Raw genomic sequence first — 61,128 nt, forward strand, 5'->3', positions numbered from 1 at the left:
AACATACTGTTGTATTTCCAAACACGGGCCTGAAGAGTGAGACTAGCCCTTTGAAATAGTTCCGGATTGGCATAGAACCGGTTAGGAAAGTTAGGTGCACCATCCTGGTAAGGTGTAGGTTGAGGTCAGCCCTGCTAATTGACCTGGTTGTAAAGGTTGAGGTCAACTTTGTGCTAATTGACCTGGTTGTAATCGGTGCCGCTCCACCCGTTAAGTGAGCCTTTAGTGGAATCCTCGGACTTGCGAGTTAGAGGCGGGGATATAGGTACAGTTGGCAGAACCCCGATAACATATCGTATGCCTTGTTTATATTTGTGCACTTTATATTTACCGCACATGTATGTTATGGTGTGAATGATGCACTCGATTTAAATTTCCGCATATTATATTATTGGCGCATTTGGAATTGCATAGAAAGACCCTAGGTTGTATTATACGGGTATTTCATTTAACCTAGGAGATAAATTTTAAAATTCCAATTCACCCGTCCTCTTGGGAATACACAAATTCTAACATCCTTATTAGTGACAGATTTGGGAACCGTCACTAATACCTCTTTTATTTAAAATTAAAAATAAAAAAATTTATTTTAGAGTATTAGTGACGGATTTAAAATTTCGCCACTATTAGACCCCTATTAGTGATAGATTTGGGAACCATCACTAATACTTTTTTATTTAAAAAAATAAAAATTCTGTCTGAGTATTAGTGACGAATTTGAGGATTCGTCACTATTAGCTTTCTATTAGTGATGGATTTAGGAACCGTCACTAATACCTCTTTTATTTAAAAAAAAAAAATTTATTTCAAAGTATTAGTGACGAATTTGAAAATTTGTCACTATTAGCCTATTATTAGTGACAGATTAGGGAACCATCACTAATGCCTCTTTTATTTAAAATAAAAAATAAAAAAAATTTATTTCGGAGTATTAGTCACGAATTTGAAGATTTGTCACTATTGGTCCCTTATTAGTGATGGTTTGGAGGATTCGTCACTACTAGTCCTTTTCTTAACTCCTCGGGTTTCCCCCAGTCTCCCTCACTTTCCCTCCATTCCCTTTTCTATTTCCCTCCTCTCCTCTACATCCTCCTCTCTCCGTCGTAGCCTCCCCTCCACATCCTCCTATCTCCATCGCAGCCCCTCGCCAGCGCATATGTCTGTTGCCCCTCGCCTCACCGTTGCCCCTTGGCCAAACAAAGGCCCTCACCTTGCCGTCGCCCCTCGGCCAAACAAATCCCCTTGCCTCGCTATCACCCCTTGGCCAAACAAAGTGGACTTTTGGAGATATTTGTTCCAAGACTCCACTGTTGGATGCCATTGATCGTTCCTTCTTCATATCTTACCAAGTATTTTTGCCCGCCATCTACTTTTCTGATTAGGCTTTTAGGTTAAAGGTATTGGTTTAATATCTACTATTTGTTTGCAAATCTGTGATTATTTGATGTGTTGTTGCCTGTTTGGTTGCTGAAAATGTTTAGGAAAAGAAAATAATTGTGGGGCTTGTGGAAAGTGCAATTGTCTACTCAGTTGAACCCAGTGCAGGTATTTGGTTTATTGTTTTCTTTATTTTAATTTTATTTTTTAATGTAGTATTAAAATGTCCATTACCAAATTTAATTCAGATTGAAATTTTGTCCCATTATATTATATCATTCATCCAACTATTAATGAGAATAAAGGGGCAGCAGTCTCTTGGTTAACATTGATTGCACTTCCATCCTAGACTTCTTTTATTTTCACATGTCAGTCATTTTCATGTGTGTGTTTTTCCATTTTGGCAAATGAAACTAAGTGCATGTGTGATCTGGTTTATGAGAAATTTTCCATTACAAGAACTTACCATGAATTTGGAACTTTTGCAGTGAAGGATTCATGTTTTAAATGTTTTAAACCAAGTGCATTTTATTTATTTATTTATTTTTATTTTTATTTTTTGAATTTCAGGACTCCCAAGTGTTCAGTTATCTGAACACTCTTCCTCCTATGAAGTCAATTAGGTCCACACATTTCACACAAATATTTCAAAGGCTAATTTGCTTTCCCCGCCACTTTGTGTTAAATTGCTTCACCCTGTATAGATTAGACGTGAGAGGCAAGTTCTCTAATTGGTTGACTCTGCTCTTTGCAAGTTCTGCAAATCAATTCTCTTTTAGGAGTGTCATTTAAGAGGCAGTTATAGAAAATTCATGATACTAATGGCCAACTTGGATAAAGAATTTTGTTTGGAAAAAGAAAAGAGAAGAAAAATAAGAAATAAATTTATTTGTCACTAAATTTTCTCTCAATATCGAATACCATTTGAAATAAAAAATTGTTCTAATATGATTCAAAATTAGGAAAAACTAAATGCCAAGGATAAGTAAAATTAAAACTTTATTAATTGTTTGTTTTGGTGTATATTTTTTATTGAAGGATATACATTCACACATGCTTTCAATATCCATTAAGACTTCAAGCTGTCAAAACTTAAATATTTTTTACTCTTGATATATTATAACAATTAAAATTTATAAATTTTGTTATTGCTAGTTATTATTTTTATCATACTTAAAGCTAATTGGTGATTATTAATCTATGAGCACATATTTATGCTACTCTCTTTGATTATAAAAATAAATAAAGAAATATCTAGAGAGGATAATCTTTGGATTGAACATATTAGTTCTTTTTTGGTAGTTGCATAAGCATCCAAGCTATAGGTGTATCCACATGAAGTAACCACAACCATGGTGAGATTATGGAGTACATGACATTTGCTTTGTAGCACCTATCCAACAAGGGATTGGAGATACTAATTGCTCACCTTGGTTAAGGTTTTTTATATGTTGGTTTTTGAGTTTGAAAACCGAAACTGAATATTAGAGCATCAGTTTTAACTCTTCTAATGGTTTTGACACATTGACTCAAATTTTTTTTTATTTTTTTTATTTTTTAGAGCTTAAAATATTAAGAATCAGGGCTACCCATTTCAATTGAACACAAAGACCAAATATTTCTATGGGCCACTAGGCCAAAATGAAAGGCCATAACCATTATGTCATTGCTTAGTGACTTGCCACGCTTAGTGGAACTTCTCTTTTCGTCCATAAAGTGACTTGGCTACAAATCTCAATTTTCACCATTTGAATGTATATTCCTTTCTTATATATTAGTATATTGTTTACCATATAAGTGTTGTGTTAAAACTTTCTTCTCTTATTGAAATTATAATGCCTCTCTTGTGAAATACTGGATTGAGTTGCCATACTAGTTGTGAATATGTCATTGGCATGGCTGATGCAGATTTGTGTATTGCATGCTAGTAGTGAATCTAGGTTCTCACATGCCATCCTATATATAAACTCCTTTTCAGGTCAAATTATATTTGGAAATGTTCACTTTACAGCCAGCATGCTGCCTAAATTTTGTTAAAAACCTTTCCAAAATATGAGACAATAGATGTCGAAGTATATAACTGTATAAACACCAAACGAGATGATTAATGTCCTAGAAACCACAAATAGCTATTACTTGTTGGAAATCAAGCTCAAAAGAGGAAACTATATCCATAATTTTCGAAAATTTCCCATTTCGTGTTTTAAGAAATGATGCGATATAAGAAATGCAACCTCATTTAGGGTTATTTGGGGAAACAAACATTGCAAGATTTAAATGGTAAAGATGTATCTGAGTAGATGTTTGTGTATGAGATGAGCTAAACAAGTTTTAGTTTTGTTCTTTTTTTGTACATTGTTATATGTAATGACAATAATTTATTCTAAAATTGATTGCAATAAATTTTCAGAACAACAATGTATAAGAGTAGTGAAAAAACAATAACTAAATGCCATAAGAAGTAAAATGCCAAATTAATTACTGTCATTTCATGTGTTCATTGAATATTAGACCCGTTCAAGAATGGTTATTATACATTTATGCGTAATCGTACATATGAGACAAATCAATCGTTAAAATTCAATTGATTATTAGTCATACTATGTAGACTAATAATCAATTGAACATGTTAATTGTTTATTTCATTTATAATTAGTGATGTTTGTATTTCAACCATTCTTGAATTGTCCAATGTGGATAGTTTAGGAGGTTGTATTCCTATGTTGTAATCGTTCACCCTTTGTTCATTGTCATTATATATTTTGAGCGCATCTCTACTTGTTTTCTCTGGGTGCATAGTGGGTATCGTGACAATTTGTTAGTGGTGGAACACTAGCAACTGTTAGATTTGGTGCAAGCCCAAGAGGGGGGTGAATTGGGTATTTAAAATTTAACAATTAGGTTAATTGGTTTTGTCAATAGTACAATCCAACCTAGGGTCAGTCTACACAATCAACAAATAAACATACACATGTAATAAAGATAAAGTGCAGAAATGTAAAGAACATGCATTATATGTTATCGGGGTTCAGCCAACTGTGCCTAAATGGGTGGAGTGGCACCTAATACAACCAGGTCAATTCAAGGGGCTGACCTCAACCGACACGCCTTAACAGGATGGCGCACCTAACTTTCCTAACCGAGTCTAAGCCAATTTGGGACTATTCCACAAGGTTAGTCTTCCTCTTCAGGCCCATGCTTGGAATACAACCAATGTGTATAAAATGTGTACACGGAAATTCACTTCTAGACAAGCAGATGTGTGCACCAATACAGCTCAATCAATAATGCAAGCACGAATGATATGTAAATATGTTCAGTACTCTAATGTGTGCTAAACACTCAATCATGTATAGATTTTCAGTTTAGATCTAGAGTATATATTCACGCAATATTTGAAACATACTATGTGAATACTACAATATCATATTAGGGTTTCAAAATATGCTAAGCAAGTTCAAACAAACAAACTCAATAATGTATTCTAATATTCAAGGCACAATGGAGTTGTTTGAAGTACTAGCTTTTGAAAGGGATTTTTGCACACAAAGTCTTGTTTTAGGTAACTTATAGCAATAATGCAAGAACACAACCCTCAAAGTCTTTCCACACAAGATTTATCAAATGAAATCAGTGGAAAGACATTAATGCTAAACTCTCAAATAAAAACAATCAAACAATAATGCAAGTGAGAGTTTTAGCTTCAGAGATTAAGCACAATAGCCTTAGAAAATACTCACAATGTTTGGAGAGATCAAGAATGAGGAGTATGTGAGTGTTTGGAAGTTTTATTTGGCTAATATATGGTTTTGAAAGTTAAGAGAATTTTTCCCTAATCTAATTTGCTAACCCTTACTAATTAAGACAAATGAATGAGTATATATTGGCAAGGAGGAACTTTTGACTTTTGGGGACATAGTGGGTATAATTAAATTTATTTAAAGCACCATTAAGAATATTAACCCTTTTTACCCCATTTAAAAATTCGGTAAAAAAATTTTAACCCGCGAGGTTCAAGTGCCCAGCCAGAGGATCGGGTGCCCGAACAGACAGTCAAAAATTCATCTTTTAGAGGTTCAAGTGCCTTAAAGGTGAGTCGGTTGGCTGAAACAAAGCCAGTAGCAATTTGTTCGATAGTTCGGGTGCCTGAATCACAGTTTGGTTAACCAAACTAGACAATTCGTTCACCCAAACCCTCTTTTGAAAGTAAACGGTCGGTCGCCTGAGTAGTTGAAGAGTGCTCTGACAAGCTTTCAAGTGCCCGAGGAAGATACATTTAAAATAGGTTCGGGTACCCGAAGACCAAGTCAACATGTCGACTTGTTCAGTCGCCCGAGCCGCTTTACACGGCATAGGTTTGGTCACCCGAACCCTCTCATCTTTTCTCATTAAGTTCATTTTATCCTTATTTTGATTCCCCTGATTATGATAAGTTATGTAAGGGACTTATGTTCTTAGTGTCGGTACTTAAGGTCCAACCATGGTCGTTTTGAGCATACCTACCTACCATGCATGATGCAAATTATTACAAGCCACACAAGTGCACAGTTCATAATAAATTACATCCTAGAATGAAGAAATAGACAAATGAATACAAAATACAACACATAGATCTTCATTCTTTGACATGAACACTGCACGCCATCATGATATATCTTTTAGTCCTGATGCGCGGACAAGGTGAACCTGCATGCAATTCTCAGTACAACCATTAGTACCAAGAGTATTTGTCATAATCAAAACTGTGTGACCTATAAGGTCAACAATCTCCCCATTTTTTATGATGACAAATATTTTATGCAAAGTGGTTTTAGCTAAGAAAGGCTCCCCCTAACTTTATGGATAAAGATAATGAAAGTAATAGGTAATAAAAGATTAAGCAAAATTAGGCACAGTTTTATCCCATTTTTTACTCTTCTCCCCCTTTTGCCCTTTTGGCAATAGCAAAAAGGGTTAAGAAATAAGATGCGAAGGCAAAGTACGTCATTTAGATACAAAAGGTATATTGGGAGGAAGAAAAAAATCGGTAGCATGCTGTTTGAAAATAGAGCATTCCCAATCATAACCCTGTACCTAAGTGACCTGTTTGGAGTTTCCATACACAATATGGAGCAAATTTCAATTAAGTAATCAAAACAGAATGTGCATCAAGGAAGTAAGAGTAGCATTCAGTATATTGATAATCTTAATGTTCTATACTCCCCCAATGGAAGATTATGCAAGGATGAAGATTAAGTTTTCATTTGTCTTTCACTTATCATTTCAAAAAATATTTTCATGTAAATTTTATCATAATCATCTTTTGTTTGCTAAAAAAAGCATGTATTTCCACAAGGTATGGTATAATGAAAGCATATCATCCTGATACCAAGTGTTATACTTACGTGATAGTGAGGCTACCAATTATTAACATACCAATTGATAGGAATACTAATTTTTGTAAAGGCATGTTGTTTGAAATGAGCATGATATCTAATAAAGATTTTGTCAAAACATGCACATTGATATCACCTAACTAATGTATTTTCCAAATGATGTATAGAATGAAAGAACAAAACATTTCTATTTCTTAGGGCCTAATGATTTTAATGTCAAGTGACTCCCCCTGAGAGTATGCATTTTATTTATAAATCAACTTGAGTGAAATTCAAATGTTATTTTAGAAACACAGCTCAAGTTTTAAGAGGTTTAGCATTTGGAAAATGATATAGAGTTGTGTGCAATAATTAAAGAAAAATTTGGCAGCATTTAGTTTGAAAATATGATCAATCCATGAGAACTTGCCAATATCTAAGCACTTCAAATATATATACGCACAACCAGCTCTAAATAATTTAAAATTTCAAAACAAATGAGCTAAGCGTAAATATATAGACTTTAAGATTAAATTGCATTTGCACACAAAGTATTCAAAGATTGTTTCAATCGTTTGGGCAAATGTCTACAGAAAATTTGGCAGCATGTCGATTGTAAACAGGACATTTCCCAAAATAAACTTGCACGGAAATGATTCTCAAACAAGCAGTATCTCAAGAGTTTTAAGGCAAGTGAGAACCTATAATCTACCAGCAGGCAATTCTCATCAACTGCATCCGCCATGTAGGAGACTTTCAACACTAAGCATGCATTTCAATAGAATAGTCATCCAAGCACAAATACATGCAAATCAAAGTATTGCAGATATATATAATCATAAGCAAAAGCATGTTGGCCTTACAAGGCTAAATATCCTATTTTGATGCTAACACACAAGTGGATCTTAACATGCTATGTTAAGTGATGTATTTTCAGGACTAAATGAAGAATGCAAGGTTAAAGAATTCATGAGAGCTTGTACCTCAGATAAAGATAATTATATCAAGCTTGAAGCATGGATTTAGAGTTTAAAGCCTGAAGATCATGAGAGCATTGATATTAAAGAAATAGCTTCAAAGAACGAAAACCCAAGTGATCAACATGGAAAGCTCAAAGAAAGATGAAACAAGTATAAAGGCCTCAAGGAATTCAAGAATTAAAAAAGTCTAGGAAATTTCTTGTAAGTATTTCAAAGAATTTCAATATGGATGCATGAAGTTCTTAGGTAAATTTATTGGACCTAAATATCTTTGAACATACTTGGAAAAAATTTTTATAAGGTCAAAAATTGTTTCAAAAGGGTTAGAATCAATTTTGGAATAAAAAGCACTAAAAAAAGGATTTCTCAAATGCTGTCAATTTTTCTACATTTGCATTGATGTACATTTTTCTCCATCAAACAATCTTTATTTTAAAATGTGTTAGACATGAAAGTTTTATGATTTTCTCTTATATTTCATTTGACACCAAGAACGTCAAATGTGGAGTTATACAAAAAACGTTATGATCAAAAGACTGAAGGGTACTCAAAGCTGACAGCTTGACAGACGACTATCAAGAACTGGACAGTCGACTGCTAGTGCACTTTAAGGCGTCTGTGGATAGATGATTGCCCAAAATGGACAGTCATCTGCCATGCAGAAATTTTGAATTTTCTCACAACGGTCAAATTTTTAAAAGGGGTTGTTTGTGGCTCAAAACTTATGGAAACTTGGGGAATACTTCAAACCTCTTGGGGATCAAGTTATACACTTTTTAAATTCTATAAATAAGCCTCAAAGATCATTGAATTAATGAACCAAGAATTCAAATTCTGAAAAAATTCAAAGTCTCTCCCAAATTGCTTTCAAATTCTCAAGGCTCTCTTTTGCTCTCAAGCTCACATATTGTGCATGAATTCAACTGAATTGTTGTTGATCCTCTTCCACTAGAATTGTGCTACAAATTCTAAATCTTTCAATCATTAAAAGAATTAATCAATGATATACTTCATTGAGCTTCAAGTTAATTTCCATATTGTTGTTTACTTTGAAGTATATTAGTTGTGCTATAATTGGTGTACTAACCAGCTCTTTGAGGAGCAAGTTCTTTATACGCATCTATTTGATTTGTATCTTGTAGAATGACGATACCAAGGGTTGTTTGGATCATTGGCTAAGTGAGGGGATATTGCTTAGAGAGACGGGCTCTAGCCTAGTTAAGGAGTGACCGGACGAGGGGATATCGTTTGGAGAAGGCGGGCTCTAGCCTTACGCAAGGAGTATTGTAAAGGTTTGTTCCGCCCGTTAAAGGAACATGTTTACTAATCCTTTGGTGGTTTTCTAAAGGCGAGGACATAGGCTGGGTATAAGCCGAGCCTCAAAAAAATCCCCATCTCACTCTTTCTTTCCCTTACCCTTTATTTTCAGTACATATTTAAATTGCGTGGATGGTTTAAATTGAAAATTATATATACTACGTATATTTGGGAATCAAGTAAACTTAAAGTTTAATTTTGATTTGGGTTGCAACAACCGAAAGGGAGTACGTTGGTTAAACCATATCTTGTGAAAACCATACAGGAGTACGTTACTTGGTTAAACATCCCAAAGAGAAATTAACTAAGAGTTTATCTTAATTCTAAATATTTGGAAAGAGTGATTGGATTTTATATTGCACATCATATTGAAGAAGAAAATTCATTTATACAAGGCTTGGTTTAAATTTGGCTAATATAAACAAATAACCGTCTTGAGTTTTTATATTACATAAGTGATTTGTATTGGCTTGGTTGTTTGCTTTCTATTTATAGTTGATTGGTTTGGTTGAATGATTGGATGTTTGTATGGTTGAGGGTTAAATAAAGAAACTAAGTTCTTAACAAATTAAACAAACAAGTCACAAATTGGTTAAAAGAAATAAAATAAGTTTAATAATTCTAAAAAGGAATTAAAAGAAATTTTTTAAAAGTCCAATTCACCCCCCCCCCCTCTTGGGACTACACCTTACCTTTCAATTGGTATCAGAGAAAGGTTATAGCAAATCTTAATTAGTAGCTATAAAAAGATCTTAATGATTAACTTACGTGTAGCTCCCTTTGGAGAGGGACAATCTTCAATTAGGCCACCAATCTTTTGTTGACACAACTATACATTTTGGAAAAATAGAATGCAAATATACCTTCAAACCATGGATTGGATAGCTTGGGAGGTTGTCACGGATGGTGATCTAGTTCCTACCACATTAGTAGATGGAAAAAAAATACCTAAGGAAAAGAAAGACATGACTGAAAGAGATTATAAAATGTTGCAAATAAACTATAGTGCTATGAATGCTCTATATTGTGCTTTAGATGTCAATGAATTTGATAGAGTAATGGCTTGCAAATCAGCTAAAGAGATATGGGACGAGCTATAAGTAACATATGAAGGCACTATAGATGTTAGGGATAATAGGATCGATATGCTCACAAGTGAATATGAAGCCTTTAAGATGAACCCGGATGAATCCATAACTAATATGTTTACTAGGTTCACTCACATAATAAATTCCCTAAATGCACTAGGAAAAATCTACACTACTTATGAAATGATAAGGAAAATTCTTAGAGGGCTACCAACCGTATGGGAACCAAAAGCCACTGCCATAACCGAAGGAAGAAATTTTAAAAACACTTCCTTAGATGAACTTATAGTTTCTCTCCTTACATATGAAATGGCAATGAATGAAAAGAATGAAAAAACCAAAGCCCAAGAATCTATAGCCTTCAAAGCCTCAAACTCTAGTAGTGAAGAAGAAATGGATGAAGATGAAGTAGCCTTCATATCTAAAAAGCTAGCTAGGATACTGAGAAGGAGAAAAAAATTTAAAAGAAGAAACCAAGACTCTGAATCAGATGAAGAAGGAGAAGAAATCAGCAAAAATAAATCTAAAAGTAAAACTCATACATAATATAATTGCAACAAAGCTCTGGACATTTAAAACTAGAATGTCCACTACTTAAGAAAGAGTTTATGAAGAAAAAGAAAAAGGCCATGAAAGCCACTACTTGGGACATGATGAATACAAGTAGTTCTGAAATTGAATCAAGTGACCAAAAGGTTGCTTATACGTGCTTTATGGCTTGGGACGATGAGGAAAGCTCTTCAGCCAAATCCTTAGATAATTCTTGTAGTAATTCTTCAAATGAATCCAATGATGAGGGTATGCCATCTTATGAAGAACTTCAAAATGATTTATTCAAAGTACATAAAATGCTGATCAAAGAAAATAAACAAAATACTTCATAGAAAAATATGAATGAAGGTATGATGAAAGAGTTAGAAGCAATTAAAACTGTCGAAAGAGAAAAAGATTCAAGATTCAAGAAAATAGAAAGTAACAAAAGAATTAGAATCCAAAAATCTTGCTGAAAAGGAAAAAGACTTGAAAATCAAAGAATTAGAAAGCAAGAATGAAATAATGATAGAAGATCTTCGATCCTTATCCTCTATGGTATATGTGAAAGATATATATATTTATGAATTAGAGAATAAAATCAGAAAATTATCACCAGAATTAGAGAAACCACAAAAGAAGGTTAATGATAAGAAAGATAAAGAGATAAATGATCTCAAGAATCAAATTGAAGATAAAGAAAGAATCATTTATAACTTTACAAAAGGAAAAACAAACTTTGACAAAATGGTAGGCTCCCAAAGAATGTCTCAAAACAAAGAAGGCATTGGATTTAATGGAATTAAAAATAAAAAGAAAAGGAATATTTACATGGGTTATTTCTCAAAAGCCTCCAAAGATAATGCAAGCACATCCTTTAATGCTTACACTAACACCATATGCTATCAATGTAAGAAAAATGGGCACATCAAGTTTGATTGTCCATTTAAAAGAAAGGATGTAAAAACTAAACAAGTATGGAAAGTAAAAGAAACATCCTTTATCAAACCAACCGGACCCAAGAAAGTATGGGTACTGAGATGAAAGACTAGTTCATAAATGAAAAAACTCCATGGATTAAGTCATTGCCCTTTAAAAATTGAGAAAGTAACTTAATTCATGATCAACAAATGAACTAGTTGAAATAGAAAAACTTAAAGATGAGTTTAGAAGCTTATTATAACAAATTCAAAATGACATTGTTGGCAAAAATCATAGGATGATTTTTTACAAAGCTTAACTTACGAAAATATTAAGAAAATATCAAATTGAGCTTATTACATAAGTACTTCAAGTTGATTCAAGTATGATTTTTCATTTTGAAACTCATTAGGCAAAGAGACTTAGAGACCTTAGTATAAAAGTTGGAACAAGTTTTTCAAAGTTAAACAAGTTCATATTCCAAGATTAATTGAGCAAAGAAGAGAGAACTCAAAAATATGTTGAAATGAGGAAAATATACTGACAGACGACTGTTTGTTCAAAGACAGACGACTGGCATGTTTGAGGTGTTTTAATAAAAGTCAGAAGACTAACAAACGACTATCAGGTAATGGACAGATGACTGCCAATGCCAACTGAGCCGTCTGTGAGTGTTCTGCCAGATGACTGTCAACCTTCTGTGTATATTGAAAAACTGGTTTGTTCATGGACAAATGACTATCACCATATGGACAGACGACTGTCACCCTTATGTTCATTTTATTTTATAAAAAAAAAACCTGGTTGTTTAGTGATAGACGACTGCCCCCTGTTGACAGGCGACTGCATAAATTTTTTTTAAAGATATTTGAGAATGAAATGTTATATGCTCCATGCTTACATGCCTATATGATATGCTATATTCTACATGCTTACATGCCTATGCTACATGATATGCTTGACTTGTATTGAAAATTTGTGGCTCACTATGTTGAAAATTTGAGCATGAGATTGTTGAGCATAAGCATGAATTCGGATTAATTCTTGATCATGCATGCTATTGATGCATCACATAGATAAACTTACTACTCTTTGTATTGTTATTCATGAGCTATAAGAGATATAATAATTATATTGATATCCATGAGCTATGCATGATGTGATAATGGCTTTTGTATCTATAAAATACTTTGGTATCCATGAGTTGTGTATAATGTGATAATGACTTTGGTATCTATAAAGTCTTTGGTATCCACGAATATTTTTGGTATCACATTTTAAAAATTTTAATTGGTATCACAATTTTACAAAGCTCACTTGGTAACACAATCTAAAAGTTAAATTTTTCTTTTAAGTATGACAAGTATGATTATATCTATGAGTATAGTATGACATTGATGATATTAGCATGATATTGATATTTGATACATGATGTGAATCAATGTGTTGAAACATGGGAAGATGAAAGCAAAATTGATAACAAAATTGAATGTATTGAATTCAGGGGGAGTGTTATGTCATATTGCTTATATTATGATTGTTTCCTTATTAGTCAATTCAAAAAAATTTTCAATTGGTGTCATGAATAAAATTTTCAATTGGTAATAATTCTCAATTGGTATGATAAATTTTAAATATATATCATGAATTCAATTTTAAATCAGTATCATAAAATCAAATTTTGAAATTTTGAATAATGTCAAAGGAAGAAAAAGATGTTAGTAAAGACATGACTATTAAAACACGCTACACATGCTATATTGAAAAATAAATTAAGTGTGTACATATGTTGATATGTATGTTTGATGATATGCTCAACATGTGATTTTACTTGAACTTAACCATTTGTTTTTCCTTTTTGATGGATGTCAAAAGGGGGAGAAGTGTTAAGCAAAAAATTGAGCATGGGATTGCAAAAATTGAGCATGAACATAATATATCAAAAGGAGGAGAAGTACTTGACGTTGATTGATAAACTTGAACTTGAATGAAGTGATGAGCATGATTGTAAAAGAGGTTTTGAAATTGATATTGATCTTGCAAATATTGTTAAGATGATGCTTTTGAAATGTGGAGTCTTTTTAAGGCTTACTCCAATTTTTGCTTCTTGTTTGTCATCATCAAAAAGGGGGAGATTGTTGGCCTTACAAGGCTTAATATCCTATTTTGATGCTAACAAATAAGTGGATCTTAACATGCTATGTTAAGTGATCTATTTCAAGACTAAATGAAGAATGTAAGGTTAAAGAGTTCGTGAGAGCTTGTACCTCAGATAAAGATGATTATATCAAACTTGAAGCATGGATTTAGAGTTTAAAGACTAAAGATCATGAGAGCATTGATATTAAAGAAATAGCTTCAAAGAATGAAAGCCCAAGTGATCAACATGGAAAGCTTAAAGAAAGATGAAACAAGTATAAAGGGCTCAACGAATTCAAGAATTGAAAAAATCTAGGAAATTTCATGTAAGTACTTCAAAGAATTTCAATATGTATGCATGAAGCTCTTAGGTAAATTTATTGGACCTAGATACCTTTGAACATACTTGGAAAATATTTTTATAAGGTCAAAAATTGTTTCAAAAAGATTATAATCAGTTTTGGAATAAAAAGCACCGAAAAGAGGATTTCTCAAATGCTGTCAATTTTTCTACATCTGCATTGATGTACATTTTTCTCCATCAAAATATCTTTATTTTAAAATGTGTTCAAAATGCAACTTTTATTCTTTTATCTTATCTTTCATTTGACACCAATAATGTCAAATTTGGAGTTATACAAAAAGGTTATGATCAAAATACTAAAGGGCACTCAAAGCTAACTGCTTGACAGACGACTGTCAAGAACTGGACAATCGACTGCCAGTACACTTTGAGGCATCTGTGCATGCTTAGATAGATGATTGACACCCTAATTCCCCTTTGGTTTAACTGGATAGATGACTGCCCAAAATGGACAGTCATCTCCCACGCGGTTGTTTTGAATTTTCTCATAACGGTCAAATTTTTAAATGAGGTTATTTGTGGCTCAAAACTTATGGAAACTTGGGGAATACTTCAAGCCTCTTAGGGATCAAGTTATACACTTTTTAAAGTCTATAAATAAGCTTCAAATATCATTGAATCAATGAACCAAGAATTCAAATTCTGAAAAAATTCAAAGTCTCTCTCAATTTGCTCTCAAATTCTCAAGGCTCTCTCTTGCTCTCAAGCTCACATATTATGCACGAATTCAACTGAGTTGTTGCTGATCTTCTTCCACCGGAATTGTGCTACAAATTATAAATCTTTCAATCATTAAAAGAATTAATCGGTGATATACTTCATTGAGCTTCAAGTTAATTTCCATATTGTTGTTTACTTGGAAGTATATTAGTTGTGCTGTAATTGGTGTACTAACCAGCTCTTTGAGGGGCAAGTTCTTTGTATGCATCTATTTGATTTGTATCTTGTAGATTGAAGATTCCAAGGGTTGTTTGGATCATTGGCAAAGCAAGGGGATATTGCTTAGACAGGCAGGCTCTAGCCTAATTAAGGAGTGACCGGACGAGGGGATATCGTTTGGAGAAGGCGGGCTCTAGCCTTACCCAAGGAGTGTTGAAAAGGTTTGTTCTACTCATTAAAGGAATAGGTTTAGTAATCCTTTGGTGGTTTGCCAAAGGTGGGGATGTAGGCTGGGTATAAGCCGAACCTCGTAAAAATCCTCGTCTCACTTTCTCTTTCCCTTACTCTTTATTTTTCAGTACATATTTAAATTGCATGGATGGTTTAAATTGAAAATTATATATACTACATATATTTGGGAATCAAGTAAACTTAAAATTTAATTTTGATTTGGGTTGCAACAACCGAAAGGGAGTAATTGGTTAAACCATATCTTGTGGAAACCATGCGGGAGTACGTTACTTGGTTAAACATCCCAAAGAGAAATTAACTAAGAGTTTATCTAAATTCTAAATAATTGGAAGGAGTGATTGGATTTTATATTGCACATCATATTGAAGAAGCAAATTCATTTATACAAGGCTTGGTTCAAATTTGGCTAATACAAACAAACAACCATCTTGAGTTTTTATATTACATAAGTGCTGTGTATTGGCTTGGTTGTTTGCTTTCTAATTATAGTTGATTGGTTTGATTGAATGATTAGATGTTTGTATGGTTAAGGATTAAATAAAGAAACTAAGTTCTTGAGTGCTTAACAAATTAAACAAACAAGTCACGAATTGGTTAAAAGAAATAAAATAAGTTTAAGAATTCTAAAAAGGAATTAAAAGAAACTTTTTAAAAGTCCAAGTCACCCCCCCCCCCCTCTTGGGACTACACCTTACTTTTCAAAGCACAATCACCATATCATAGTATCTGCGTGTGTGTAGTGAGTGTTAATGTCGTTTTAAAGTTACAGACCAAATAAGAGTGTATCTAAATAAAATAAAAGGTGAATAAAGATATGGAGTATGATGCAATGGATCCTCACGAAGCACGCCTAAGTCTCCCCGTTGTCATGATCATCATCCTCCTCCTCACCGCTCAAATCCATCTGGTCTTCCTCCCTAATGTCCTCAACATTCATCTCTCTAAAACACTCACCGAGCATGTGAAAGTTAGCCCACACCTCGGATTGGAACTCAGTGAACTCCCTATAAAGGGAGTCAAGTCTGGCACTAGAGGAAGATGCGTGCTCAGAAATGGAGGCTCGGAACTCCTAAAACGAGGCAGAGAGATTGGTAATGGTTGCCATAATCTCGATGTTAGATGGCACATGGGGCAGCTCCTATGGGATCTCCTGAGCTTTTGGGTCTCTCTCATGTGCAGTGGGCAGCCACATGTTGCCGGTGAGCTCGTAACCCATCAGCTTTAGAGTGGTGGAGTTAAAGACATAGGAGTGTCTGAATTTCTTGATGGTGGCAAGTGGTGACCTATTGATCCTTTCCCTAACGAATATCCTGGTCAAGATGCCACCATAGTGTAGAATGATCCTCTTTCCAACGGTTTTTATGAACATCCACCGAAGGATCAATCTAGGAAGGTCTAGCTTCTTTTTGGTGAAGAGGCACCACATCACAAAGTAATCCAGATAGGATACGTGGTCCCTCGATCCTAACTTAGGCAAGATGTTATAAGAAATTAAGTGGTGTACCATCTTTGCCTTTAAAGTCAAGGATTTGTAGCTGGGAGTATGGGTCAGATTGGCTACTAGATTTGTCATAACTAAATTGGCGAAGGTACTCACCATGAAGTCCTGCTCGCCTATTCAGGTGGAGGAAGAATCGAGGCAGATGAAGACGCCACGCTAGATCTCAAAAAGTCTCTGCCAGGTAGGCATTGTCAAAATGGAGATCCGTCTCAAGCACTCTGGAGTAGTAGCCCTGGCCATCTTGTGCAAGATTGGCATAGAAGAGCCTGATGAACAACAGGTACATCCCCCTGGGCTGAAAGGCGATGAACTCATACCATCCTTGATATCAAAACATGTCTAGAACATTGTTGAAATTGGTTTGTATGAATTTGATATCAAGGATTTTTCTTAGAATGGGGTCTTTGAGGCAAAAGATTCTCTCATACTTGATTCACCGATCAGGTGTGGGAAACCGCTGTTCCACTGGAACACCCATGGAAGCATGTCTCTGATCTCTGGCCATGGAAACAAATCTCAAGGAAAACTAGGCTAGATGTGGGAAAAATTGAGAAAGCTCTCAAAAGTTGTGGGAAGAAATGAATAGATTTTCATGAAGAACCATATATAACAGCGCGGTTCGGGCATCTAGGCATAAGTCCAGTTTCCCGAATAACTTTAAATACAAGCCCCACTAAGTCAATTCGGTAGCCCGAACACCGGTTCGGTCAGCTGAATATTAGGTGCCATTTTGTGAAATCGAGGGTCGAGCGCCTGAATTGAGAATGAACTGAATGCGCTGGTCACCCGAAATCCCTGTTCGGTAGCTCGAATATAAGTTTGGTGACCCGAAGAGGTTTGGCAGCCTGAACTTATTTAAACATGAAAGTTCAGCCACCCGAATAGTGGTCAATAGGCTGGTCAAACTACAAGTTTGGTCGGCCAAAGGACAATTGCACTGTTTGGTTCGGTCACCCAATCATGGTTAACTTGTTTTGTTTTGACCAGTTTTTCAAAGCTAGAGACCCTATGGTTTATCTACATGACTTAGGGCATTGATAGGGCTTCAAGATGAGTTCATGGTAGTCAGTTATTTCCTAAACACTTGGACTTGTGTAATGAATAGAGTATGCTTAACTTAAGATATTCTTGATTAAGCTTGAATTAGACAATTTAAGATTCAAATACAAGGCAGACAAGCCAAGTCCATTTGTGAGTGGATTTTTATTTAAACATCCAATGAATTTATATTTCAACTAATGAATATATTCATTAAGTTCAAATTGGTTATGTACTTGAATTCATAGATTGCCTTGATTCTTCGAAATGCTTAGTATGTAAGATTTTAAATAGTGGACATACTAAGATTTTACATTTTCAACCCTGAACCACTTCCTCAGCCCTTAGAGAATACTACCCCCTATAACTAATCCTAACTCCTAACGAAGAATTGTGTGATCATGTAATTCTTGTTTAAGCAAGTTCTTCCTTGAATTTCAAGGGGTTTTCTTTCTTAACAACCCATGTCATTTTTCTTCCTTTTATTTTCAATGGGTTAGGAGTTGGTGATTCCTTAATTTTCCATACTCATTTGGGTTTCACACCTTTTCTTTTAAATGGGCAATCAAATTTTGTCTACCATTTCTTTTTACATAAGATGCATGTGGTGTGGGTGCATGGACCAGACGAGGTACTAGCATAATATTTTGATTCTTTTACAAAGTACCCCATGTGTAGGTTCTTTCTTTTCTTATTTTCAATTCCATTATAACCTATACCTTCCTTATCTAAGGTCATCTTTTGTGCACCTAGTAATTTATCAAAGTTTTCCGTACCTTTAGTGAACGTGTAGATGATCTTAGAATGTTCTTCTATTTTCTTCTCTAGATCTTGAATTTTTTGAGTTTTCCAAATCTTTGCAAGCATTCTGAAGTTTCAAACATTCTTTAGACATATTGTTTGTTTTACTTTCAAGATCTACAATCAAGTGGTTCTTTTCATCTTCATTAGAAGCTTTAGATTTCAAAACAGCCAATTCCTTTTCTAATGATTGATTCTTGCTCTCTAGTCTTTTAATTTTCAAATTATTTTCTCTTTTAGCAAGACTTTTTGAGTCACATTCCTTAATGCATGCATCATACTTGTTTTCCAACACAGAGTATTTCTTTATTGATTTTACAAGTAACTTACGAGTCCTCATGTATTCAATTTGCAGTTCCTCATAAGATGACATGCTTTCACTATCACTACTATCATATGATTCATAATCAGATACAACATTCAATTCAGCACACGAATCATGTTCATATTTATCTACTAAGATAGAAGGGATTGAGATAACCTCATCATTAGTTAGAGCCACATAGAAATGGTTACCTCCCTTGAGATTAGTGGAGCCTGAGTCACATGAAGAGATGACTTCCTTTTGCGTGGACGCACCATATCTCCACTCAAGTTCATCCCGGATCTGCTTAACACTACTGCAAGCCATAACCTCACATAAAACATTAGAATATAAAGCATGCAGTAAGGTATTCATGGCATCAAAATTTACCTGTATTAAGTTCCTATCATGATCATTCATTTCACACTCAGATTTAGGAACATCAGTACACCCAATAGATTTCATAGGCACACAATCACCCTGATCAATGACTTTCCAAAATTTCCAATTTAAAGCTTTCACATAAGCAGTCATTCTAAATTTCCATATAGCATAATCATTACCACAAAATACAGGTGGGTGTGTGACCAATTTCCCTCACTTGAAGGGGATGCACTAATACGAGTCATCGTGATCTTTTAACTAAATCATGTCTAATTTTAGGTTACAAGGCTCGGATACCAATTGTTAGATTTGGCGCAATCCCAAGAAGGGGGGAGAATTAGGTATTTAAAACTTAACAATTAGGTTAACTCGTTTTGTCAATAGTACAATCCAACCTAGAGTTAGTTTACACAATCAACAAATTAACACGTGCAATAAAGATAAAGTGTGGAAATGTAAAGAACATGCATGATATGTTATCGAGGTTCGGCCAACTGTGCCTACGTCACCACCTTGGCCACACTAGCACAAGGATTACCACTATAATGCTCACTTAAACGGGTGAAGCGGCACCTAATATAACCAGGTCAATTTAAGAAACTGACCTCAACTAACACGCCTTAACAGGATGGTGCACCTAGCTTTCCTAACCAGGTCTAAGCCAATCCGGGACTATTCCATAGGGCTAGTCTCCCTCTTCAAGCCCGTGCCTGGAATACAACCAATGTGTATAAAATGTATACACGGAAATTCTCTTCTAGACAAGCAGATGTGTGCACCAATACAACTCAATCAATAATCCGAGCACGAATGATATGTAAATATGCTCAATGCTCTAATGTGTGCTAAACACTCAATCATGTATAGATTTTCAGTTCAAATCTAAAGTGTATATTCATGCAATATTTGAAACACGCTATGTGAATACTATAATATCATATTAGGGTTTCAAAATATGCTAAGTAATTTCAAACAAACAAACTCAATATTGTATTCTAATATTCAAGGCATAATCGAGTTGTTTGAAGTACTAGCTTTTGAAAAGGATTTTTGCACACAAAGTCTTGATTCAGGTAACTTGCAACAACAATGCAAGAACCACAACCGTCAAAGTCTTTCCACACAAGATTTATCAAATAACATCAGTGGAAGGACTTTAATGCTAAACTCTCAAATAAACACAATCAAACAATAATGCAAATGAGAGTTTTAGCTTTAGAGATTAAGCACAATAGCCTTAGAAAATACTCACAATGCTTGGAGAGGTCAAGAATGAGGAGTATGTGAGTGTTTGGAAGTATTTTTTGGCTAACATAGGGATTTTAAAGTTGAGAGAATTTTGCCCTAATCAAGTTTGCTAATCCTTACTAATTAAGACAAATCAATGAGTATATATAGGCAAGGAGGAATTTTTGACTGTTGGGGACATAGTGGGTATAATTAAATTTATTTAAAGGACCATTCAAAATATTAACCCTTTTTACCCCATTTAAAAATTCAGTAAAAAATATTTTAACCCGCAAGGTTTGGGTGTCGGGCCAGAGGATCGGGTGCCCAAACATACATAGTCAAAAATTCATCTTTTAGAGGTTCGGGTGCTTGAAAGGTGAGTCATTCAGCTAAAACAAAGTTAGTAGCAATTTGTTCGATACTTCGAGTGCCCAGCTCATAGTTCAGTTAACCGAAGTAGGCAATTTTGTCACCCGAGCCCTCTTTTGAACGTAAACGGTTAGTCGCATGAGTTGTTGAAAAGTGCTCTGAAGCGCTTTTCGGTGCCCAAGGAATATACATTCAAAATAGGTTCAGGTGCCTGAAGACCAAGTCAACATGTTGACTTGTTCGGTCACCCGAGCCGCTTTACACGGCATAGGTTCGGTTGCCCAAACCCTCTCATCTTTTCCCAATAAGTTCATTTTAGCCTTATTTTGATTACCCTAATTATGATAAGTGATGTAAGGGACTCGTGCTCTTAGTGTAGGTACCTAAGGTCCAACTATGGTCGTTTTGAGCATACCTACCTACCATGTATGATGCAAATTATTACAAGCCATACAAGTGCACAGTTCATAATAAATTACATCCTATAATGAAGAAATAGACTAATGAATACAAAATACAACACATAGATCTTCATTCTTTGACATGAACACCACATGTCATCATGATATGTCTTTTAGTATTGAAGCGCAGACAAGGTGAACCTACATGCAATTCTCAATACAACCATTAGTACCAAGAGTATTTGTCATAATCAAAACTGAGTGTGACCTATAAGGTCAACAACAACATTTTCACTTCCCCCATCTCGTGTACTTGGAGAGCCATGCGGAGATGCTACCAAAATTTTTACTGACTATGACGAAGGAATTTTAGCAATTGATTTTAATGCAAATGCAACATTCCTGAATGGTATAGGATTCGTACCCTTTAGATGGAGGGTTGTTGATTTCTTGATTCACGATGCACAGTCAGAAACATTATGAAAATGTAATCAACATCATTTACTTGAATATATTATAGGGTAATTAATGAACACGGATAAGAGTTGGATGAACACTCGGGGTAGGTTTTTTCCAGAATACGTGAAAGGGATACATGATTTCATAGAGTTCGCGCATCCTTGTGCAGAAAAAGCCAGTAGAATAAGGTGTCCTTGCAAGAAATGTCAAAATATAACATTCAAACACATTGATTTGGTTCATTCACATTTATTAGATTTTAGAATGGAGAAAAGGTACACAGCATGGGTGTTCCATAACATAGGGACAAACTTCTTGTGCCATCGGCTTGTTACATATTTTCGAAGGATGAGAAGAAGAAATTCTTCGAATGGTTGAAATCAGTGAAATTCTATGATGGATATGCATCGAACATAGCTCGATGCATAAACACAAAGGAAGGGAAGATGTTAGGAATGAAAAGCCATGACTGTCACATCCTTCTACAACTGATTCTACCCTTTTTCCTTCGTGGACACTTGACCGAAGATGTTCGCTCGGTGCTAATTGAGCTAGGGATCTTTTTTTGACACTTGTGCTCCAAAAATTTGAGTGTAAACGTACTTGAATGGTTAGAGGATGACATCATGATCATACTATGCAAGTTGGAGAATATATTTCTACTAACATTCTTCAATGTGATGGTCTAGCTAGCCGTCCATTACCAAGGGAGGTCATAATTGGAGGACCGGTCCAATATCGTTGGATGTATCCTATTGAGAGGTAAATTATAATATTCTTCTATAATGGTCAGGTGATTTCCTCGTTTTCTTTTCCTTTTTGTGTCTACAAGTCAATAATGTTATGTAAAATGCACAGGTTCTTGTCCATTTGAAGGGGTATGTGCGTAATAAGGCACGACTAGAAAGTTCAATCATTGAGGCATACATTGACAATGAATGTCTTGCATTTTTCTCAATGTATCTACATGATATTGACACAAGGTTCACTCGCGAGGAGCAAAATGCAGACGTTCATGCTATTAATGCCGAAGACGAAGAATCGAGGAGCTCTATATTTCAAGAAAATGTTCGTCACTATTAGTGCACAGGTTTACGATTTCATTGATATGGACGACCTACAAAAGGCCCATTTTTACGTCTTCAATAATTGTGATGAAACTGTTACATATGTCGAGTACGTGGTTCGAAACTCCTTACTTTGCATTATATTTACATATGCATATTTATATACTTACTTTACATTAACATGTACTATTGTTGCATATAGCGAACATAAAGCTGAACTTATGGCCCAAAATGAAAGGAATGTTGAAGAAAGACATAAGAAGGAATTTGTCAATTGGTTTGGGAGCTATGTAAGTAACAAATAATGTCTGAGTACGAAGCATTGTCAATGTTGACGGTTTACTCATCTAAACTCCTATTTATTTAAAAGATGAAAGTCATGTATTACAATAAAGAACCAACAACAAGTAAAGATTTGTACGCGTTGGCATGTGGCCCCGATCAACGAGTTAACCACTACAGCGGTTGCATTGTTAATGGGTTATAATTTCATACAAAGTCCCTTGAACTAAATAGAAGAACCCAAAATTGTTGGGTTTCGGTGTTAGGAATAGAAGGAGATGAAGAAATTGATTACTTTGGTGTCTTAGATGACATTATAGAGCTTAACTATGGAGCGAACAAACTTGTCCACCTATTCAAGTGTACTTGGTGGGACATTAGTAATAAAAATATTGGGATAAACATGGATGCCTACTTTACCAGTGTCAATTTTAGCAAAATATGGTATAAAAATGACCCTTGTGTGCTAGCCATGTAGGCAGAACAAGTGTTTTACCTTAAAGACATAAAATTGAAGGGTGAATGGCATGTGACCCAAGAGATTCCTTCCCAAAGTTTGTATGCTATTACAAAAGTTGCAGATGGGGAGAAGAGTGCCAGTGAGGCTGCATTCCAAGAAAATGAGTCATCTATCAGTGCAGCAGTGAAATCTTCTTTCAATGTTTTCGAAGAAGGAGCCGATCCTATGCCATTGAATAGGGTAGGTTCCACCACGGAACATGTAGGGACTACTGACATTACAATTGAACCTTATTTTGACATTCACCTCATCGACGATGAGGAAACTGATGGAGAAGATGAAACAGTGGTCGAGTACTGTAGTGAAGAGGAAGACAATTTAGAAAGTGAGGATGATACCGATATTGAAGACGTATAGGGGGTTAGCATGTTATGTTTGTCACTATGTATCTGACATGTGTAAATAACCAAAAATATATTTATTATGCATCCATCTAATATTTGTACTTCTTATATTTACTTGTCTAATATTTTTCAGACATGGCACCAAGAGGTCGTCGTGACCGACTTCCTTCCAACCTCTTGACTACATCGTATGAGGATGATCCAACATCCTCAAGATCGGCAGAGCCCGTTGATCCTGATGCGGGACTATATGTCATGCCCGGAACCCGTAGATGGGTCCTAGGTGTGAAAATAGTAACCTAACCTGTCTCTGTATCAATTAAACATACATGATACAATACTAAAAGAGGGTCCGACCCCGTGGGGTATACGGAAGCCCTACAAAAAATACACATATACATCCATACTCATCAAATACACAGCGGAAACTATTCAATCTTTCAATATAACATACCACACTAGAGTCTATACAACACTAGGATATACGTTCCCATAATTAAAAGACATACTCTGGGTGTCTACAAAAAACATCATGACAATCCGATTACAAAACTCATACCTATCCAGGTACCACTGTAGCTAAACGACACCCCCGCTTTCAGATACTAGAATGTCAGTTTTGGCTACCCAAAGGACCTGAAAACATTTGTATATACATTCGGGGTGAGACACCTCTCAGTAAGGAAAAAAGCAAGTTATAATAGTGTGTGGCATACTAGTGTTATTTTACGTAAAACATAGCACCATACAATAAGATACAGTTTCGAAACATTTCCATACAGTTCCATATAATTCTAGTATTTTCACAAATTCATTCTAGTACATACGATACCCAAACAAACGGTCAGTGTCGTCACACTCAAGCAACTGAAACCCTGTGATAACCGAAGCCTCACAACGGTACATCGCCAATACGGTGTAGCTCACACCCATCGGTGACCAGTCGGAACACACTGGTGATATTTCACACCCTCAGATATAGAGCCGGACACTCTCGCCCATGATAATGAATCGGTACATGGTGTAGCATACGGTAATTAGCTGCCACATAACTGTTTCAGCGTACGGTAATTAGCCGCCACTAGGTGATTTCACAAAATCTGGAATCATTTTGGAACTCATGTTCCTATACTCATCAGCGTATGGTAATTAGTCGCCACTAGCTGTTTTACAAAATACTTGGAACAATTACATACAACCATACATTCCACACTTATTTGGTATACTGTAAATCATATCGTTTTCCAATTCAAGCATACAGTTTTATACAAATATGAATATGGTCACCTCAATAATACAATTTAAATATAACATACCATTTTCCAAAGAAAGTAAAGATGATACCCAATATTCCCGATGTCCCTGAAAACTGTAACCCAAAAATCCCGCATTTTACCCAATAGATTTCCCCAAATAAGTAGTCAAAATGTACATACGATTGTAACCTACAGGTTTACTGATCTTGATTTCAAAAATAAACTGATATAAATAGAATCCCCTTACCTTAACCCAAAATCGAACCACAAACTCTACGGCTCCCAAAACTACGAATCGAGACACCAAAACCTAAACAACGTAGGTCAATACTTCTTTACAACTCGTACTACTACACATATTTCGAAACAAAAATGAAAACCGAGCCTTACCTTAATTTTTGATCGAAACCCGAAACTGCTCGAAATGAGATTTCGATCCACTATTCACGAAGAGAATCTTGCCTTGATCTACGCGGTAACGCCAGATTTACGAATCAGATAACGAATGGCGTAGAAATCTAGAGAGAGAGAGATCCTCGAGTTCTAGAGAGAGAGGGAGAGGATATTTTGAGATTACTTAGCTTGGAAGCAATGGAAACTAATATTTATAGCCCTTGACTCAAACGTCCTCATTGACAAATTGGTGTCCTCGTGGACGAGTCACTAAAGACGCCTCGTTGACGAGACAATGACCTCGTCGATGAGCCTAAGATCCCCGATTTCCCAAAATCTCTCGGCTTCTCCTCATCGATGAGCACCTAAACTTCGTCGCCAAGTACAAAAGGGACTTCATCGACGAACTCTAGCTTCGTCGACAAAGCTTGCCCAAGTTACCAATTTACCTTTCTCTTATACAATTTATCCATATATCACAGTTTAGGTTCTTACACCATTATTGTCTGAGCCTTCAAGACCTCGACCAGACATGGATACCTCAGTTCGGGATGACACTTAGGGTGAGTTGCCCACCATGATGAGCAGCGTTGGTAAGGTTACGATTAATTTATTTTGATGTAAACTATTGATTTTTATTCATATGCATGATTAAAATATTGTTCTTAATTTAACTCTTCTTTTAGCATTGACATCCACGTTCAGGTCAGGCCGTGGTGTAGCAAAGAACACGACGCTTAAAAAGCACCTGTAGAGAATGGGGCAGCACATTAGGATCGACATTCCTCCAGGCTTAACTACCCCACGTGACAATTGGTGCCCAACGTGGATGCGAGAGCTCGGCATTATATGCCGATAGTATGCTTTAGTAGCCACCTCTAGTTGGTTGCAGGTGACTGAGGCGCAGCACATGGTTCTTTACATGTGCATTTTGGTAAGTAATCCCAAACTTTTTTTTTTTACTTTTAATATACTAGCCAAACAACTTTCTAACATTCTAACCATATTAGCTATGGAAGAGGAGTTCAATATGAACATTCTCCACGCAGACCATGTGAAGAGGGCAGTGGATATACAACTATGCAACAAATTTAAGACCTATTATGCGAAAATGAGCGAACATTTTCATGCGATGGGAGATCAAGCAGAAACCCACCCGTACAATAAGATATCCCAAGAGGATTAGGAGGTGGTGTGTCACCATTTCTGCGATCCACACTATTAGGTGATGTGTTTGTATTATAATAACTACTTTAATCTTTGATGTGGCTAATAAGAAGTCATTACATCTTTTTTGTAGGCTATATGTGAAAAAAATGTTGCGAACCACGGCAAACTCCCTACGACGCATTACGGTGGATCGAAGTTATTCGTAAATCATCGAAGGGTAATTGCTATATATTAGACTATGTGACCATTACCTGAATTAATATTAATGATGTTTTATATGATAATGTAGTGTGATCCTGAGACGGGCATAGAGGAGCCACTGCCATATCTTTATCAAAGAACACACCAAAAGTGCTCGGGGGAGTGGTGCAACGGTGCGTAGGACAAACATGTAAGTCAAAGAAAATATTTAGTTTATAATTTGATTCAAAACATCGAAGTTGTATTCTTATTTCTTCCTATTATCATTTTCATGACTGAAAATAGACGAGGATGGTCGAGCTGAGGGATGCACCTGTTATAGAGGGAAGCCAGCAAAAAACGGATTACTAGATAATAACTCAGGTGCTTGGGGAACAAGCTGGGGGGGCTAGCTAAAAGGTCTTGGAAGTGGATACATTGCCCCAACAGCAGCATATTCAATGAGTGTGGCGACTCGTGCTGAGATAGAATGAGCGCGTCAAGACATCGAGTCTCGGGTGGTCAAGATGGTTCAACAAATGCATATGATGGAAATGGAGAACCAACAATTGAAAGACATGATGTCTAATGTCTCAACGGAGAACCAGAGTTTGAAAGCCATGATGTCTAACATCTTGATGGAGAACGAGCAATTGAAAGACAAGGTCTCCACCATTGAAGCCACGCTCACCGCAATTCTAAACAGGCAAGCGCAATTCGAAGAAATGATGCGTTGATTTCGACTAGATGATGCAGATGGCTCGTCTCATTAGAAGGTATGTAAAACGTAATTTCAATATTATGCTGGTAGTTTTTTTGCTTGTTTAATTCTATTCATATGCTGAATTATGAATTGTTTGGAGTTACTAAAACTGTATTGCATACTGATATTAGGACTTGATTTATCTTTTTTGCAATTTCATATATGTGTAGACAGACCCTAGGTTGTGTACTACAGCTGCTTGCTTAGCTAAACCTAGGAAGAACTTTTGTGACTTGCAGGTGTGGGAAATGTTCTATTTACAGACGGCGTGCTACCAAAATTTTGTTAAATTCCAACGCTTAAGTTTGAATTGGATTAAATGTAGAAGGGTGTCTATGTGTTATGTGACTGGTATTCTTTCCATGAGTAATAGTGTCACACCAACATGTGCAATGATGCAGGCATAGTGAACAATGAAAATGAATGCATGTACAACTCACCACATTGTTGACACCTATTTTCTATTTAATAGTGTCAATAAGTACACTACAGCTTATATTTTTCAGTGTAAAATATTTATTTCATAATTAATGTTATGAGTCATCATTTTTTGCTTATCTACTTCTGCATGTTTTCATGTTGATGAAATAATGGTTGAAATTGGTATTTTTTCCATTCCATGGTTGCCTCAATCAATTCTATGTTTTGATCAAATTATAAATTTTACAGGTCTGAATTTTTATTGATGATTTTATGATAATGTTGTAAATGTTCAAGAAACATCAAGACAATTAATTAAATTTCAATTCAGATAGAAATTTTTGGAGTCTTGACTTATAGAAATCTCAATTTCAATATGAACTTCAATGTCATTTAAAAAGAAATGATGGAAACCTATACAAATGATGGCAACCTTGAAGGAACTTTGGGAGATGTTAGTGGGCATAATTATGCATAATTTGGATAAAAGATAAATTGAAAAAAAAAATGTATTCATGACTAGTATATAGTATTTATGGTATATAAATGTTAAGTGTCCAGCACGTGAAGAAGTAAAGAACATCCAAATCATTACAAAAACCATCTTACATTCATTTGATTGTCCAAAATCAAAATTTTAAGATGTCAATCCAACTGTATCTTCTTGGTTGTTCAAAATCATTGTTCTTATCCCAGTAACTTAGATATTGGTTTAGGGCAAATGTTTAAAATTGTAATAAACAATCCAAAATTTTAAAAACGTAAACAAAATAGATATTCGAGACTTTCAAAAAGTGGGGAAAAAAATACAATTTAAGGAGCCTTTCTCATGCTACACATCTCACTATGGAGCTCTTTTAGGAAAATGAGCTTAGAAGATGCGATATGGCTTCCCCATTGTACTCTTTGTTAGTTTTGGTGCGACGCCAAGAGGGGGGGTGAATTGGGCATTTAAAATTTGTTGCCTAGGTCTATTGGTTTTATCAATAGTGTAGCACATCCTAAGGTTAGTCTACACAATCAACAAATAAACATACACATGCAGTAAAAGTAAAGTGCGAAAAGTAATACACGCAATATGCTATCTAGGTTCGGCCAAATTGCCTATGTCCCTGGCTTGGTTACACCAGCACAAAGATTCCAGTAAAGTTCACTTAATGGGTGGAACGGCACCAATTACAACAAGGTTAATTCATGGGGTTGACCTCAACCAACACCCCCTACCAGGATGGCGTACCTAGCTTTCCTAACCGGGTTTAAGCTAGTTCGGGACTATTCAACAAGGCTAGTCTCCCTCTTCAGGCACATGCCTCAAATACAACAAATGATATGAAATTTTTGTACATGGAAATAATCTTCCTCACAAGTAGATATGTGCACCAGTACAACTCAATCAATATTGCAAGCATGAATGATATGTAAATATGCTCAGTGCTCTAATGTGTGCTAAACACTCAATCAAGTATAGATTATCAGTCCAGATCTAAAGTGTATATCAAAGCAAGATTTGAAATACAACACGTGAATAATATAAAATTAGATCAAGGTTTCAAATATGCTAAGCAAGTTAATTCAAACAATCTCAACAAGATATTTCAATATACAAAGCATAATGGAGTGTTTGAAAAACTAGCTTTTGAAAAGGATTTTGCACACAAAAATATAGGTTTAGGTGTCTTGCAATGACAATGCAAGAACCACAACCTTTTAAGTCTTCCCACACAAGATTTATCAAGTAAAATTAGTGGAAGAACTTAAGGCTATACTCTAAAATAAAATCAAGCACAATCAGTTTAGAAATACTCACAACACTTAAAAGATCAAGAAATATGGAGTGTATGAGTGTTTGGGAGTAGTATAGGCTAAAATAGGGTTTTGGAAGTTGAGAGATTTTTTCCATTAAAAAAATGCTAATCCTTGCTAATTATGACAAATGAACAGGTATTTATTGGCAAGGAGGATTTTTTGACCGTTGGGGACTCAATGGGAATAATTAAATTTATTTTAAAACCATTAAGAAAATTAACCCAATTTACCCCATTAAAAATTCGATAAAAATTATTTTAACCCTCGAGGTTTGGATGCCCAACCTGAGGTTCAGGTGCCTAAAAAGACTCACTCAGAAAATCAATTTTTAATGGTTCAGGTGCTTGAAGAAACGATCGGTCGACTGAACAAAATTCAATAGCATTTTGTTCATAAATTCGGGTGCCCAGTTCCAAGCTCAGTTAACCGAACTAACGAATTCAATCGCCTGAGCCTAATTTGAATGTTATCGTTCAGTCACCCGAGTAGTTGAAAAGTGTTCTGACACAGGTTTGGGTGCCTAAGGGAGATACGCTCAAATAAGGTTCAGGTGCCCGAACACAAAGTCAATATATTGACTTGTTCGGTCGCTCAGGCCATTTTACATGGCTTGGGTTCGGTCGCCTGAACCCTCTCAACATTCTCAAGTAAGTTCATTTTTAGCCAATTTTAATTTCCCTAATATGAAGAGTGATGTTGGGGACTTTGTGTACTAAAAGTAGGTACCTAAGGTCCAACTAAGGTCTGTTATGAGCATACCTACCTACCATGCATGATGCAAATTATTACAAGCCACAAGGTGTACAGTCCATAATAAATATTACATCCCAAAATGAAGAAAATGAAAGATAAATACAAATGCAACACAAAATTCTTCATTCTTTGGCATGAACACCGCATGCCATCATGGTATGTTTTTTAGTCTGAATACACGTGCACAGTGAACCTGCATGCAAGCCTTAGTACAACCATCAATACCAAGAATATTTGACATAATCAAAACTAGGCGTGACCTATCAGGTCAACACTCTTCAAGTACAAGCACCTCATCGGATTTGCATTTACATCCAATGAAAATTTCAATTAAGGCACAAACTACAGATAAGTGAAAAACATCTAAAAAATTATTAGAAGTGCAGTGCACAACTAGAAAATAATGCACAACTAAAGTACTTGGGGGCATCCACAAATATTTCAATGAAACCACTACAAAATTGTTAAGAAAGCACAAAACAATGTTAATAAAGACATGTCTTAGCCTATAGGTGTAGACAAAAAAAAAGTTCCAGCCCCAAAAGAAATACCCAACTAGTGCAGGAGTGGGCAATCTGAGTAGGTAGCAAAGCTTACACAAACACGTGAATCTTATTAAACATTATAAAACCAGCTTCTGAGCCCTATAGTTTTAGAAAACTCAAAAGTTGAGTTTGAGAGCACAAATTGTAAGGCCTTAGATTTGGATATCTGATTATTTGTTTCATAATTGCATTTAGTCCAATTCCACAAAAAGCGCAAAACTGAGGCTTAAATTCCAAGGTCCTAAATACAAGGAAAGCTTCAAATGGTGGTACTTAATAAGTACATTGAACTACTTTGGTGAGTGAGTTATGGTTCAGATAACTTACATTCTTCCAATTTTTCTTCAACAATGAAACAAGGAAATTCAAACTTAGTTGCACGTTCTGAAAAATTTGCTTCTCCTCCATGCTGCAGTTTCCCACAGCAACACCCATACAAAGAATTTTTTTAAGCTATATTAATTTTCTAAATGATTTGACGTTATATGTTGTGTAGCAAGAGCTGTCATCTTATTACATATGAAGATATGTCCATATTGAAGTGTGTACTGTGTGCTAGAGAATTGACAAAATGAATTAAGCTACTCATTGGCCACAAACTTACACTTGTTGGGAGTATTGGTAATTTGTCATGGTACAGAAGTAGGATGGTTGAGCTTACTATGTAAAAAGCACACAAATACGACCTACTTAACTACATATAAATAAATATATAATTTATTAGGTTGAGCATTGATTCTATGGTAAGTGTGTAACATCGAAATCTCTCCAAATGTGGAGGTAAGATTGCACACATGATGCCTTACGCTAGGTGTTGCAAAGCAGATAATACATATATAGGTGTATGCACACACAAATGCTTTTTATTGATATCTATAATTTTTATTTGTTTCTCACTTCTGTTTTTAATTAAAATATTTATTTTCTTTTCTCTTAAGTTCACTTTCATGAATCAGTACTTTCTTTTTTGACGCACCTCTAAACCTTACTGCAGAGTTTTTAAGACTAGTGAAAAGGCATTTCAGCTTTAGTTGAGGATAGAACCCTTGACCAAAATAGACTGCATGTGAACTTTAGAATAAAAAATGAGGTATTGAGTTACCCCCGCAGTATCATTGTTGGGGTTAGTGGCCTGATAGTTAATGGTTCACTACCAAGTGGTTAAAATGATGGCAAGTTACAATTTTAGAGTCATTTACATCACGTATTGATGTAGTGCATGCACACACTCAGGATGAGCAACCCTTATGTAACGACCTCAAAATTATATCATTTTTTTCAATATATATATATATATTACTTAAATATCCCTGCTATAAACTCTCAGGCCTCAGATAGGCGCTGAAGTATTTCTGTAAATAGTGGGCACACCTATGCAGCGGAAAAACATAAATCACATGACCACAAATATACATACAATACCAGAATCCAGTAATTTTTCATATTATATTTACGTATACTAGTATCACTTCCCCAAAACTCAAACCTCCCTGTACCAACTTACCCTAAGTACAGAGCAACCAAGGGACTCTCTAACCACGAGCCTGATCTACTTGCCTAGCTGGCTCACCTGAAAAATGTTAAAATGATGGATGGGTCAACGCTCAGTAAGAAGAAATATGTTATTACTAGTGTGTGGTGACCAAGTTGCATATCAATAATAATAACATTTGAAACTGTAAAGCTGGCAATTCAGTATAGATAAATTTTACGTTAATCGTAGCTTAAAATATAACTCTATCATCTGAACTTTCTATCTTTCGTACTTATAATATCATACTATATACATTAAATGTTGTAAAACTATATGCATATATATATATATATATATATATGCTTTTCCCTGAAAATTTGTATATCATGATTTAACCCCTCATGACAGGGTTGTGCAGCCCGTAGGTGGGACTTAACCTGGTCAGTCCTCCAGGAAAGTCACTATACTCTACAATACCTCAGTCCGATCAAACTACATCCACTCCTAAGCACAAAATTGGAACTGCTACCTTGTCAAACTAGCCCTCTCAACCCAACTAGGGAGTGCCATCCTCTCCGAGCATGGTTTGACGGTACTCATACACTATCTAAGATATGTGGTTGCACTTTATTCTGTATATAGCAATGGTACCATGCTCTGTAGACTGTATCTGTATGTAATATCTCATCAGGGATTTGATACTATATATATATATATATATATATATATATATATATACTATAATTATCTTTATTGTTTTTATCATGTTTCCAAAATAACTATAACATTATAATTCTGTATTGTAAATACAGTAATATCTAAACATGTATCTAGCATCTTGATGCCATAACTATATATTATGTCTGTGTAACTGTCTATATAAACTAAGTGTTATGGCGTTAGGAAAACATGACATTCTGTAAATACTATATATACTGATCTGAGTAAACATCTATATATTGTCATATACATACATATATATATATATATATATATCTGTGTAATCATTTGAATAAAAATAGTATATGTATACACATTCTGTCTGTATAAAATCTATAAATATCTAACTATATCTGTACAACTTGATATACTGAAAAACTGTATAAAACTCCATATCAGATAATATCTACTCAGACCTATATTCTGTAAAATAACTGGTATACATGCATATATATATATATATATATATATATAATTTCTGATAATGAAAGTAAATCTCCTAGCATAGCATATTTCCCTTACCTAGTTTTTGAAAAGCCCTCACTGAACTTTGACCTTACACCCACAGGGTTCTCCACTCAACACTCTGAAAGCGACATCCCCCTGAACAAAACATCAGTATTTTCTTACATACTACATTTCCTATAACTGTAGGGAAAGCAGATTCTGAATAAAACACCTTACCCTCAATTTGGGATGAATTTCAAACCACTTCCACCGATGATCCACTCTGACAGACTTGCAAAGAACTTCGTCAGGAGCGTCGTGGTGGCTTTAGATCATCGATCTGACGAGAGATGGGGCTGGAATCGAAGAGATACGGAGAGAAGATTGTTTTTTAGAGAGAGAAAGAGTCTTTTGAACCAAAATTTTGCTGAAAAATCTGGGTTTTGGCAATTTATAGCCTCGGATTCATCAACGAGACATTTCATCTCGTCGACGAGTCCTTAAGGAATTTCGTCCACAAACTTCCTCGCTCATCGACAAATTTCAGACTGCTCCAAAATCTCTCTTGCTATTTTCTCATCGACGAAACCTGTCCTTATCGACGAGCTCTTCTCATATCTTATGAATGAATCCCTTGTGTTCGCCGACGAGATGCTGAAAATTCCTCGAGTTATTACACCTTATTCGAAAATAATAAACTTAAATTCTATGGGTTTATGATGCATATAGTAGGTAAGTAATTCCCTAAAAATAAGGATACATATATGCCTAAAATAACTAATTTGAAATAAAACTAAAACCAAATAAATTAAAATCGGTATCTTTTAATGAAGCATCCCTCCTTCTTGCCATCAAGTAATATACATTCTAAAAATGTGCACATGTGTGCTTGTTTACATCTATTCATATGCTGAGTTGTGAGATGTTGGGAGATACTAGAACTATATTGCTTGTGCTATTGGGACTTGAATTATCTTTTCATCAATTTCATATATCCGTAGACAGACCATAGGTTGTGTACTACTACTTCTGGCTTAGCTACCTAGGAATAACTTTTGTGACTTGCAAGTTTGGCAAATGTTTCATTTACAGACGACATGCTGTCGAAAATTTGTTAAATTCCAATGCTTTCTTAACCTCCTCCCAAATAATTCTTCCAAACACTATAACCTACAAGTAATACAGGAGCCTCCTGACCAACTCCTTAACTGAAGATTTAACAACATTAAACTCCCAACTTAATTCCCAATTAGGGAAATGAAGATGAAAAGCATACATAAAATCTAGTCAAAATAAAGATCTTTATGTATGTATGTATGTATGTATGTATGTATGTATGTATGCACTCATTACTGGTTGGATTATTCTGAATTATTTAGTGTAAACACCTAGGTTTGGAACAATATCTCTATGGAAAATATCCTATTTACAGGGGAAATGCTGTCAAAATTTTTCAAAACTTCTATAATTTTGGAAAACATAATCTTATGGACTTTCATGCATATCATTGTCTTTATTTTTGAGTCATAAGGTTGTCTTGAGCACATTTAGCATCAATATTGATGCAAAAATCTTCTGAATTGCATGCTTTTCTTACTTACAGGTTTGGGAAATGTTCTATTTACAGACAGCAAGCTGCCGAAAATTTGTTAAATTTCTCCTAAAATAACCAAAGCTATATACCATATTTATGAGAATGATTATAGTGTGCTAAATGTTAAAACATTTTTGAAAGGATGAGTGAAGTTCAAATGAATTGTGAACTTCATCTCTAAATTTACTTTTGCATATGCTAAGTGAAAATTCTATCAATAATGGACTTATTTGCATTATTTGATTATTATAGTTGTTTTTGAGTCCTAAAGAAGCCATCTAAACCCCGACATCATATTTTATTTTTTCATAGAACTATAGTCTGATATAGATTGTTTGTGGGATGCATAAACATATTACATTATTTAATGTTGATTATATGAAGATTTTGTGTGCTAATAAAATTCATTAATTACTGGTTGGATATTGTGAACTGTTTGTGTAAACACCCAGGTTTCAAACTTATCTCCATGGAAAATGTCCTATTTACAAGGAAAATGCTACCAAAATTTCTCAAAACTGATAGAATTAGGCAATTTAAAATAGTATCATTTTTTTTTTTTTTTACTTTGTTCGAATGTTTATTTATTTTTCTATCAAATCATTGATACTTATAGTACGTATATGGTCAAAAACCGTATACTAATTTTTTTTTTTATAATTCTTAATTTGTAGGGTATGCGGCTATCACACCATCAACACCATCCCATTCACTACAAAAGGATGTAGCTTTTGAGTTTTTTTTTTGTGCTTTTTTTTTTTTTTTTTTGTTATTTGAACATATGGGATTCATGTATAAAACATTCCGAATTTGTATAATGTATTTGTATTTGATTTTGAATTAGAATTTTTAATAATTTATGAATCTTTTTAATAATTATGGTTTAATGTTATCTATGTAAAAAGAATTAATGATTTAAAAAATATTAATTTTTAATTGATTAGTGACGGTTTCTATAGATATTAGTAAATGATCAAAACTGTCACTAATATTATACTATTAATGACGAATATTAATCCTTCACCAAAGGCCAAGTATTAGTGATGGTTTTGATCCTTCACTAAAGCCAATTATTAGTGACGAATTATGATCCTTCACTAAAGGCTAAATAAGTATTAGTGATGGTTTTGATCCTTCGCTAGTACTCCACTATTAGTGATGAATTTAAAACTGTCACTAATACTACACTATTAGTGACGAATTATGATCCTTCACTAATACTACACTATTAGTGACGGTTTTGATCCTTCACTAATGTTACACTATTAGTGACGGTTTTGAAACTCGTCACTAATACCCTACTATTAGTGATGAATTTGGGCCGAGCCTCTATAAAATTTATAGTGATGGTATTGGGGTTTTAGTAACGTTTATAATTCATCACTAATACTCTATTATTAGTGACCATTTTAAAATTTATCACTAATAGTTAGTAGTAACGGAAAAATATAGCAACTAATTTAAAACCGTCACTAATACTTATAAATTCGTCACTAATACTATTTGTGATGAATTTATAAGTATTAGTGACAGTTTTGATCCTTCACTAATAACCTTCTTCTTTGTAGTGATGCACTCTAATATGATATGAAATTGTGCTTAGTAGAGTGTGGGTATTTTTCTTAAAATGATTTTGCAATCTTTGAAAATTATTTATTTAATAAGCACTTCAAAGATTTAAACTCAAATAAATATTTCTCCATAATATTTTTCAATAAAACTCAAGAGAACCTAGGGTGTCTGCTTTTCAAAACATTTTTGCAAAGATATGATCTTTGAATACAAATCGAGTATGCAATGACAAACTTCAAAGATCTTATACCCTACAAAAAATTTCTCCGAAAATATTTATCAAGAAAATAATCGAGACAAACCAAGATTTACTCTCAAAATTGATTTTAAAACAATGAAGGAATTAATGAGAGTAAAATGTTTTTGATGATATAAATGCCCTAACAAATTTGCTCTCTTTCAAAAATGATGTTACAAGAAAGTGGATAAGTGAAAGAAAGATGGAGAGAGTGTTTAAAAATTTGCCCCAAAGAAATTTTTGCAATAAAAATGATGTGGGTGAACCTTGATTAAAAAAATATTTTGAGAAGATTTTGAAGTTAATTAAAGTTACTAATTAGGCTAATGAAAGGGGTATATATAGAGTCTGGGAAAAATATGACCGTTGGGGATACACTCGTCATTTTAAAAAAGATTAAGTGAAAAATTAATGATGATTATCGCTTAAAAAATAAGTCAACCTGAGAGGTTCGGTCGGCTGACCCTCAACGTCGGTCGACCATACACACAGCCATTTTGAAATTTAAAATAGTTTCGGTTGGCTGTGGGAGGCAACTGGTTGGCAGACTAAGGCGATTTGCCAAACCTTCGTAGGTTCAGTCGGCCAGACCTAACTCCAGTTTGCTGGTTCATGAGGTTTGGTCAACTGATGGCATTTTGACATAAGAGATGGATTGGTCGTGGCATGTAGAAAGGTCAAGTTTTAAAGTCTGTTGAATGTGGAAGCAATGTTCAAAAATGGTTAGTCGACCAAGCCTAGTCAAACATTTGACTTCTTGCTGGTCGATCAACTGAGGCACTTTGAATGTGCATGGGTCAGTTGACTGAGGTCAGTAAGGATCCTAGGGTTGGCCTTGTTATTTACCCTAAAGTTATTTTAAACCTTTTGTATGATTTTAATTTTGCTGAAAAAGGTTTTCTACGGAAGGTTGGGTCCCCTAAGGTCAATCTGTTGTCCAGTTTGAGCATTCAATCATATCATATAGATGCATGCATTATTACAGAACAAATAATAAAAAATTAAATCTAATTACAATTTAAACGAAACTGTCTTTTTCTTCTTGTTCTTTGCTCTACTGGTTCTTTATGGAATGCGCCTGATCGTAAAGACTTTATGTCCTGCAAGCTTTCATCTCCATTTCCTTATGTGTGTGTTAAATTAATGGACCTATTCACATACTAAATACTCACATAAGAAACATGTGCTTTGTTAGCATCAAAATATGGATCAGACTCAAAAAGTCAACATTATAAAGCAATCACAACCTAACGCATGGAACATAGGCAAAATGGTGGGAAAGTCGTCTCTAAAGAATGTAGTATCTAAAACCTTACCGAATATGGGTTTAGTAGATTGAAGATAGTCCCGATGAAGTTGCTTGGCTTGGGGTGTCATTAGCCATCACTTAATATTATTGTTGTCATCTTTTCTAGAGGAAGAGCCATGATTCGTCGTTTGCTTTGTTCTTGGCAAGATGTTGAAGAAAATGATCGGTGAAATCCTTGAAAATGAAGTGGGAATGAAGTATGAAGATGTATTTCAAGGATTAATAAGTATGAAGATGTATTTAAAAGATTAATCGATAGAAATTTCATGTCGGAGCACTTGTGGGCGAAGGAGAGAGAGTGTAAGAGAGTAGGAAAGCACAGTTAGTAGACTGAAGAGTGAAAAGTTAGGGTTTTTACGAATAGTACATGTAATGACCCGAGAATTTAAATAATTAGAAAGTATGATAAATAAAATGGATTAATGGATAATGAAGGAAAAAGGAAAGAAATTCGAAGGAAAAGCAGGTCTCGTCGACGAATGTCCTGTATTCGTCAATAAGTGTCCTTCTAAGCTCGGTGACGAACTTGGTTTCTCGTTAACGAAGAAATCCCGAGAGAGAATTTTAGAAACCCTGAATGTCATCGACGAAGGTATCTTCTCGTCGACGAAGTCTTTATAGTGCCTCGTCGACAAATCGACGTGTCTCGTCGACAAAGCCCTGCTTATAAATAGACCGTTCTTCATTTTCAGCGTGAAATCTCGCAAACTCTCTATCCTTTCTCTCTCTCTAAAATGATCCCCCAGCCTTCTTTCTTTGATTTTGGGCCGATTTTGATCCGGTTTGACGATCCGGAACCACAAAGAGGTTCGTGGGATCATTATCTTCAAGGCTGTAGGAGCTGATCGTTGCATTGTGAGGTTTGAGAAACATCCCAAAATTAGGGTAAGTTAGTTATTTTGGGATTTTCTTAAGGAATATTATTATTTGGAGCCTAGGAAATAGTAAATAAGTATTTTCTTTAAGATTTAAGTTAATTGGACTTTATTTTAATTAAGTAAGGATTTTTGGATTCAAGGTCCAGATGAACACCATGTGGGTATTAGTTCAGGGATCCTACAGGGGTAGTTTGAAAGTCAGGTAAGGGGGAAATTTATATATTAAATTAGGTTTTTCATGAACTAAAATGGATTATATGTTATTTAAATATATATGTTTATATGTGGGTTTAAAATGCCAACCATGAAATTTATGTTTTCTGAGCCTAGGAATGTTTATATAGTTATGTAAATGTGAAAGTAAATGAATGAAAGTGAAAGGGATTTCCTGAGAAATTAAGTAAGTGATGAAATGTATTTTTAGTATATCAATGTTAATTATGGGTTGGCTTATTTTGTAAGAAATGTATATGAATTTTACTGTTAAATTGTGTGGCATGAGATTCTGTGTGAATATATGTTAAATATACGAGATGTAGGTTAAGTAAAGCTTTATGAATAAAATATGATATGGACAATGTTGCTTGTTTATGTTAAATGCAACCATGTAAATGTAAGACAGCTGAAAGACAACCATGTTAGCAGATTTTAGCGCATTTCTATGTGGAAACTAACTGATGATGGCTAAAGACCAACTGTACTACGAAGTAATGAAATGAAATGTTATGCAATGAAAGGACAACGGAATAACAATGCAATGAAATGAAATGTGAAATGTAAATGATACAAATGGGAAATAGTCACTTAAAGTGAAACGAAATGTAAAGTTAAGCTATGAATATGAATGAATGTGTATGAATGTATATTGACAGAAAGGAATGATATATTATGATATTATAACTATGTATGTACGTAGAACATGTTACGATTGGGTAAGGCGAACTCTTCACCTGAGGGCTTACTGAGAAAAGCGAGTGCACTAGTAACTTCATATGTGGCCGTAGCTGCATAATGTACTAGAGCAGAGGGAACCTACTTGTATAGGCAGGTAGAATTCTCTCTCCTTAGGGCCTTTGCTGGTAAACTATTATTGAATGCGTGAGTACAAGATCAAGTTAACACTTGAGGGCTTACTGAGTAAGGTAAGTGCCTTGGTATGCTTTAGTTGTGACCTTAGGGTTACCTATGTATCAGAGCAGAGGGGCGCTACTTGTATGGGCAGGTAATCACCCCCATCCTTAAGTAATCTCGTAGGTTAAATTTCTGTATGTGTTTTGATTAGGTTCATAAAATGATTTCAGAGTTATGTTAATGATTTGCAAATGTAATAAAATGATGTTTATTTATCTCATGTTAGCCACACGTTGCTTTAATATGTATGTTTCTTCCCTTACTGAGATGTGTTGGAATTGGTGTGATCCTAAGAGGGGGGGGTGAATTAGGTTTTAAAAACTTTTTGGCTAATTTAAACAATTCTCTGATTCACCACAGTATCATATCCCATTCAACATGTATACGTGTATGTAAGCGAGTTTAACAATAAAAGCAAACACACACGTGTGCAGTATCTTATTTAAATCAAATGTGTGCATGAAAATAATTTTGAAATTAAATTCATACACATGCTGAAATTAAAGTGCAAGAATTTAAATAAGATAGAAAGAGAGACACCAAATTTTTTATCAAGGTTTGGCCAAACCAACCTACATCCCCGCCTTGGGCTTACCCCCAAGGATTCCACTATACCTGCTCACTTAACTAGGTAGAGCAAAAGTCTTTTACATTCTCTCCTTACGGGGTGAGGAAAACCCCAACTCAATTACTAGGCTGAGCCAAATTAGTCTAACTTACGGGGCTGAGACTCCCCAGTTCAATTCCGGGCTGAACCGAACCGGTCTCACTTGCGGGGCTGAGACTCCCCAGTTCAATTCACAAGCTGAACCGAACCGTTACATGAAAATTATTTTGTACATAAAATATGCTTCTAAACTAAGCAGGGATGTACAACATTAAAATCTAATATGCATTCTCATATGATTTTGAAAGGAAGCTCATGTAGAGTATGGGTTTTCTCTCAAAATATTTTTCAAGTAAAACTTGAGAGTTTGGAAAATGATTTTCTTTTCTAAAATGATTGACCTTTATAAAATAGAAGGAGAAGCCTCTCAAGCAAGTATATATTAAATTGATATATGCTCAAGGCTCGCTCATGTATAACCCAAAGAAATTCTCCAACAAATGTATGTCAAGATAAGAGTAGGAGAATATTAGGGTTTTCTTCAAAATGATTGACCTTAGTAAAATTAATCCCAAGAAGGCATTCAAGCAAAATATATGAGCAAGAATATTAGCCCAAGCCTTCAAGACATTATTCATAATAAATTTCTCCAAAAAATATTTTTCCAAATAAAAGAATATGGGAGAAATTTAATCTTTTAAAACATGAAAAATAGAAAAGCCTTCAAGCAATATACATATAAAGAATGTTATATGCTCAAGCCTCTTCAAATATAACCCCAAAAATATTTTCCCCAAAAATGGTTTTCAAAAGAAGAGAATAGGAGACATTTTAATCTTTGAAAATATATCACAAATGAAAGAAGAAGACCATCAAGCAATATATATGTATATGATATATGCTCAAGCCTCTTCACATAAAACGCCCAAGAATATTTTCTCCCAAAATGATTTTTAAATAAAAGAAGAGTAGGAGAAAAATGATAATTTAAAGAACAAATGGTGTATAGAAGTGTGGGAGAATCAAAGAATGATAAACTAAATTAATAAAGGGATTCTCCAACAATTTTCAAGTGTTTTGGGGTTGTATTTATAGGCAAAAATCCCTGTGACCGTTATATAGCTATTGGGACCTTAAAATATATTTTTATTTTGAAAACTAGCCATTTTTCGGCCGTTGGGACACTTTCCCGAGAAGGTCGGTTGACCAGGCTCAAGGTATGGTCGACCGAGGCTTGAAATCCACGAGTTTCGGTCAATCGCAGTGAAGGTTTGGTTGACCGGCCTCGACTTTTTTGCGCGGACACTATTTAGTGTCCCACAACTTTGGCCATATCAATAGAAAGTTAAGAGAAAATCCCACAACTTTCATGTTGAACACATTTTAAGATAATGAGGTTTAGTTTGTGAAAAATGCCCATCAATGAGATGGAAGAAACATGAAGGGATTTTTTCTCTTACGGACATGTTCAAGTATTTTGGCCATAACTTTTTTTGTGTAACTCCAATTTTGGCGTTCTTGGTATCAAACTCAAGCTATGAGAAAATTCGACAATTTTCATGTTGAACATGGTTTGAGATGAGATCGAATTAAGTGAGAAAATTGCTCATTTCTAACATTCGGTCGACTGGACGGTTGACCAACCCCTTTGAAAAATTTAGTTTTTGCCTTCTTTTAACTTTAAAACCATTTAAAAACCTTTTTATAAGGTAGGAATTTTATGAAAGGAGTTTTTCATGTTATTTGGAGGTGCTATGGTCAATATAAGGTCAGGTAGAGCTTCAATTTTAAATCATGTAAGATGCATGCACATTCAACCCTAATTACTATTACAACCCAGAAAATAAATAAAGTCTTCGTGTCTTCTGCTCCTCAATGCTCCATGGAATATGTCGATTGGTGTTCTTCTCAGTGCTCTTTACTACTTCCATTTTCCATTCATCACTTGTGCTTCTAGAAATATAAACCTATTCACACTCAGTTACACAAGTGGGATACTGTGGTTTGTCATTATCAAAACAGGGATCGGACTCAAAAAGTCAACAAGATGTGTCTCACCCGAATATGAACGTCCTCGAGATCAGGCTTAGGAGCTCGAGGGTATTTTAGCAGTTTTGGAGGACTATATAAAGAAACAGGATATATGTTGATAGTATTTTGGGGATGTAGATGTTATGTTATAAGTTTTTATGTTTTAAGTCTATGGAGAAAAGAATGTTTGTGAACATACTGAAATGTTTTGGAGATGTTTAAATATATGGAAATACAGGTGATGGTTGGATTTTATGGATTTATAGATTAGTTATAGCAAACTCTAGTATATTATAGTATTATGGTATATGTTATATGGAGATTATGTTTATGTTTTCCGCTGCGTATGTTATGAAATATGGATTATTAGGGATTTTATCTGGTATAACACACCGGACTCGGGTTAAAGGGTTTGGGGTGTTATAGTACATATATATACCACAATGAGTTAGTCAACTGTATTCGAAGAGTCAGTCGCCTGACTAGCCTTAACCTAAAAAACTAGTAAATTAGAGAGTTTCCAGTCAACTACAAATAAGTTGTCAATCGTCTGACCTTCAATATTTTGACTTGCTCTTCTAACTCAAACACTCATCCTTGGTAACTTTTCTTTTTCAAATTACTTCTCTACTATGCAATAAGCTTAATTCTCCTCTGATTGAGATGAATCTATCTTCTGAAAGAGGTTTTGTAAAAATGTTAGCCCATTAATCATCTGTATTTACGAACTCAAGTATGATATCTTCTTTTTACATATGATCTCTTAAAAAGTGATATCTAATGTTGATATGCTTGGTTCTAGAATGAGATATGGTATTTTTTGAAATATTGATGGCGCTGGTATTATCACATTTAATTGGTACGGCCAAATATTTTAAATTGAAATCTTTTAATTGTTGTTTCATATAAAGAGTTTGTGCACAACAACTACCTACTGCCACGTACTCTACCTCCACAGTAGATAGTGCCACGAAATTCTATTTCTTAGAGTACCAATATACCAGAGATATTCCTAGGAAGTGGCACGTACCACTCATACTTTTTCGATCAATTTTACATCCTTCATAATCCGCATTTGAGTAACTAATCATCTTGAAACCTGTATCTTTAGGATACTATAGACCTAAGTCAATAGTACCTATCAAATATCTCAATATCCTCTTAATAGCTATTTGATGAGATTCTTTAGGAGTTGCTTGAAAATGGGCACACATGCAGACACTGAACATGATGTCAAGTCTACTAGCAGTCAAATAAAGTAGACTACCTATCATGCCTTGGTAGTGTTTCATATCTACTGGTTTTCCTTGCTCATCTTTGTCAAGGCTTATAGAAGTGCTCATTGGGGTCCCCAATGGCTTTCCAGCTTCTATATCAAATTTCTTAAGCAAATCTCTTATATATTTTGATTGATTTATGAAAGTGCCAGGGAAGTATGTCAACTCGCCCATCATACTCATCTCGAACTAGTCTTGCATATAGTTTGCAAGTCTTTGCATAAATCTTCATTTGTAGCACCAAATATAATGTCGTCCATATATATATCTATATGATAAGTATATCTTTGTCTTTAGACTGAATAAATAGAGTGCTATTCATTTTTCCTCTAGAAAAGTCATTTTCCAATAAAAAACCACTTAGTCACTTATACCAAGCTCTAGGAGCTTGTTTTAGTCCGTTAAGGCTTTTGTTAGTCCAAACACATGGTCAGGACAATGAAAATCTTCAAATCCTAGAGGTTGTGCTACATATACTTCGTCTTTTATAAATCCATTTAAGAATGCGCTCTTCACATCCATTGGATAAAGTTTAAAATCTTTGTGAGATGCATAGGCTAGTAGCATTCTTATAGCTACAGGAGCAAAGGTCTCATCATAATCTATTCCTTATTCTTGATTGTAACCTTGCTCCTAGTCTAGCCTTGTTACGCACTACAATACCGTTCTCATCTTTCTTATTCCTAAACACCCATTGGGTGTCGATTACTGAGTGATCAGTGGGTCTAGGAACTAACTTTCAATCTATATTTCTCTCAAATTGATTTAACTCTTCTTGCATGGCTACTATCCATGAGTCATCATTTAATGCTTCGTATATGTTCTTGGGTTCCTCATGAGATAGGAACGCACAATGAGTACACGTATTTTTCAATAAAGACCTAGTGGATACTCCTTATGAAGGTTCACCAATGATTTGATCCTTTGGGTGATTCCTTAAAAATTTCCATTCTTTAGGTAATTCAGATTGATCTAGAAGGCTATCATCTAAATATGAGTTTGATTCCTTACTCTCATCTTTTACTTCTTGAATTTCTAAATCCTTTAGTCTTTGTTTAATTTCAACTTCCTCAATATCATATGGTTGAGAGTTGCCTCATCAAAAGCTACATGGATCGATTCTATGATTGAAAGGGTCCTTTTTTTGTAGACTCTAAAGGTTATACTATTCATCACATATCCCAAGAAGATTCCTTCATTTGATTTCATATCAAATTTTCCTAAGTCCGCTTTATTATTCAATACGAAGCACTTATATCCAAATATGTGAAAGTACGATATGTTTGGTTTTTTTCCTTTCCAAAGTTCATAGGGGTCTTCTTTAGGCTTATTCTAAGGGAGACTCTATTCATCTCTTAACATATAGTATTTACCGCTTCAGTCCAAAAATACTTAGAAACGTTATGCTCATTTAGCATGGTTCTAGCCATTTCCTGTAGTGACCTATTTTTTTCTTTCAACAACTCCATTTTGTTGAGCCATAAGAGGTGCTAAAGAGTTGTGAGCTATTCCATATTCATCACAAAATTTCTCAATGTCTTTATTTTTGAATTCTCTGCCTCGATCACTTCTGATGTTTAGAACTCCTTACCCTTTTTTGTTTTGGAGCTTCTTGCATAAATTGATTAACATCTTACACACCTCGTTTTCGGAGGATAAGAAGAGTACCCAGGTAAACTTGGAGTAGTCATTAACAATGACAAATGCATATTGTTTTCCTCCTAGATTTTGTATTATGGTGGGGCCAAATAAGTCTAAGTGAATAATTTGTAAAGGCCTGCCCAGTGGAGATGTGCTTCTTCTTTTTAAAACTTGTCCTGGTTTGCTTCCCAAGTTGACAAGCATCACATACCTTGTCCTTTACAAACTTAGTGCTAGGTAGACCCTTGATTAAGTTATTTTTTGCTAATTTGGACAATAGATCCATACTAGCATGTCCTAGTCTCCTATGCCACAACCAACTCACTTTATTCAAGGCTGTGAAGCATGTGACTTCTTGAGATATCAGGTTTTCAAAATTTCTGCAGTATATGTTGTCAACCCTATTTGCAATGAACAAGGTGTCATGATTTTCTTTATGTTCAACTATGCATTTGTCTTGTTTAAATGTTACATCAAATCCTTTATGCTAAGAATATTATGTTTTAACCCTTCTACCAATAAAACATCATCAATAATTATGGAGGGTTCTTTACCGAATTTTCCGATGACGATTATTCTGCCTTTAGCATTATATCCAAAGGTGATATGTCCACCATCTTTTAGCATCAATGAGGTAAACTTGGACTTGTCCGGTCATATGTCTTGAACATCCACTATCTAAGGACCATTTTTCTTTCGATGGAATGGACCTAAAACATACCTACAAGAAGGGTTTCAAGGTGTTACTTTTGGTACCCAAGCCTTCTTAGGTCTTTTTGATTCAATTTTGACTCTCCATACTTTCTTGACTTTAACATTTTTTCTCTTATATGAATATTCAAACTTTATGTGCCCTTTTTTCTTACATAAGAAACATGTAGTGTGTTCATATGCATTTGTGGAAGATGTGCTTCCAAAGTGTTTTGAGGCTTTTATGAAGTACCCAATGTAGAGGTTCATTTTCTTTTTGTTTTCAACTCCATTGAATCCTATTCCTTCTTTATCCTAGGACATTCTTTGTGATCCAACCAGTTTATCAAAGTTTTCCTTTCCTCTAGTGAAATTGAAGATGATTTTGGCTTGATCCTCAATTTTACTCTCAAGACCACATATTTATGAGTCTTTTATATTTTTACCATTTAGTTGTAGCTTTACTAGATCTTGAGACAAATTGTTAATTTTACTCATAAGTTAATCAATTATTGAGTCCTTTTTCTTTTTCAACCGATGTTATGTCTCTAGTTGGTTCATTAGCTTCTCATTCTGTTCTTTCAGTGCTATGTTTCTTTTGGATACTTTTATGAACCTATTATGTAAGGAAAATAGTTCAGCTCGCATTTCTCTATATGAAGGCAGGCTCTCACATGAGTCACTACACGATTCATCACTAGAATCTTCAGGTGAGCTAGAGTAGGAATTTACAACATCGTCTCTCGCCATGAAGCACAGATTTGATACGTCTTGATCACTTGATTCATTTCCTAATTCACTCGAGCTTGAGTCATCCCACATGGTTACTTTCATCGCTTTCTTTTTCTTCTTCTTGCCATCTTTCTTGGGCTGAGGACAATCAGATTTTATAGGTCAAACTTTCTCACAGTTATACCATATAGGAGGTTCATTCTCTGTTTCCTTCTTGCTTGTTTCTCCTTTATCAGTTTTTAAGCCTTTGAATTTTCGAGCAAATATCTTGTTCTTTTTGAAGAATTTTCCTAGTGTTCTAGTGAATAAAGCTATATCATTGTCGTCTAATTCATTGTCTTCTTCTTCACTAGAACTTTCTTTTGCTGCTTTTAGAGCTATTGACTTCTTTTGCTTGCTACCTTTAGTGTTTCTTTTATTTATCACCATCTCATATGTGAGGAGCAATCCTATCAAGTCATCTAGGGAGCTGTTTTTTTTCAGATTTCTACCTTCCGTTATGACAATGGCCTTAGGTTCCCAAATCGGTAGAAGTCCTCTAAGGATTTTTCAAATAATCTTATAAATAGAATAGTTTTTCCCTAGTGTATTAAAGGAACTTATTATGTGGGTGAACCTAGTATACATACTAGTGATAGACTCTTCAGGGTTCATCCTAAATGCCTCATACTCGTTAGTGAGCATGTCAATTATATAATCCCTTACGTCAACAATTCATTCATAAGTAACTTCCAGCTTATCTCATATTTCTTTAACTGATTTACATCCTATGAACCTATTGAATTCATTGACATCTAAGGCACAATATAGTACATTCATTTCACTTGAATTTATCTACAGCATCTTCATATCATTGTCATTCAAATCTTTTTCCTTTTTAGGTATTTCCTTGTTGTCTATATTTTTAGTAGGAATGAGGTCACCATGTGTGACTACTTTCCAAAACTTCCAATCCATGGTTTGCAAAAATATTCTCATTCACTATTTCCAGAAGGTGTAATTTACACCACAGAAGATAAGTAATCTTTATGTAGGTTATACTACAACCTCACTCTGGTACAAATTGAGATTAAAGGTGTACTCCCAAGAGGGGGGTGAATTGGGATTTTAAAATTTTCTTTACAAAACTTTAATTAAGTATTACCTTCTTCAAATTAATTTGCTACAATAACAAGAACAAAAAATTATAATCAGTGACCGTATTTTACCAATTGAAAGTCCTAGGTATATATGAATATAAATATGATTTCACAATTTAAATTCAAGTCTCAACATATCAATAGATAATTAGCATTCAAGATTAGTTTTCTTTTCAATATTTACCACTAAAAATATCACTATATAATTTCAGAAGATTAATTTTAAGTACCCTGTAATTTTCCTTCAATGAAATAACCAATTTCACAAGATTACCTCAGTTGTGGTATTCATAAATTCAGTATTTAAATCTACTCTAAATTTTCAATCCAACAAATACAATCAATGTAATTCTTTGATTCAAAGACATTCAAAATCAGTATTCCTATAAATTCCCAATATCCAACAAGTTCTTAACCATTAAATAAGCATACGCACAAATTATATACTTGCAAGAATGTAAAAAGATTAAGAGAAGAAAAGTAAAACACCATAGTTTTTACAAGGTTCGGCCAGCGACCTACGTCCTTGCCTCAAGCAACATGCTATAAGGGTTCCCTTTCCTAACTTCATTACCACATGAAGTAAAGCCTCTCTCCGTTCAAGGTGGGAATCCCTCTCTAATGAGAACAACCCTCTTGCTAGGCAACGATTCAATAATCTTGAATCGTCAAAAATCGAAACAAGAAACAAACTTTCTCCGTACAATGAAATACTCTCAAAAGAGCTGATTTGTACAATGTTAGAATCAATATACTTCAATAAAAATGAATAAAGAGATTGAAACTCAGAATAATATCACTAGGGTTCTTATTTAAGAGTGAAAACATTGATAGATTGAATCAGAATTTCAGTTGAAACTTCAGCAAGGGCACAACAACTCTTTTAGAAATTTTTAGCAATATAATTTCAGAAATATGATTCGTATGTGTGTTGTATGTTCTGATAATTTGTGAAAATATCAAATATATATAGAAAATAAAGTTTCTTATCGTTTTCCCCAAGTATTATTTAAGTTTGGAAGCCAATAAATCATTTTTGGAAACTTTAACATCGCTTTTTAAAAGTTATAACATGTACTGCAGTCGAGTAAGGCCCGAGGGTCAGTCGTTTGATCTTTTTAAATTTAGCATATTTTGAAAACCAGTGCTGAGTCAGTTGACTAGACTTTAAAGGCTTAGTCGCCTACTCCGGTTCTCTTTGCTTATAAACAATTAAAGCAACATACCAGTCGCCTGATGACAAATCATCAATCGCCTGTCCTACTTGCTACATCTTTGTTTTTCAAATTTTGGTTTCAAAAACTTAGCTTTAAACTTGTAAAACTTATTTGGGACTTTATGAAAATATTTTCCATGAGGTAAAAACTGGTCTCCAAGTCAATGATATTTCCTAAGAGCTTCGAACATCCATATTGAAATTGTGAAGTACTTACATGATACTTTTATAAAATAACACTTTCTAAGCACTAAGTGTTAGCTTTACCATGATCCCAAAAGGGGGGGTGAATTAGTATTTTTAAAATTTAAGCCCTAGGTCAATCTCCTAATACCAGTATATTCACAACCCTATGGTCAATCTAGTGCAAGTAATGTAAATGTATACTAGAAAGTAAATGAAACAAATTAATCAAACATACATGCACCAGAAAGCAGTAAAGTAGAGTCGACACACAGAAATGTTATCGAGGTTCAGCCAATTGCCTACGTCCCCGCCTTGGCTAACAAGCACAAGGATTACCACTATAACTTAAACGGGTGGAGCGGCACCTAAACAAACCAAGTTAATTAGCACAGGGCTGACCTCAACCTTTACATACAATCCTTACCGAACTATATTACCGCCCCCTTAAGCCACGCCTAGTAACACTCCGTACAGTGATTGTGCCTTCGTGTAAGGCAGATATGTACCCAAATGTGCTCAGTCACAAATACCACAGAATGATTTAATACGTAAGCTCAGTGTGGTCTAATATTTCAATTCTCAAATATATTTACTATCTATGTATTGTGTACGTAAGAGTGTCAACAAGCAATCTTTGTATCTCAAGATATTCAATCAGTTGGGTTCACACAAAGAAATCACTCAAGTTTCAAATATTCCAAAGATCAAAAAATATCAATCACGTAAATGATGTATATGCTTGGTTTGCAAAAGATATGTAATCTTTGTATTCAAAAAATGATATATAAGTGAACAAGTATTGCAACAAAGATTAATATCACAAACACAAATATCTTTTCACAAATATGTCAATATAAGTCACACAAGATATTTGAGTATGTTTTGAAAACATTTTTGCAATCCAAAAACAAATACGAGCTTCCTAAGATATTGCAATGCAAATGCAATACTTAGAAGCTAGATGGAAGTCTTCTTAGGATGGGCTTATTAGAAAAAACCCCCTAAGAGTACTTAGGTTTAGCTCTCATTGAAAATCGATTCAATCACTCGCAAATGGGAGAGCAAACCTATGAGCACAAACACTTAAGACACTTACAGAGGATTTGGAAACTCGAAGAAGGTAAGTTTGAGTGATTTTTGGTGAGAGTATGAGCAATAGAGAGTTTTTGGTTTGAGAGAGATTTTTCAATTTGTTTTGCTAATCATCTTACTAATTTTCCCAAATGAAGGGGTATTTATAGACACCCCATGAATTATGACAATTGGGGACAAAGCTGGTATTATTAGAAAAGATTAATGACGTTTTTATTATTTTAACCCTGTTAAAAATATTTAACCACGTTGAAAAATATAGGGCAACTCGAGAAAACCGGTCAACTAGAAAGCTTTCGATACCGAAGTTCATATGGCTCGGTAAATCGAACCAATTTTGAACTTCAAGGTCGGTCGACCAGGATAGGCAATTTTTTCAAAAAAGCGCACTTTGGTCGACTAGGGTGAAAATGAACTCACTGATCGATTGATCAGACCGTTGGGTTCCCACACATGGGAACTTAGTGGACTAGGTTGATGTAATTCAAAATCCTCTTGGTCGACTAGGAAGTCAAACTATTGACTTCCAAGTGGTTCAGTTGACTAGGGTCAAATAACCTTTAAGGGTTCAGTCAATCGGATTGTGGTCAACCGGTTGACCTAGATCGAATTTGGTCGACCGGGGGCAGAATGAAATGCATGTGCTGGTCGACCGAAAGTGCATAAAGTGTGCATTTCGGTCCTATTTTAATTCACAATCACCCTATTCAAGTGCCTAACACATATAAGTGCAATGGTGAGTGTCTTAGGTCTTTTCTAGGTCTAGTTTTAGTTATGTTTGAGTTTTGAGCTTACCTATTAGAACATGCACGACGGGTGTATGACTATTATAAGTAAACACCCTAATTCACTATTATAAACCAATTACATGAATGAATTATATATTACAACACAATGAGATATGGTCTTCAATCTTCACTTGCTTTACGTGCATCTTGATCTTAACGATTGAGGTTCCTGCACATAATTTCAAGTACCCATTAGATATTATGAGTATTTGTTAAAATCAAAATCGGGCGTGACCTATAAGGTCAACATTAAGTCTTTATGCTTTAGCTTCCATTTTGTGTCCTTCTTGAACTATTTCTTCAATATGCTTTAATTTCATCATTACTCATGCCTTTAAGCACATTAAGCTCTTCAAACACTCAAACTTGATCTTATGAAAACATTTTAGCCCTAAAAATTTACTGAAACAAATGTGTTAAGTATTCTTGATTTGTTGTCATCAAAATGATATTAAGCCTTGTTAGGCCAACAGTTGAGTTTAGCTTTCTATATATATATGTTAAAAAAAACTTAAAATTTTCTCTTTATTAGTTGAGCTTTAACAATTTATGGGTGATTCATAACTGTCGATAGTCATTTTTTGACCAAAAAAAAAAACTCAAATGAAGATATCAAAAATAAAGTTAGGGCAAAGTATTTAACTAGGTGGTCAGTCGACCACTTTGGGTCGTCAATCGACCTTCCCTCTAGTTCCTTTATTTGGAGCCACCCACAAGTAGTCAACGGATCCAACAAAAAATCAAAATTTTGAGTTATTTGCATGTGATTGGTTGAGGAATTTGATTTTTCCTTGCATCCCAATTAGGTCATATGTCAACCTCCCACATTGGTAGTTGGTAGTTATTGGAAGTTAATTTGGAAGAGACCTTTCCATACATTCCATTGAAGGTATATAAAAGGACCTCTTGGGGAGAGAGATTGGGGCACACCCAAGTGGGTCCAAGGTGAGATTTCTAAGGATTTTCATGGGTCGAAAGGGGACTTTTATTGGAAGAAGAGAAGGAGAGAAAAACGCACTTCTCTTTCTTTGCTTGGGGTATTTAGGGCGTGAGTTGAAGTGATGATGTCTCCCACTTGATCTAGAAGGGATTATTCTTCAATAAGGTTACTGCCTAACCCTCTACTTTATTCATTTTCATTTGTTCCATGATTTTTAGTATATTGAAGCATATTGATGATTGTTAAAAATAGTATAATCAATGCTTTATGATTTCTCCAATAATCCATGTTGAAAATTATGTTTGAAGTAGTAGGACATGTTTGTATCTTGATTGCATAGGAAAAAACATATTAGAATAAAAAAAAAAATGACATGTTTGTGGAAATGTGTTTGCTGGCGATCAACCGGCCCCCTTTTATTTTGAAAATGTAGTAATTGGCTACTTCGACATTGGGTTTAGAAGACTCGTTTGGATTGCTAACAATTAGTGACTAGTATGAAACCAACTAAGTAACATAATACTTCTCGGTTATCTTACTTACATTTAAATATATAGTTGCCACTTTCTTTTATTTTGAAAAGGTAAAAAATAAAGAAAAAAACATTTTCTTTCCAAAGTCCAATTGAGGGGTTACTACTGTGAAAAGGGAAGGTAGGCTTTCAAAACTCCCAAATTTTAGATTTGAAAGACTTAGCACCCTAAGAATTCATGTAAACACTCCTATATATGCCTTAGCAATTGTTATAAATGGATTAAGACCTTATTGAGAAGGTTTGTGGTTTCTTGTAATGTGCAATAATTGAAATGAGGGCACCTTATTCTTATGGTTTAGATTGTGTTTCTTTCCATAGTGATTTGAATTATTGGCTTCTGCTTTGACACGTTCTCACCAACTCTCTCGCTCAAATTAAAATAAAAGCATAAAATAGTAATATCATGTCTAAAGTCTCTTTACCAATCAATAGAGGACACGTGAAAGCCCAACCATGCATGCAAGCAATGGAAAGTCAAGCAGGTTACTCAAATACCATCTCCTACGCCATATGGACAATGTAATCAGCACACTGCTTTATTGATAGTCTCACCTATCACGTCAGAGTATCTATTTTTTAAGGCAGTGTTTGGCATATGCAACAGACACCTAATATGTATATATGCCAATTTTTTATATTTTCTTTTGCATCCTTTTCAATATAAATGTCCTAACACCAATAAAACATAAATAACAACAAGGAATAACATTGAAAAACATGGAAAATCATGACAAAAACATGAAAACACATTTAAATGCTACACATGGAGACATTCATGGATATGGAAGGAAATTGAAAAGGAGAAGGGTTAGACATTGAATTTGTAGAAAAAATTTACTTCGTAGATCAAGTGAGTGCCCCTCTCTCTTTAGATCACAACCCAAAAGCTCCCAGCAAAAGCAAAGAAAAGAGATTTCCTTTCTTTCAAAATTATCCTTTATGGAATCCCAAACTCACTTAGAAAATGCCTTCTTGCCCCAACTTGGAGGTGCCCAAAACTCCCCATGGTCTCTGTTCTTTATAGACCTCCAATTTGAAGGGAAAATCTACTTTGAACTTGAATTTCAAAAATTAAAATTAAAAAATAAACATAAAAAATTATCAACTGCCAATGTCGGAGGTTGACATGGGGCATTAAAGAGGCATATGATATGTCGAAAGTTTTCAGCCAATTAAAAGCAAATAACTCAAAATTTTAAAAATTGGTGAGGTCGGTTGATTGTCTAGAGAGGCGAGTGAACCGCATATAGGTGGTGCCAAACACTAGAATTAAAGGGAAGGCCAATTAACCACCCAAAGTGATCTATTAACCGCCTTAGCAATTTTTCATTCTCTTTGCATTCTTTACCTTAACTTTTCATACATTTAATTTGGACTTTGTTTTGTAGGATAAAAAATAACTATCAACAGTTATCTCTCTTTTACTAATGTTTTTAGTATAAAAATGTTAAGAAAATATAGCAATATCATTTTTTACCTTTCCATAAAGGAAAATTTATGAATGTATTGATATAACCTTACTTAGCCCAATTATTACTTGAGCTGGAGTTCGACTTCATATACTAGTTTCTTTTATGAAACCCTTTGTCTAATGCATTCTTTCCTAAAACTTACATTATTTTTGTAACACATTCTCTTGAACAAATTGAATATTTGAGTTGCAAAAGGTTTTCGGAAGAGGTAAAGGTGTCAGGATCAGCGCTACCAGTTCTTCTAAAACCAATTGGTGCAAAAAGGGGCACAATTAATTCCTTTAAAAGGCCGTGCAGAGCCCCGCACTAAGTGTCGGGTGGACATGGGGAGTTGCACCAATCCACGCAGGTGTCGCGAGCTTGGACCACCAAGCCAATGCGATCCTTGGGCCCCTACCAGAATGTGACAGGGTTGACTCCTGGCCCCCATAAAGCCAATAATCTCCCCTCTAGAAGCCACCCTGAGGCGTTCAAACTCGCAACCTCGCTCTGATACCACTTGTTAGGATCAGTACTACCAGTTCTTCTAAAACCAATTGGTGCTACAAGAAACATAAATAATTCCTTTAAACGGCAAGGCAGAGCCCTGCACTAAGAGTTGGGTGGACATGAGGGGTTGTACCAATCCAAGCAAGGGTGTCGCGGGCTTGGCTCGCCAAGCCAATGCGATCCTTGGGCCCCTACTAGAATGCGATAGGGTTGACTTCTAGTTTTAATATAACTTTAGGGTCAAATTAGTCAACTGACGTTAGATTTTTGGGCTTAATTTAAAAATCTGGTCAACCGAACCCCTCTAGTTATAATCAGCTCAGTCGACCAAACACACCGTAGGCCAAAAGTCAAATATTTGACTACGCCTCAATCAAACAACCTTTGGTGTTATAAATGCCTCGGTCGACTGACCATGCAGGAAGTCAAATCTTTGACTTAGCTCGGGCGACGGACTCAAATTTTAAACTAATCTTCCACGGTCGACCGAACTTTAAAGTTGACTTTTTCTACCAGCCCCGGCCGACCGAACTATCAATTTAAAATATTCTCATTCGACCGAACATACCATCTTGGCAAACTAAACCCCTCACCGGGTGACCGAAACCACAAAGCCCAAAAAAATTGTCTGGTTCAGCCAATTGGCCATTTTCCACAATCGACCGAACTGGTAATTTGCCTGTGGGCCATTGTGAGTGTTCGGGTGACCAAACCTAGGCACAGGGCGACTAAACCTCTCGGGTTGCCATGGTTTTACCGTGGTAATTAGGATTAAAATTTAATTAAACTTTTCTAAAATTCCCAATATGTCCCCAACAGCCGTAAATTTCTAAAGCTCTATATATACCCTCTCATAAGCCAAGATTAGCAACTGTGATTATTTTCAAAAACCTCTCAAATCATTTTCTTAATCAAAGTTCCCCCACTTACATTTTTATTGAAAAATCATTTTTGGGGTAAATGTTTATACTCTCCAAACTCTTTTTGATTCTTTCCTCAAAACATTTTTTAAGAGAGTATTTTGTTTGGGCATTTATTTTGATTGTGTTTATTGCAAAAACAACTTTTGAGCATAAATCCTAATTTCTCCAAATACTTTTTATTGTTGATATGTTTTTTGAGAAATACTTATTTTATTTTGATCTTTGAAGCTTTCTCAACATCAAAGATCACACATCTTTGTTTTTGCAAAAAATATTATTAAAATCAAAAACCCTAGGTTCTCCGGTTCGTCTTTGAAAAATATTTTTGGAAGAGTATTTTATTGGGATTCAAAATCTTTGATGCATTTTCTCATATATATATTTCGTCAAAGATTGGAATATTTATTTTACACCCTTTTTCTACTAAACATAACTCATATCATATTAGAGTGTATGTATTTGAGCTTTAATGTGTACATATCTACTTGTATTTCAGAAGCATGTTTTATGTAAAAAAAATTATTTTTATTATACCGGTTGGGTTCAGCCCGTTAATTGGACTGGAGAGTCTCATCCTCGTAAGTAAGACTAGTTCGGTTTAGCCCGATAAATTGAACTGGGTTGTCTGCCCCGTAAGGGAGAACAGTTGGGTTCATCCTGGTAATTGAATTAGGGTTTACCTCACCTCGTAAGGATAAGTTGTAACGGCTTCTACTCTGCCCGTTTAAGTGAGCAAGGTTAGTGTAATACTTGAAGGGTATGCCCAAGGCGAGGACGTAAGCTGGTTTGGCCGAACCTCAATAACAAATATTGTGTGTCTCGCTCTCCCTATCTCATTTAATTTATGTACCTTAAATTCAATATGAGTATGCTTGTTTATTCATTGTTACAATCATTTACGTGCACACATTTGAATTAAATGAGATTGGTTGCATGTGTATGTATGGACTCGTGGCTTAATTACTTTACATACACACTTTAATTAAAATGGGATATGATGCGATGTTCGTATGCAAATATTTAAATTTGTTGACTTTTTGAGTCTGATCCTTAGTTTTGATAATGACAAACCACGAGTTACATATGTGTGTATTTAGTACTTGAGCAAACTTAATATGTTAGTGCACACATATGGAAGAGATGGAAGCCAGAAGGAACATAAAGACCATATCATCCGGTGTATTCTATGACGAATTAGAGGAGCAAAAGTAGTAGAAGAAGAAGAAGATATTTGTTCTCATTGTATTGTATTTAGTTTATAATTTGTTGGTCTATAATAATGGTCTGTAATATTTGCATATCATGCATAATGGGGTGCATATGCTCAAGAGGCCTTAGAATGACCATAGGAACCATCACCTAAATATCACACTATCTCACGAACTTAAATAATTTTCAGGTAACCTAGAAAGACCGGCGAATTGAGGCCGCTGTTGAGATAGTGTAATATTTCCCTCTTAGGAGGGTAAGTTTTGATCTAGGAATAGGAAATTTATGTTGTGGATTCCTAGATATGTAAATATTTTTGTATCTTTGGAAATTGTTTGTAAACACAGTATTTTGGGAATATAGCTGACTCTGGTATTATACATTTTATGGTTGTATGATTGTCGATTTGTATTTACTGTTGCTTAGGTTTCCGCTGTGAATGTCAGATGTGTCCCCGTTACCCATGTGTTCAGCTTGACTATATTATTAAATATGTTTTAGTATATGATAAGATAAGCAGGTCGTTATCTCTCCATTTTCTTCCGATTGTCCCTCACACTCTCCCATTTTCACTGATCGTGCCATAGATCCCTCTCCCACTTTATCTTCTAATGCAGGTTATGCCAGCTCATCAGGTGATCCCTCTACATCTACCGTTCCTGAACCTAGACCGTCTAATGATCCTGTCGTCGCTTCCACTTTGCCTAAGTCCACTGATTTGGATGTTCGTCATTCTAGTCGAGTAAGGGCACCTCTTACCTATCTTAGTGACTATCACTGTTTTTCTACTCTTGACTCCCTTTACGAGCCTCGCAGTTATTGCGAAGCTTGTTCTATTCCCGTTTGGTAGCAAGCTATGCCTGAAGAACTTGACGCACTTCACAAAACTCATACTTGGGACCTAGTTGACCTGCCTCCTAGTAAGACTGTAGTTAGGAACAAATGGGTGTATAAACGGAAAACAAACTCTGATGGTTATGAAGTAAGACATAAAGCTCGTTTAGTGGAAAAGGGTTTTACTCAGGAATATGGCATTGATTATGAGGAGACATTTTCCCCTGTTGCTCGTATTACCTCCATTCGCTCCCTTTTGGCTGTTGCCTCTGCTCGAAGATGGCCTTTATTTCAGATGGTTGTCAAGAATGCCTTCTTACATGGTGATTTGGCTGAGGAGTTATATATGCAGCCCCCTCCTGGGAATCCTCATTCTTCTGGTCAGGTCTGTCATCTCCACCGTGCTTTATATGGGCTTAAGCAAGCTCCCTGTGCTTGGTTTTCCAAGTTCAGCTCCACTGTTGCACAACTTGGGTTTGCTTCTAGACCCTATGATTCAACCCTTTTTACTTGTCACATTGCTACTAGCATCACTCTTCTACTACTTTATGTTGATGATATGATCATTACTAGTGATGATACTTCTGGTATTCATGAGCTTAAGCAATTTCTGTGCCAGAAGTTTGAGATGAAAGACCTCGGTTCTCTTTGCTACTTCCTTGGCTTAGAAGTGTCCCCTACCTTTGATGGCTACTCCTTGACCCAAGCCAAATATGCCTCTGATCTTCTCACACATGCTGGTTTCACCGATTGTAAGATAACTGATAGTTCATTGGAGCCCAACGTCAAATTCCATCCTACTGATGGGGAGCTCCTTCTTGATGCCACTCGTTACTGACAGCTTATTGGGAGCTTGATTTATCTCATTGTCACTAGACCAAACATTGCCTATGCAGTACACCTTGTTAGCCAGTTTATGTCGGCTCTTCGTTCCGTTCACTATGTAGCTGTTCTTCGCATCTTATGATATGTGAAGGGCACCTTATTTCATGGTCTTTTTTTTTTTCCTCTCTCTCATCCTTGATGTTACAATTTTATTCAGATGCTGATTAGGCAAGGGACTTTATTGATTGTTGGTCTACCACTGATTTTCTTTTTTTACTTGGTGACTCTCTTATCTTTTGGCAGAGCAAAAAGCAAACTGTTGTTGCTTGCTCTAGAACTAAGGCTAAGTATCGGGCCCTCGCTGATACTACTTCTGAGCTTCTTTGGCTTCATTGGCTTCTCCAAGATATGGGAGTTCCTCGGCCCTCGAGCACTCCACTTTATTGTGACAATCATAGTGCTATCTAGATCTCTCACAACAATGTCTTTCATGAACGCATCAAACGTATCGAGATTGACTGTCATTTTGTGTGTCATCATCTTCAGGATGGGACACTTTGCCTCTTGTTAGTTCCTTTGGCTGATCAGTTGGCTGATATTTTCATGAAAGCTCATCCACCTGGTCGTCATCCTGCTTTAGTCTGTGAACTCCAAATGACATCTTCGATACCACCTTGAGTTTGAGGGGGGTAGCATATCTCCCTTATAGATCTCCCTAAAATACCCTTGTAGTCTCCTCCTTTCCCTATAAAAGGATGGCCTTGTACAGTTTTATTTGTACAAAAAAAAAAAGGATTATTAAAGTTTTTATTAATTCTAACAGGCTGAATATTACATGACGTAACTCCTATACTTGGGATAGCTTCCGAGCTGCTTATTTTTAGAGTGAGTCAGTCACCAAATTCTTTCCCATGAAAGGAGTAAAGTATACATCTTTTAATACTAATACCCTTCCAGAAGTAAACTTCAATTCGACCTCACCACTTCCAAGTACTTGAGTGGTATGTGAATTACCAAGTATAATATTTTGGGTTCCTTAAAAGGAATATATACCTTAAACCAAGATTTATCATAATAGACATGTCTATTAGCACCTAAGTCTGCCCACCACCCCTTAATATGTGGACCATATTTATATCAGTAAGCATTGCCAAAAATGGTTCCTCAACTATATTAGATGGAGGAAAAGGCTCACGTTTTCAAAATTTTCAAATTCGAGTAATATGCCCACTTTTGCCACAAACATAACAAATATTGTGTTTTGCTTGTATGGGGGTCCTTGATTCAAATTCTTTTAATTAGGGTTGCCCCTATTCATTTTGTGAGGTCTATTGTTATTTTTCATATTTCCCCTTTTAGGCTTTAATTGAGGGTTATTAGGAAAAAAACTTTTGGGCAAAGTATTATGTTTGGAAGCAATTAAATTTTCCTTTGTGGTATTATTGTTATTGGTATTACCACTTTCTCGTATAAATGCATCTTGCCCTCTTGCCTCCTCCTCTATGCGAATTTGCATGATCAAGGTTTCAAGAGACATATCCTTCTATCTGTGGCACATGCTCTTTTGGAATTCTCTCCAAGATGGGTGTAACTTGTCCATAATTTCAGCCACAACAAGATTGTCTCTAATCTTGATCCATTTCAATGTAACCTCTGCCACTATCATTTGGAAGTCTTGTGCTTGCTCCACAACTGATTTTTCGTCCACCAATTGATAGTGTAAAATTCGGCTAGCTGCATATTTTTTCGCTCCTACCTCCTCAGTATCATACTTATTCTGCAAAACTTTCTAGAGTTTCTTTGTGGAGGAGTAAGTAGTATCATAATAATCATAAAAATGATTGGTTAAACAATTTAAAATGTAATACGGACATTTATACTCTTTTTTTTTTTGTATTGCTCCAATTTCTCGTGGTGATCAACCAACTCATCTTCACTCATTTTTTCGGTA

At 35.1% G+C, this 61,128-nt stretch overlaps 1 protein-coding gene across 1 annotated transcript; it reads left to right on the plus strand.

Annotated features, from left to right (window-relative positions):
- Positions 1-27,428: 27,428 nt before the first annotated feature.
- On the plus strand, positions 27,429-59,190 carry LOC131167620 (uncharacterized). Its single transcript, XM_058126415.1, has 5 exons — positions 27,429-27,607; positions 27,658-27,677; positions 58,136-58,260; positions 58,369-58,737; positions 58,972-59,190. The coding sequence occupies exons 1-5, from the start codon at positions 27,429-27,431 to the stop codon at positions 59,188-59,190; spliced, it is 912 nt and encodes a 303-aa protein (XP_057982398.1).
- The last annotated feature ends 1,938 nt before the right edge of the window (positions 59,191-61,128 follow it).

Source organism: Malania oleifera, chromosome 11 (genome assembly GCF_029873635.1).
Source record: "Malania oleifera isolate guangnan ecotype guangnan chromosome 11, ASM2987363v1, whole genome shotgun sequence".
In the NCBI taxonomy this organism is placed as follows: domain Eukaryota; kingdom Viridiplantae; phylum Streptophyta; class Magnoliopsida; order Santalales; family Ximeniaceae; genus Malania; species Malania oleifera.

Excerpts from the sequence above, each read along its gene's own strand:
- LOC131167620 (XM_058126415.1), top strand. The coding sequence starts at position 27,429 with ATGGTTCAACAAATGCATATGATGGAAATGGAGAACCAACAATTGAAA. Across the intron at positions 27,608-27,657 it reads CTCACCGCAATTCTAAACAG|ATGGCTCGTCTCATTAGAAG; the intron begins GCAAGCGCAATT and ends TAGATGATGCAG. Across the intron at positions 58,738-58,971 it reads ATCCTCATTCTTCTGGTCAG|AAGTTTGAGATGAAAGACCT; the intron begins GTCTGTCATCTC and ends TTTCTGTGCCAG.